The sequence below is a fragment of the Periplaneta americana genome, chromosome 1 (genome assembly GCF_040183065.1).
Source record: "Periplaneta americana isolate PAMFEO1 chromosome 1, P.americana_PAMFEO1_priV1, whole genome shotgun sequence".
Taxonomy (NCBI): domain Eukaryota; kingdom Metazoa; phylum Arthropoda; class Insecta; order Blattodea; family Blattidae; genus Periplaneta; species Periplaneta americana.
The window spans coordinates 148,244,979-148,317,067 of NC_091117.1; the positions used below are offsets into that span (position 1 = coordinate 148,244,979).

At 36.1% G+C, this 72,089-nt stretch overlaps 3 long non-coding RNA genes across 5 annotated transcripts in view; all 3 read right to left on the reverse strand.

Moving 5' to 3' along the window:
• Positions 1-17,212: 17,212 nt before the first annotated feature.
• Positions 17,213-36,768, reverse strand: LOC138701879 (uncharacterized). Its single transcript, XR_011332716.1, has 2 exons — positions 36,674-36,768; positions 17,213-17,586 (listed from the first exon to the last, which is right to left on the reverse strand). It is a non-coding gene; the product is annotated as an uncharacterized lncRNA (long non-coding RNA).
• Positions 36,769-51,093: 14,325 nt separating this feature from the next.
• On the reverse strand, positions 51,094-57,813 carry LOC138701859 (uncharacterized). Its single transcript, XR_011332710.1, has 2 exons — positions 57,355-57,813; positions 51,094-51,483 (listed from the first exon to the last, which is right to left on the reverse strand). It is a non-coding gene; the product is annotated as an uncharacterized lncRNA (long non-coding RNA).
• Positions 57,814-70,105: 12,292 nt separating this feature from the next.
• LOC138701864 (uncharacterized) overlaps positions 70,106-72,089 on the reverse strand; it is an 8,986-nt gene continuing 7,002 nt past the window's right edge. For all 3 annotated transcript variants that reach the window (XR_011332714.1, XR_011332713.1, XR_011332712.1), the window contains one exon: positions 70,106-70,503. This is a non-coding gene — a long non-coding RNA (uncharacterized lncRNA). The remainder of the gene's footprint in view (positions 70,504-72,089) is intronic.

Consider the following 72,089-nt stretch of genomic DNA (forward strand, 5'->3'; position numbering starts at 1 on the left):
AAAGAAAAACGACAGTTACGAAAATAGAAAAACAATAGGAATATACAGCTGTCTAAAGAAGTGGAAACTGTAAAGGTGTTCGTGGTACAATACATAAGCTGAATACACAGTGTTACAAATTTTTATATGAAACTCTGCAATTTTATTCCTGCTCCTGAAGCACTCCCTTGTTTGATTTGAAAGGTATTTTTTAACAAATTATTAACCAATATAATTGTCGTTCTAGAAACTGGCATACTTGTGAAATGTCAACAATCACACAATACGAAATCATCACGATTACCAACAATTTCACTTTAATCTTCATGCATTAATGTTCTTATGAGATGTCTTTGATTTGTTGCTTAATGGAGTCCCCATATACAGAGTGTTAAAAAAGTATCCAATATTTTAGGAGGTGATAGTATGAATGAAAGCAAGAAATAATATCTAATAAACATGGGTCCTACAACACATACTTTCTGAGATCTGAACACTTGTTCATGGGAAGTGCTCAATGTGACGTCCATTTATGGCAATGCATTTTTCTGTCCTACAATACAGCAGGCTACCAGATAATCATACCGTAGTTGACACCCCTGGCATGGAATACTGATACGTCGCAAGGAATACTGAAAAGAAAAGTTTGGTTGCGGATATGAGCGGGGTTCAGCAGAGATGGTATTGTGAATTTTTTTAATTAGCATGTGTGGGCTGATGAAAATTCCCATGCAGTTGAAGAAACAAGGCATCAGACCGATTCTCAGTCAACATATAGGCAGGCGTTCTTGGTGATGGATTAATAGGGCCATACATGCCACCACAGAGATTAACTGGGACTCGTTATCAGGATTTTCTAATTAATGTATTGCCTACCTTGCTGGAGTATGTGCCATGTCAGCAAAGAGTACAGATGTGGTGCATGCATGTTGGCACACCAGCACATTTTTTCCGCAATGAGCGTGAACACATGACGCAGAGATTTCAGAACCGCTGGATTGATTGGGGAGGCCCCACACCTTGGCCTACTCGTTCCTAAAATCTAAATTCCCTACACTTTTGGTTATCAAGAACAACCAGGTCAATTTCAAAGAGTACGTGATTCCTTACGCCGAAGGGCAGAGGAATGCATTGTCATAAATGGGCGTCACACTGAGCAACTCCTATGAACAAATGTTCAGATCTCAGAAAGTATGTGTTGTAGGAAACACGTTTATTAGACATTTTTTTCTTGTTTTGATGCATACTAGCACATCCTAAAATATTGGATACTCTTTCTTAACACTCTGTATATGTCGAAATTAAACACTAAAAACTTTGAATGCGAGTGTACTGTGCAGTTATATTGTTTATCGATTACCACATCTGTCATGGTCTGTTTATTATTATTATTATTATTATTATTATTATTATTATTATTATTATTATTATTATTATTAAATATTTACATAATTTCAATGTGCTACTAGAATATTCAAATGGCTGATCATTGTGTAAAATATTCGTACAAATTTCACACTTAACCGCAACATATACACACTTGGCAACACACCTGAAATGTACAGGGATATCATTTTATTTTTACTAACATTTGAATATTAACCTGGCTATACCTTTGGATCAACACCTTTTGCTACCCCTTCCACGACTGGAGTTCGATGATACTGGCGTAATATACAAACAAATCACTTTGCTAGGTAATAGGAGGGAAGAAAAGTAGTTCATTCATTTATGTAAACTAGGAGATATCGCGCTTTTGAGATTGATAATTTTCATTAGGTTTTTGTTTAATCAAAATACAGTACAGTAATAACAATGAGTGTTTTTACTCACGAACTGAGCTGCCCATGTAGACGTATTCATTATGCAGTGTATATTATACTGTCTACAGCACATTAGCATACACTATAGAGAATGAAGTTAAATTGAAAAATAATCATAATATGGATATTTAAACACATTTTTAAAATGGTGGCCGTTCATTTCGATACAGACTTCAGTTATAATGTGCATATTATCGCTATAGACTATTGTACCTAATCCCAATTACCAGTTTCGTTCTTCGTACTAGTAACTCATGTTGAAATAATTCTGTACCGTCCACACCTGTGGAGTAACGGTTAGCAAGTCTGGCCGTGAAACCAGGTGGCCCGGGTTCGATTCTCGGTCGGAACAAGTTACCTGATTGAGGTTTTTTCCGGGGTTTTCCCTCAACCCAATATGAGCAAATGCTGGGTAACTTTCGGTGTTGGACCCCGGACTCATTTCACCGGCACTATCACCTTCATCTCATTCAGACGCTAAATAACCTAAGCTGTTGATAAAGCGTCGTAAAATAACCTACTAAAATAAAGAAAAAAATTCTATACCTACTCTATAAAAGAGTACCTTACGTACTGTAAATTCAATCTTCACTTCTGCTCGATCCGAAAGATAAAATTACTCAGACAAACTATCTACTGTCCGTCCAAGTGGTTATATCCTAGGGTCGTAGAAAGGGAAGAAATCACGTGACAGTTAATTACTTAAGGAGGCCCTTTTATTTAAGTTATTTTAAACGCTTGTATAATATTACGTAGACGTCAAATTCCTAACAGAAATTAATGTTTTCAGAAAAGAGCTAAGATAGCCCAGCTACTAGACTTAACAGAGGGGCGAACAGAAGCAGGTGGGGGAAACCGGGATGCGACATAGGGAAACGGACGACAGTACCCGTACGAAAATATGATTCAATATTGAAAGCTCTTTCGTCACTGGAAAACGTGAACATATTTCTGAAACGTACTATACTCAGTAACTCAGTACTGCTTACGCGCCCTCGGCTCTGTGTCGTGAACGGTTGGAAGTTTACTAGTAGAAGGGGTGGGAGTGAAGTACATTCCAAAACTCAAGTACAATAAAAATTGAAGTAAAAATAAAATGATGTTCCTGTAGATCAGAGCTACAGTATTGCTTTCCTTTACTTCAATATCATCAAAATTAAGAATGACATCCTCAAAACCACATTGCATAGCAGAATTTATATATCCCTGTATTTACAATCATGCCCACTCTCTTGTGGATTAAAGTTTTCTATTTTAAAAGAATCGATTAATATATTTATTAAAAAACTATTGCGATTATTATATATGATACAACTATTAAAATTGAGAAAGAAGAGATAATTTATTATACTTAGTGGCTAATGCTTTAATTTTGTTTCTTGCTCTGTATTTTTTAATGTTTATTTTAAGAGTTGATTAAAATCAACACGTATGGATGGTTTCAACTTTCAAAGAGTATTAAGTTTCAGTTTCTTCTCGTATTCTAGTACTTTTTATAAGAGAGCTATCTGTTTTTGTAATCTTATGTTATGGTACAATGTTAAAATTTGCAATATTATAAGTTATCTAGTTTTAGTTAAAAAGTATCGTAATGAAAAAGGGAAACGTGTTGCTCTTTTAGAATTAAATCCAAGTTCCTCTGAAGTCTTGAAAGATGTACCTTATTTTTCGTTATTATATTTTTATTTTATTATTAATATGTAATGACTAATTCTTTCTGTTATATATTTTATGGAATTTGTTTTTTTCACTTCTCAAATCAAGAAAGAAAGTTTTCCAAAAATGACATTCTTTCGCATTCTACATTTCTATGAGAGTCTTCAAGACCATTTCTCAAATGCTTTTGTTTAGGGTTTTCTCGGTATTTACATACGACCATCATGAACTAAAATTTTCGAAAAGTGTAACTCCTCCTCTTATGTATGTGTCTTGAGCGCCGCTATTTTTTTTTTTTTTTTTTGTCATTCTTGCTTCGAAAGCAGTGTTTTTCTTCTATGAATTAGGATACAGTATTTTACATGAAAATGATGGCACAAGTTTTATTGTGTTCCTTTATTCCACTTTGGTACAGATTTTTTGTAATAATATTTCACCAAACTATGGTTCAAATTAGTACGGTATATTGTGCTCAAGGTGAAAATGTTGGTAAAAAGGTATAGCCATATTGCGCAGACTTGAAGTATTTGTACCTATGGTAACTGCGAACATCGCGCAGACGTAGAGCTTTTATACTGAATATATTATTTCAATGTACCGAAGTACATATGATATTTCTATGCAGATATTCTGCGTCATCATACGATGAAAGAGTAATGGAACGGAGAAGAATTCTCTCTGGCGCCGGGATTTGAACCCGGGTTTTCAGCTCTACGTGCTGATGCTTTGTCCACTAAGCCACACCGGATACAACCCCGACGTCGGACAGAATTGTCTCTGATTGAGTTCCAACTCTTGGGTTCCCTCTAGTGGCCGCCCTCTGCACTACATCATAGATGTCTATGAACATAGGACCGAAGTCCACACATGTGCTGAGGTGCACTCGTTATGAGTGACTAGTTGGCCGGGATCCGAAGGAATAAGCGCCGATTTACGCATATCATATATTATTTCAATGTACCGAAGTACATATGATATTTCCATGCAGATATTCTGCGTCATCATACGATGAAATAGTAATGGAACGGAGAAGAATTCTCTCTGGCGCCGGGATTTGAACCCGGGTTTTCAGCTCTACGTGCTGATGCTTTGTCCACTAAGCCACACCGGATACAACCCCGACGTCGGACAGAATTGTCTCTGATTGAGTTCCAACTCTTGGGTTCCCTCTAGTGGCCGCCCTCTGCACTACATCATAGATGTCTATGAACATAGGACCGAAGTCCACACATGTGCTGAGGTGCACTCGTTATGAGTGACTAGTTGGCCGGGATCCGACGGAATAAGCGCCGATTTACGCATATCATATATTATTTCAATGTACCGAAGTACATATGATATTTCCATGCAGATATTCTGCGTCATCATATGATGAAATAGTAATGGAACGGAGAAGAATTCTCTCTGGCGCCGGGATTTGAACCCGGGTTTTCAGCTCTACGTGCTGATGCTTTGTCCACTAAGCCACACCGGATACAACCCCGACGTCGGACAGAATTGTCTCTGATTGAGTTCCAACTCTTGGGTTCCCTCTAGTGGCCGCCCTCTGCACTACGTCATAGATGTCTATGAACATAGGACCGAAGTCCACACATGTGCTGAGGTGCACTCGTTATGAGTGACTAGTTGGCCGGGATCCGACGGAATAAGCGCCGTCTTAAATCACTTCGTGATTTACGCATATCATATATTAGTGGATAAAGCATCAGCACGTAGAGCTGAAAACCCGGGTTCAAATCCCGGCGCCGGAGAGAATTTTTCTCCGTTCCATTACTCTTTCATCGTATGATGACGCAGAATATCTGCATGGAAATATCATATGTACTTCGGTACATTGCAATAATATATGATATGCGTAAATCACGAAGTGATTTAAGACGGCACTTATTCCGTCGGATCCCGGCCAACTAGTCACTCATAACGAGTGCACCTCAGCACATGTGTGGACTTCGGTCCTATGTTCATAGACATCTATGACGTAGTGCAGAGGGCGGCCACTAGAGGGAACTCAAGAGTTGGAACTCAATCAGAGACAATTCTGTCCGACGTCGGGGTTGTATCCGGTGTGGCTTAGTGGATAAAGCATCAGCACGTAGAGCTGAAAACCCGGGTTCAAATCCCGGCGCCGGAGAGAATTTTTCTCCGTTCCATTACTCTTTCATCGTTTTATACTGAAGTTCACTGCAATAACGAAATGAAATTTCCCTTCACACTTTCATATTTTCTAGGATTAGGACTATCGAAATAATATCAGAATCAGAGTCGTGCAGACTGGCCCACAGCTCAGCACTGCGAGTCCTAATGCATCCGCAGCCCAGCCTACCCAAGACCAACACTGCTTGACGCGGCCGCTTCCTAGCCCAGTGCACTGGACTTAAAAAGCCCAAGCCTAAGCCCGCAGCGCTGCGTAAGTTGATCGCATTCTACTGCTTTCCTGCTTGCACACATCGGTTGTGCTTTCGCTTGGCGTGTGGCATGAGCATACAGTTACTTGCATACCGGACACATTACAAAATTAAATTATTTTCCACTGCTGTTGAACACAGATTTAAAAACTGTCTCTATGGTACTTCTTTAATTTCCATCCGACTCTGTTGTTTTAAACTCTCTAGCAGCGATTTTCTCGTTTACTACTTTTTCTCTAGAGAGACTGTGTTTTAGCATGTATGCTTTCAAGACCGGTATCTGGGATGAAGGTCTTCCGGGCTGCTATTACACTATCAAAGTTCTTTGACAAAGATGTTTTATAAAATATATATTATAAAATATATGACAGTGTAATGGGTTTTCTTTTATAAACGTTTCTTTCATAAAAGATCTTTTATAAAATGTAAGTTCAGCTTGTTAACTTTGAAAAAAGATTTCTATACCGTAAAATAAATATTATAATAATAATAATAATAATAATAATAATAACAATAATAATAATTATTTATTTATTTATTTAATCTGGCAGAGCTAAGGCCAGTAGGCCTTCTTTTCCGCCCGGCCAGACTCTAATTCTAACTGAATACACTTGCTTACATAGTTATTACATAAATATGGCAGAACGCAAATATAACTGACTGTTGCTACCACAAAAATTCTTCTTTCGGAGTATGAAGGAAATGAAATGTAGATAAATAATGTTTATAGGCCTAATATAGTATTAATATAATATGGACAAATCCAGAAATGGATATAGAGTGTTAGTTGGGAGGCCGGAGGGAAAAAGACCTTTGGGAAGGCCGAGACGTAGAATGTTATGTTATGTTTTATTTAACGACGCTCGCAACAGCAGAGGTTATATCTGCGTCGCCGGATGTGCCGGAATTTTGTCCCACAGGAGTTCTTTTACATGCCAGTAAATCTACTGACATGAGCCTGTCGCATTTAAGCACATTTAAATGCCATCGACCTGGCCCGGGATCGAACCCGCAACCTTGGGCATAGAAGGCCAGCGCTATACCAACTCGCCAACCAGGTCGACTCCGAGACGTAGATGGGAGGATAATATTAAAATGGATTTGAGGGAGGTAGGATATGATGATAGAGACTGCGTTAATATTGCACAGGATAGGGACCGATGGCGGGGTTATGTAGGGCGGCAATGAAACTGCGGGTTCGTTAAAAGCCAATTGTAAATAAATAAGTAAGTAATATTTTATAATAATTTGTATAACTTTTCAAATCCTCACATTACAGCTCTTTCAGTAAGTTCTGATGTATACCTCTCTTATCACGTTTTGCAATCCACGGTTTAACCCCACCACATATTTATATTGTGGTCAGGAGTTTAACTCAAAGGCGTTTCTTTCTCAGTAACATGCATATTTTAATAATTGAATTAATTTTAGCTAAACAAGCATAATACTGTTCTTTATTCATGGCGTTGTAAACTTAACGCGTAAATACAGGGACATCATTTTATTTTTACTAACATTTTTAATATTAACCTGGCTATACATTTACAGAACCGGAAGCACCGTTCGCTACCCCCTTCCACGGCTGGAGTTCGATGATACTGGCGTAAAACACAAACTAATCACTTTACTAGGTATAGGAGGGAAGAAAATTACTTCATCTATTTACGTAAACTTGGAAATATCGCGATTTTGAGTTCGATAATTTTCATTAGGTTTTTGTTTAATCAAAATGCAGTACAGTATTAACAATAAGTGTTTTTACTCACGAACTGAGTTATCCATGCGAACGTATTCATTGTGCAGTGTAGGCCTATAATATACTGTCTACAGTACATTAGCGTACAATTTAGAGAATGAAGTTAAATTGAAAAATATTCATAATATGGATATTTAAACACATATTTGACTAATGGTGGCCGTTCATTTCGATACAGGCTTCAGTTCTTTTGTGCATATTATCGCACTATAGACTATTGCATCTAATTCCAATTGCCAGTTTCGTCCTTCGTACTAGTAACTCATGTTGAAATAATTCTGTACCTACTCTACGTTCTGTAAATTCAATCTTCACTTCTGCCCGACCCGAAAATATAAAATTAGTCAGACATGCTATCTACTGTCCGCAGGATCGTATAACGGGGGGAAATCACGTGACAGTTACTCAACGAGGCCCTTTTAGTTAAGATATTTTAAACAGTTGTACAATATTACGCAAACGTCCAATTCCTAACAGAAAATACTGTTTTCAGAAAAGACAGCCCAGCTTTTACAGGAGGGCGTGCAAAAGCAGGTGGGGGAAACCGGGATGCGACGTAGGCAAACGGACGACAGTACCTGTGCGAAAATATGATTCAATATTGAAAGCTCTTTCGTCACTGGAAAACGCGAACATATTTCTGGAACGTACTATACTCACTAACTCAGTGCTGTTTACTATATGCGGCCTTGATTCTGTCTGGAGGACAGATGGAACTTCATTAATAGAAGGGGTGGGAGTGAAATACATTCAAAAACTCAGGAACAATAAAAATTGAAGTAAAAATAAAATGATGTCCCTGTATAATTGCACGAAGGGCGGAGTTGATAGTCTTGATAAAAAATGTGCACATTATAGCTCGAGTCGGCACACATGTAATTTACGTTCTATGAATCAGAGGTGCATGAAAATAGCACCAATGGAAAAAGAAACTAAAAAAGTTTAGTTGTGGCAACATTGTTTTCCTAGTTGGTGACACTGCGTAATAATAACGCATATAAACAAATTTGTTCATTGTTGAGGCGAAATGACTGCTATAGAAAAGCTTAATTTTCATGTGAACCAGTCGGTTATTAATGTGCAACGATATTACCGAACAAAGTTTGGTGCAGATCCACCCAGTGAGCCTAAAATCCGTAAATGGTACACAGATTTGAAGGCACGATTCTTCGCAATCGGTTGCGATTTCATTCGTACCTACTACAGTTGCTGCAAGCCCTAATACCAGAGGACAAAGTGCTACGAAGAAATTTTTGCACAATTATGCACACTGTAATTGAAAACGATGATGAATTTATTCGTTCCGTGGCGTTTCCTGACGACTTCACTTTTCAACTTTCTGGTAAAGTGAACAGACATGACCTCAGAATCTGGGGATCGGAAAATCCGCGTACCTACGTGGAACTTGAGTATGTGTGCCGTGTTACCAAGGGGGGAGACACATTGAACATCTTTAAGTTAATGAACTAAACGTTTGGAGTTTATCTTTCCATTAGTACTATTTTAATGCACCTCAGATTCATAGCACGTAAATTACATGTATTCGAAACCGGAAAGGTCTTTTGTAGGAACCCTGTATACAGACAATTTTCAGGCTTCCTGATGAAAGGGAGACAACGGATGCTGCTGAAGAAGTGGTTCTTGAGAAAAAGAAGAAGAAGAAGAAGAATAAGAAGTGCGTTGTGCCCCCCAGAATTAAAGAGAAAAAAAATATCCTTGCTACAAGAGCCAAAGTCCAATTTATCTCCAATGTTAAAAAAAAAAAAGTGTGCAGAATTTGCGGTGAAAATGACTGATTGCGTTTAAACTCCTCAAAAGAGATCGAGTGTTTAAAGAAAGAAAAAGTATAATTTTTCACATAACATTGTTCATCTTCTTTCATTGTATTGTGTTTATAATGGTTCTACTAAGACAGTGTAATAATTGTGCCTATTTCGTTTTGTTAAATTATAACTATATTCTTGTTAACAGATACCAGTGCAGACCCCCACTGTGATTTGTTTGTAATATACTAGGTGAGCGTTATTATCATTAAATATGATGCATTATCAACAGTATTAAATGTATATAGAAAATATTCCACATCAAGTGAAAAGTGACAACTGTACAATAACAATAATAATAATGATGATAATAATAAAAATGATAATATATAATATATAAATTAAGCTTCCCTTATGAAAAGGTGGCAGATTTTTGACAAAGCGTATTACATATAATTTGGAAACACACCTAAAAGGTAAAATGAGTTACATTTAATAATGACAACAATAATAATAACAACAATAACAACAATAATAGTAATAATAATAAGAATAGTAGTGATAATAATAATAGTGATGATAATAATAGTAGTGATAATAATAATAATAATAACAATAATAATAATAATAATAATAATAATAATAATAATAATAATAATTCGTACCTAATGGAGGTTGTGAAGCTTTCGCAAATAAATAAGCAAGAATAAAACCCACAAAATAATTAACAGGTAAAACAATGGACCTTGCTAAAAAATTAAGACCAAATTACAATAAATTAACAAAACTAAAAGCCAAATTCAGGCGTACGGTTCGATCAACGATCAGCTACTGTTTCAAGCGTTTTCGTTTTTGATTTGTTTTTCAAGATGTGTCCAAATAATGGTGCATCGCAAAGAAAATACAGTCTCCGTGAGACTGCTATTACACTATCAAAATTATTTGACAAAGAATATTATGATAAAATATTTCACCAAAGATCCTTGATAAAAGATAGGATTTGGGGTATATTACACCACATAAAATCTTTTAAAATATTTTAAAAGATTTTATCAAAGATAATCTAAAATTAGGAACAAATCTCTCCTAATACTTGTTCCACAACAATGAACATGTGTTCCGTGGATTTGTTGATACTAATATTTACGCCTTAAGTTTATGATTTGTTTATACTAATACTGTATAAACGCATAAAGGAATTTAAGAAATGATATCAGTCAAAGATAAACGTGATCAAGGATGAAAATGGAGATTTGCTTGCAGATTCTCATTCTGCCCTGAATAACTAATCTGCCCACGACTACACGAGACGTCAAATGTAGGTACCCGTATTTTACATGCTCATTCAATTTTTAAATAAACACATTAGTATGTCTAGCTGTGATAATTCCACACAAAATCCAAAAAGTCAATGATTCCACACAACATTCTATTGAGCAATCAAAATTCCACCCATTTCGTAGATTCGAAACCTTCAGAGTCATAGTGGGCCAAGCGCCATTTATTAAAAACGGAGAAAATTTCTTCTTCTTTTCTTCTTTTGCTTAAGCTTTCGCTTGTTTGTCTTCACGCTTGGTCTGACGGAGATGAAAGACATCTTTATTTCCATTTCTTCTTTGGGCGACCTCTTGTCCTCCTCCCGCGTGGTATAAAATCTCTGTCTGCTCTAATCAATCTAGTTCTTTCTGCTCGTTCTACATGGAAATTTCATTCTCGTCTCCTTGCTTTTGTGAATTTAATCACATCGATTATATCACATTCTTGTCGAACTCTTTCATTTTTACTTTATCTAATCTTGTTTTTTCTAGTATTGTTCTTAGGGTGTTCATTTCTGTTGTCCTCATAAGTTGTTTAATTTTACTAGTTTCTGCTCTAGTTTCTATGCCATATGTTAGAATTGGTCTAACTGCTGTTTTATATATTTTTATTTTACTTTCTGTATTAAGATATTTATTTTTCCAGGCCACATCACGTAGACATCCTGAAATTCTAACTGCTTTTTGTGTTTGATATCTTACTTCGTTTATTATATGGCGATCACTCATTATATCCATTCCGAGGTAACTAAAACTCATCACTTGTTCGTTCATTTTTTTTTTCTATTTCCAGTTTACATCTTATTGGTTCTTTTGAGACACACATACTTTTACTTTTTTCTGTAGATACCTTCATATTATATTTCTCTGCATTCTTTACAAAATGATATACCAATCGTCGTAAATCGTCTTCAGTACTAGTCATCAATATCACGTCATCGGCATAATCTATTAGTTATATTATAAATTTTATTTCCCATCAAATAATCTCGTAGATCTCTCACACTATATATAATTTTGTCCATTATTAAATTAAATAATAAAGGACTGAGGGAATCACCTTGTCTTATTCCTTTTTGACATTTTATCTCATCTGTCATTTGTTCTTCTATACAAATTTTTGTTATTGTATTTTTAATAATTTCTTCTATTACTGTAATTATCTGTTCTGGTACTTCTTTTTCTCTTAAAATTCTTGTTAGATCATCTAGTTTAATAAGATCGAAAGCTTTGGTTAGGTCCGCAAAGCTGCATATTCAATCGCTTTTTCGACTATTTGGCGAATAATAAATACTGCATTTGTTGTACTTCTATTATGCCGAAAGCCTTGTTCTTGTTCACTAATTTCTACATATTTCATAAGTTTTCTTTGTATTATCCCAGATAATAATTTTAGTACATATAACAATAACGTTAACCCTCTATAATATCCTGGGTCCGTTTTATATCCTTTTTTGTATATAGGGGTTGTAATACTATTCTTCTTTTCCGGCACCACACTACGATACAGAATGACAAACGAAACACTACAAAGACTGACGAACACTACTGACGCAGCAAAACAAGCCACGGCAACGAAATGGACCTGGGGGGGGGACATGTGGCGAGACTACATCAGACAAGATGGGCCCATGCAGTCACGATGTGGGACCCCTACGTCGGAAAGAGAGGACACGACTCAGATGGTCTGACATGTTTACCAGAGAGGCGGGGAAACAATGGTCGAGGACAGCAAAGAACAAAGTTTTGTGGAAAGAACTAGGGAAGGTCATTGTAAATAGATAACGTAATCAGTGTTAGGGTATTGTAAATAGTAAATAGTATTAGTGAAAGTGTGAAATAAGTTTTGTAAATAGTAAAGTCATTGTTGAGAAAGTGTCAGGTAAATAGTGTAAATAGCAATCAGTGTTTGTCAAAGTGCCAGTGTCATATAATGTGTGTAGTGCAAGAAAAAAATGAACAAAGAGCAGTGCTAAGACTAGTTAAAGTTGAACAGGGTTATTAACCATGTCACAAAAGTAGTATACACGACAAGCTCGCCTGGATTGGCTCACCAAGCGAGTACACTTGAGCCATCCTTGTCGAGGGGGTTCTAACCCCATCACAGGAGGTCTGTGCCCAACATGGGACATCATGGCTAACATTCATTCATTCATTCATTCATTCATTCATTCATTCATTCATTCATTCATTCATTCATTCATTCATTCATTCCAGAGCTATTTTGCCTTCTCTAAACACCATATTAAATACTTTCGTTAATTCTTCATTTAAACTTTTTCCACCATATTTTAAATATTAATTACCTATCCCATCGGGCCCAGGTGCTTTCCTATTCTTTAACTTAATCATTCGTTCTATTATTTCTTCTTCTTTAATTTCAATTTGTTCTTGTAAAGCAGATTCTACTCGGCTATTATTGTCCTCAGTTAAAACATCATCATTATATAGTTGTTCAAAATATTGTTTCCATCTTGCTAAATCATTTTGCCTGGTTTTTATTGTGTCATTTATTTCCATTTTCCTATTCCTTATCATCTTCCATATTTTCCGCTGAGCACCATATAAATCTGATTACATTCCTTTGGTAAATTTTTCACAATATGATTCTTTTATTTGTCTTGTCTTACCATTTACTAAGTTTCTAATCTGTTTGTAACTTTATCTATTTTCCGGCAATTGTGTATTTCTGAATTTTAAGAATGCTTGTTTCTTTTCTGCTGCCAACTGCTTAACTTCCTTTGTGAACCATGGTGTTTTTCCTTTTTGTGTAGTTTTTATTTTTCTCTTCCCTATTGTTTCTTCTACAGCACCCAGAATATTGTCTTTAATTTTATTCCATACCGATTCTAATGTCTAATATGTTTGTATAGCATTTGTTTCAATTTTGTATTGCAATCTATTAGCAAATAAATCTTTTATGGTAGAATCATATAATAATTCAACATTTAATTTATCTTTTTCTTTTATCTCTTCCTTTCTCTTATTTCTATATTCCTATCTTATTTTACCTAGTACTAGCATGTGATCCGTGTCGACATTTGCAGAATTCAATGTTCTTACATCTAATATTTCACTTGGTAGGAATTTTCTATTTGTTATGATGTAGTCTATTAGAGAATTTATACCTCTTGATCCTCTAAATGTATATTTATATTCCATATCGTGTTGAAAGAAAGTATTATTAATTCTAAAGTTATTTTGACAACAGAATTCTACTAATAGATCTTCATTATCATTTTTATTTCTTCATTAAGTCTTTGTTGTCTTACTTGAATTGCAACTTTTCCTACTCGAGCATTTAAATCGCCCATTATTATTATATGATTATTGGCAGTGATTTTATCTATCTGATTTTGGATATCTTCATAAAATTTTTTCATTTCATGTTTTGTTTTACTTATATCTGGTGCATATACGCTCAACACATATAATATTTTTTCATCAAATTTTAATTTTATTTGTAATATTCTTTCATTTACATATTAAATCCCATCTATATTTTGTTCATATTTACTATACACTAATACTCCCACTTCAGCTGTAGATCCTTTTTCTTTATCTTTTCCACTATATTTAGAATTAGAATTAGCCACGAAATCCCATGACGGGCAAGGGCCTCCTGACTATGCAGGGTGGCTTGTCAAACAGTTCCCGGTAAGCCACTCCGGGAATGATGGTCACTTTTGTAATGTCATAGGCCTATCTCAATGGTTCACTGTTCACTATTCACTGTTTAGGTTGCAAGTCACTTTGGGTTCTTTTCATAGACATTTCGCTAGCCCGGGCTACGAGCGTGCTAAACAGGATTCATATCATATATCGCTGGCATTGGTTTATGAATACGAAAAATGTTAGTTCGCTGATCATTCACCGAAAGCCCGCGCTAAGAATGTCTATGAATATGGCCCTTTGTGATTAGTTTCCATTGTTGTCGGTCTTTCGCTGTTCTTGACCATAGATGGGCGAATCTTGCTCTAAGTTCGTCTGATCATCTTGTCTTCTGTCTTCCAGCGTTTCGTTTGTCAATCCTTGGGTCCCATGTCGTAAGTATGTGTGTCCACCGGTTCGAGTTGAGTCGCATCACGTGTCCTGCCCATTTCTTCTTATCTTGTCGGCCGTCTTTACTGCGTCTTTGAGGTGTGTTTGTCTTCTTATGTTTCCGTTACGTAGTCTGTGTCTGAGTGTAATGTTCAGCATCTTCCTCTCCATCTTCCGTTGGCACTTTCTCAGCATGTCCCGCTCTCTTTCCGTTAGAGATCATGTCTGTGCTCCGTATAGGAGAACTGGAAGGATGCAGCTGTTCATGACTCCACTTCTTAATTTTAAATTGTATGTCTTGACTGTCAGAATGAAACTGATGCTCCAAAATCTCTTCCGTGCGTTTCCGATTCTTCTTTGAATCTCGTTCTGTCGTCTGTTGTGAAAGGACATTAGTTGGCCAAGGTAGATGTATTCAGTCACGTAGTCTAGTTGTCTGCTTCCTATTGTGACTGGTATTTTGGAGTTGTTAGTCATAACTTTTGTTTTCTGTTGGTTTAGTTGTAGTCCTACTTCCGTGCTGAGATTCTGTAGCTCCACTATCATTGCTTCCAGTTTTTTGGCTGACGTGGCTAGGAGTACAATGTCGTCTGCAAACCGTATATTAGAGAGCTTCTTCCCGTCAATAGTTATTCCGTCATTGAGCTTTCTCTTTCTGAACACTTCTTCGAGATATATAAATATATAATTGCCTAGTTTACCAGTCCCTTTTCCTTTCTTTTTTGTTTCGGAAATACAACATAGATCTATTTTCTTTTCGTCTAATTGCATTATAATTTCTTGGTGTCGTCTGTTGTGAAAGGACATTAGTTGGCCAAGGTAGATGTATTCAGTCACGTAGTCTAGTTGTCTGCTTCCTATTGTGACTGGTATTTTGGAGTTGTTAGTCATAACTTTTGTTTTCTGTTGGTTTAGTTGTAGTCCTACTTCCGTGCTGAGATTCTGTAGCTCCACTATCATTGCTTCCAGTTTTTTGGCTGACGTGGCTAGGAGTACAATGTCGTCTGCAAACCGTATATTAGAGAGCTTCTCCCCGTCAATAGTTATTCCGTCATTGAGCTTTCTCTTTTTGAACACTTCTTCGAGATATATAAATATATAATTGCCTAGTTTACTAGTCCCTTTTCCTTTCTTTTTTGTTTCGGAAATACAACATAGATCTATTTTCTTTTCGTCTAATTGCATTATAATTTCTTGATCTTTGGCATTCCATGATTTTATGTTCCATGTAGCGTTTCTCATTGTATTGGTTTTCCATACTCGTCTTGTCCTATTTCGTTGTCTAGTCATCCTTTTTAAATCCACATTCGGCTTACTTCCATGCGTGGTTCTATGAGCAAGTGGGCTGGCCTTTGGCGGTTTTTATTCAGGGTTTTCTCTCCTAGGAAGATTGCTTTCACCACAACTTTGGAGCTCTTCCCACCCCTCCTGTTAGTCCGCGGGAGGTATTTTATTTCCCTCCTACCCACCGGCAAGCCGGGTCGGGCATTCTCCTATCCGCCACCCGCGGACGCGCTCTCTAGGGGTTAAAGGTTCCCCCGAGGGACGGAGAAAACAAGAGTTAAAATTAAGAGATTACAATAATTTAACGAAACATATAGCAAGTAAGATGAAGTATGCACATTAATAGTACATTATGCAACGAGCCTATAATGGTAGTAATTAAGACGCGAGTATGTTTATGAAACGAGCGCAAGCGAGTTTCATAATTTTCATACGAGCGTCTTAATTACCATTATAGGCAAGTTTCACACGACTTTTTATGCTCGACCATATTTCTAATTTGAAATTATTCATAAGTATTCATATTATTCTTATCTGACTGGGGAGCGCAAGTGACCTTGTGCAATATCTCGTAAATTGTTAGATGTGCGCAGACGCGAAAGTATTGATATAACCTGGAAATTGATTTAGACATTGAAAAACGAGATGACAAATTGAATTTATTTGAATATTATTTAGAATTAACGCTAATTATTATAGTAACAGAACATAACCTTCTGCGACAGTATTGGATTTCCAGCCTCCGTGACGTTTCGTTAGTTGTCTTTCGATTGCATATCCGAGAATAATGGATATTTGCGCTTTCATATTGCTACAATGGTGCTTTCTGATTGGTGGAAAACCTGAACTTTAATGAATAGGTGTACCTTAATGAGGTCCATTAAAGGGCTGATACCAGGTGTATATAATTACTAGATTTCGGCATGTTCGAGCATAAAATTAAATGATATATCAAACTTCATTAAATTATGGTATTTACTTAACTTTAACCCTTGCTTTCTACGTCTTTAATAAATGCCGCTTGGCTCGCTATGGCTCTGAACCCTTCAATTGCACATAGTTTGGCAATACTGGTTTGCCAGTGTCTTAAAATGTTTGGGAACCAATAGGGGGATTAGGAGTCGGCCCTCGTGTAAAGAAAGAAAGGAAAAAATGATTCTAAATATACAGTAATTAATAAAACAACTAATAAGAAATTAACATTATCTATTTAATTCTGTATGTTTTCCAACAGCAAATTCTTACATTTAATGACGTAATGCATTCAGTTCAATTTACACATTTTTAGGCAGTTGGCGCAGTCACTACCGGTTTGACAAGTGACAGTTTCGGTGCTGTTTTCTTTGAGACACGGTTCTCCCAGATTTTCTATCTCCGGCAGTACATTCACGCAATTTACTTGGCAAGTGTTATTGACACAAGAAGAGGTGGCTTTGAATATCTCTGGACCAGTACCGGGCAACCACAAAGATGCTAAGGCGCTGTACGACGTTGCAGCCAGAAGCAAACATGTCACTATCATAATTCTGCATCCCATTTCGAATGTCTTTGTATATCCACAATCTGAGAACAAAACGAAAAAATCAAACATTAAAATTTTTTTAAAAATTATTTTTGCCAGTAGGGTTGGCAGCGTAAAATATATGGTACATATTATACGTAAACTACGCGCAATGTAGGCTTACGTGGCATAAAAGTTACGTTTACACGATTTTATAAACGGCGTAATGAAATATTTTCATGGAACTAAATTAATAGAAAATCATAATACAACTGGCAAGCATTCATTTTAAATAGCTTCGTTTATAATCACAGATATGAAAATAATTTGAGTGGTTAAATGTAACGTACATATGAATTACAAGTAAAATTGGAAGTTACAACACATTAACTATAAAGTTACTTGCACGCAGGATAACACAGTGCTTACAAAGTAGCTGGGAAGGTGTCCTCTTTCCTCGTTCACACATCATGTCAATTGCAATACAGGATGAGCAGGAAAAAAATAAACAAATGCCTGAAGGACAAACGTAAATATTATGTTGGCCAAATACAATTTATTGTTGTCTCTCAGGTATAGAAAAGTATTATTTTTCTTAGGTCTATAAACTATTTTACAGAGCAATACTGTTTACAAAAGGACTTTTAAGCAATTTTTAATAATATTAATAATAATAATAATAATAATAATAATATTATCATTATTATTATTATTATTATTATTATTATTATTATTATTATTATTATTATTATCATCATCATCATAGGAATATCAGAAGGTACAACATTTGTAAAAGTAAATGATTTACAATACAGTATAAGGAAAAGAAAGGACATAAATACAGCAATTAATAAATTTAATTCACAGAAATAAACTTGTCTTAAAATAATAATGTTACAATAAAAGAAACAGCATTTAGGTTAACATTTAGAAAACAAGGAGCTCGGTTTGAAATAAATATAATATCCGTATGAGTTAAGGGGAGACTGTACTGAGCCGGTACTCCTATCTCTGCTATGTTAAATTGGTGATGTTCAAGTGCACATTACTAAAGAAATATTGGAGATAGACTTCTGAATTTTTTATATGTTATTATCTATGATTCTGTGAGCAAAAGCAAGCAAAAATCAATACTCATTTAATTTATTTTGAATTAATGTTATTTTTTTTAAACTTTAAATTTTATATGAAATTTTCAACAGAAAATTTTTCGCCAAGAAAAAATTTTGAAACTATACACAAAAATTTTTGCTTGCGATTGAAGAGCTCTGTCTAGGGAAGGAGCATACAAAATTTCAGCTTTCTAACTTTAGTAGTTTCTTAGTAAAGTGGACTTACACATTGAAAAAATTAAACATGAGAAAATTGCATTTAAAGTTTACATATACCTTTCAAAATTTTCCAGCTCCATAATCTGGATTGTTGGCCTCCTCATCTTCTCTTCTTCTTTTGAGGTTTCTCTTCTTCTGTCTTGCTGCCTTCGACATCAATTCAACTGCCTGATCTGCCTTTGCCACTCGAATATCATCCAACTCTCTGAGAAATGTCAATGTATTATAACCCGGTGCTATACCTAAATTTTGTAACACTTTAGCTCGTCCTATGTTGCCTACATTAAAACTGATTACTGCGTCATAGACTCCTGCTTTCAAAGTTTTCAAGCCCACAAATGTAGTTTTTGGAACCCTCAACCACACCAAATTGTTGAAGGATTCATTTGGATTTTGTGTCAATCCATGTACACACTTCTTCAGGAGGTCTGGATGAGCAAGGTCTCTGTATATTGGCTTCAATTTTGTCATCACTTCTACTGGTAATCCATGATGTTTATATGTTGATTGATCCATATTGTATTTACACCAAGAGTCTGGTCCCTTAGGGCACAGCTGGTGGTGAGGTTGCTCGCCGGTTGACAACTTGTGGAAATATGTTGCCCACACAGCCCGCTTCATTTTATTTATATCATCTGTATTATTTCTGATAGCATTGCCATAATACAGCTGCAATAAATCAATTGCGTCTTTTGTCAATCTATTTCTACCCCCAATGATCTTACCATCAGCTAGTTTTTGCCCTTTCATATCTTTCACTAATTTTCTCAGTCGATTGCCCATCCTCTTCTGTACATGTCCTAAACATTCCCATTTTTCAATTTTAAAATGTTCACCATATGGTTTCTCATTCACAACTTGTTGGAAACCTCTACTGTCTCCATCTCCGAGGTAAGTGGAATACCTCACACCCCTTTCTTCTATAGATCTCTTGAAAATCTGCACTGCTCCTTCAACTTCCATCGTTCCACTTGCTCCATCAAAGTTTTTAACACAGTTGCTAGTGTGATCAACTTTGTTCTTTGTCACTACACAGCCATGACAATATTTAGTTAGTCATACCACATCTACAACCTTACCATTGTCTATGCTAGTTGCTGTGACCACACCGTTCAGTGAAGTGTGGCCACGCTTTTGCCAGCTCCCATCTATAGCAATAGCAATATCTGTTGAACCAGCATTTTCTTGAACTGCTTCCTTTGCTGCCTCAACCATGCACTCTGTTGCCACTTCTCCAAGAGACCTTTCTATAACTTCAGTTACTTTCTGGAATCTTGTAGGTGGTTTGGGAAGATTCAATACAGAGCACAAAACTTTACTAGCAGCACTTCCCTTTCCTATGCAACGCATACTATATGCAAATCTCAAATTCACCTCATACCCATTGTTTGTATATTTAGAGGAAGGAAACGTATGTTCTTCTCCACAGTTTTTGCACACTAGCACTAATCTACAAGCTAAACCCCTACGAGAATTACTATTTTCTAAAACTGAAATACAGTTTGTGCTGCTACAATATTTACACTGTACAAAACCAGATATAGCTTCAGACAGAAGTTCAATATCAACAAGAAGGTAACCAGTTTTTTGTTTGCCTGCCACGAAACTATTGTCAGACTCATCTTTACACAGATCATCAAACAGTTTCTTCGATGAAGCAAGTTTTATATTAGAAGCACTAGCTGGTGTTGTTTCACAATCCTTAGGCCTACTATCTACAAGTGGTGTTGCACTTACACTACTATTTACATTTTCTACACTAGTATTTACAGTTTCTACACTAATATTTACACTGTTCACGGACTCACTCACTTTGTTTTTACACTTATTTACAGTATTTACACTACCATCTTTATTTCTCCATTGGTTTCCAAGAAATTTTCTCTTCCCAAACTTTTTCAGACGACCCATGTTGCATTCAAACAAATAACCATGTGTTATTTTGATCTGAAGTTAGGCACGAAGTCAGCAGAGTCGCCAATAGCACAAATATTCAATTCCCTACACGACTGGAGTACGTTCATAAATTCTTTCCCCATAGTTCCAAAGATATATCGCATTATATCAGTGACAGCAGAGAAGAAACGAAAGTGGGAGTGGCTCGACCTATGCACAGCTGTCAAAAATCCTAAAAAAAGGGACACTTACAGCCAAAAATTAGGTTTTATGTTTACATATTTATATTCTTAACATATTAAAGTATTTAATAGAGCTAAAATCTCATTTTCGCAATTTTCACCAAAATTCAGTACAGTCTCCCCTTAACGCTTGTTCGGGGAAGAAATTGAGCATATAGTAGCTTAAAAAATTATTACGAAGGAAGAAACTGAGGTCACATTTAAAACGAAAATAACTTAAGTTCTCTATGTAATAAAATTTAATATTAGTGTGAAGTGAGAAAGAAATATTTATAAGTTAACTTCATAATAAAATAAAGTAAACTGAGAATAAAAAGATTTAAAATAAAGTAATACCAAATCAAAAGATATTAATTTAAAATAATATCAGTTGACTGTAACATAAATTAAATGATGTATTCTAAATATCTGTTATTTCTCATTTGAATGTACAAATAATGAATGATATCTGGAATTCAGAAAAAAAAATGCCAGAAGAATGGTCTGGAGCAATAATAATCAACATACATAAGAAAGGTAACAAGAATGAATGTTATAGAGGGATTTCTTTGTTAAATACAGCATATAAGATTTACGCAAATATTATAAAAAAGAAACTTCAACCAATTGCTGAGAATATAATAGGAGAAGAACAAAACGGCTTTAGAAAGGGCAGATCATGCATTGATGCAAGCTTTACAATCAAACAAATATTAGAGAAAAGAAAAGAATATAATCTATAAACCTGCCTAGTGTTTGTAGATTACGAAAAGGCTTATGACAGAGTAGACCGAAGGAAGTTATGGACTATTTTGGAAGAATATAAAATACCAACAAATTTGATTAAATACATTAAGGCACTATACCACATAACGAAAATCAATCTAGCTAAAGATACAACAAAAAAGATAAGTGTTTATATCAATATAGGACTGAGAAAAGGATGTGGACTGTTCCTAATATTATTTGATCTATATCTGAACAAAATAATAGAAGAGTGGAGAAGAAGTGAAACAAAAGATATCTTATTAAATCAGAGGAATATCGACACAATATGGTTCGCAGATGATCAGGTGGTATTAGCGGAAAATGAAGAAGAATTACATAGAGCTGCTAATAATTTGAATAAAACAGCAAAAGATTTCAACATGACTATATCTAATACAAAAATTAAATCAATGGTCTTCAAAGGAAAAATACAAAAACGAATAAAAATAGTCATAAATCAGGAAGTTATAGAACAGATCTGAAATTTTACATACTTGGTACTAAAAATCTCAACTATGAGCGCACAAACAGATATAGAAGAGAATTTACAAAAATATAATAAATTAAATGGTGTATAAAAAGGCATTTAGGGAAAGGTACGAGAAAAGAAATTAATCTAAGACTACATAATATTACTTCAAAACAAGCCCTAAAATTCGCAAGTGAAACTTGGGGTCTTAAGAGCTAAAGATAAATCAAGAATAGAGGCAGCACATATGAGGTTCCTGAGATCAACACTGGGAATTACCCGAAGAGATAGACTACGTAATAAAGATATTAGAAACCAACTACGACAGGAGAATATGGTGGAAGAGATACAAAGATATCAGAAGCAATGGAAAGAACATATATTAAGAATGAGTCCTTCAAGACTTCCACGGCAAGCTTTTTTTTACAGACCATTTGGAGGCCGAGACGTTGGGAGACCGTTTAGAAGATGGAGTGACCAATTTGATGAAAACACTTAATTAGCCTCGGAACAGGTCGCAAAGACCTAAACCGTGTTTAGGAAGAAGAAGAAGATGTACATGTATTATTATTTTTAACTTAGACACTTCAAAGCTATGTCATTATAAATTTTTAATCCATAATAGGCTAAAATTAGGGCAGGGATGTACTTCAGGCCTGGAGAGCACTGGCAGTGTCAGGTTGGTACTATTTTTGAGGCTAGGCGGAGCAAGGACACTTCCATAGTTATCATATTATCATCAAAATTTGCATTTTATAAAAAGTAACATTTTATTAATATTTAAACAGTTTCATAGTAAGGTGTCCTCTAAAGACCTAACAAATTCTGTATTCTGATTCGATTATATTTTCGTGGTATTCCAGAAGTATTAGTATTTATTTATTTAACCTGGTAGAGATAAGGCCGTCAGGCCTTCTCTGCCCCTCTACCAGGAGATTCCAACTATAATATGAAGAATAAAATTACAACTAGTATTAAATTTACAATTACAATTACAAATAAAATTACAATATTAAATTTACAATTACAATTACAATAAAAATCAAAGTACGAAAAGATTACCTGACTAATGAAAGCTAGATAATTTATAAACAGTAATCTCACTAGAGGTTTTGATTTATCTCGATAAAATCAAAACTCGAGTGGGATTTAATTGACTATTACACGATTAGAAGAAAGTATATAAAGATTAGAAGTAACGAAGTACTCCAGTACAATAAAATATTAATTGACTTACGAAAATACAAAACTGTCTTCAAAATTGTACCATCTCAACATTATAAATATTACGCTAGTAGATGGCACTAGTGTGTTATGATTAACTGTTTTCTTGTTATCAGTTATTCAGTTGTGCCAACAATGGAATCTTCATTGAACTCTGTAGACGGTTACTGGTCAAGAAGGCTTTGTTGATTCAGTTTCATTGTTATTAAAACAGTTGGATTCCACTTCAGTTATCCCGATCCCAGTAATCAACGTCACTTGACAGACGATTTTCTATAAATCTTAGTATTAAACAAGCTCTGATACGTGACTATTCATTATCATATAGCAGAAGCTACAACATAACCTAAATCATATAAACGAGCGTTAGAAAAGATTTAATTAGGGATGATGAAATAAACAAGTAACGTTTTAATTAACGATGATGAAATAAAAAATAAACATGAATGATTTTAAAAGAAACAATTATTGAAAGAACAGTTTTCAAATTTGAATGTTTTAGTGGTTGGTGGTTCAGTTGTTGTTATATTGGACGTGTGCGTAAAAGAAGTGAACTCGTTGATGTACATGGTGTATCCCTCAACTTATTCAGGATTTTCGAATGGTGCTCTTCATTTATTTGTAAATGGGGTTTCAGAGAAGATGCATAGCTATGACCAGTGATCTTTATTAATTCTTGTTCTTGAATGCCAATGTGAGTCATATTTGAAAGTGCTGTGCATCGACTGGAGTGGTTTGTAATTTTCTGTTTTTTGACGTCCAGACCAGTGCAGTTTGAAATGTTGGCAAACAAAGAAACAAATGCTAGGGTAGTGATAAAAATAAACAAATGCTAGGGACGCGATAAAATTAAACAGATGCTAGGGACGCGATATAATTGTGCGATAAGCATCTATGTTTGGTTGAAAGACGTCCTTTCGTACCATTTTATTGGTCAAAAGTAGTATGACGTAGTAAAACTGTAATAGTCATAGAAAAACAAAGAATATTTTATATTTACTGAAATATAAATTTAACCTAAAATAACAAAATTGTATAGTGATGAAATTACTGGATATTGAAATATTTTGTGATAGATTAAGGAAACTATTTACAAGAAATCAATTACTGACCAAGTGACTAGTAAATTTGCGTTTGAATTCAATTTTATTTCGGCAGCCTCTGATGCTAGCAGGTAGCGAATTCCAGAGTCTTGGCAGGGCTATTGTGAAAGAGGATGAGTATGAGGAGGTGCGATGGGATGGTATTGTTAGTATTGTTTCATGACGAGAGCGTGTGTTCAGATTATGGTGGGAAGAAAGGTAAGTGAAGCGAGACGACAGGTACGAAGGAATAGAAGAGTTCAAGATTTCGAAGAGAAAGAGAAGTGAATGTCAATTTCTTTTCTTATCTAGTTGAAGCCAACCTATTGCTTCCAGGGATGGGGTGATGTGATCATATTTACGAACATTGCTTACAAAACGTACACACAAATTATGAGCACGTTGAAGTTTCGTTTTTTTTTTTTTTTCTGGAGAGGTCAGTCAGTAAAATGTCAGCATAGTCAAAATAGGGAAATACAAGTGTCTGTACAAGAGACTTTTTTAAGCAATAGGGGAGATGAACATTTATCCTTTTTAGCACATGGATAATAAAGTATTCATACAGAAATGTTGGTAATGATGATGATGATTATGATGATGATGACGATGACGACGACGTCGACGGAGACGACTACTACCAGTACCACCGAAATACCAGAGCCAAGAATCTTATAAATACACAACTGAATTAAAGCTGTATTGTTTGCCAGTAGTGTTGATGCATTTAGCCTCTTCTTGCAAGAATTTTTATTTTTGTGGAAATATCCGTAAATGCATGTAGAATGTTAGTTAAAAGACCTGACGGAAAGAGACCTTTGAGGAGGCCGAGACGTGAATGGAGGGTAATACTAAAATGGATTTAAGGGAGATGGGATATGATGCTAGGGATTGCATTAGTCTTGCTCAGGTTAGGGACCGATGGCGGGCTTATATGAGGGCGACCAGGTTCCTTAAAAGCCATTTGTAAGTAAGTAAATAGAATAAGATATCAGATAACAGTCAACATTAAGATGTATTATAAGGAGACTAAGAGCAGTGGAATTCAGGGAAGACTGAAGAACGCTGATTTCCAGTGAAAGACCTGCCTTTGGGCAGAAGACTAGAGCGCTTTCAGAATAAGAAGGCATATAAGGCGGAGCTAGTTCAGGCCGGTCTATCTCGACTTAAGCGGTGTTGCCTAGTTAAATCGTCGCGAAGTCTCGCTGAAGCATCGCGTATTAGTTTCTTTCTTGCGCGCACAATATTTATGGCTAGGAATGAATTTTAAGCTGTTCCATTCGATAGAGCTACGGATTCTGAAACCAACTGTACAAGAATGGCAATTATACGTCAACTGGGTCGCATGTTGTCGCTTTAAGACTAAACAGAAATATCCAACCTACAATAACTTATACAGATTATTTTGCTCTTTTGCTCTGAAGTCCCTCCCTGTAAACGAAGATAGATTCTGTTTATTTGCGAATTCAGATGTGGACTGTTTTCTCTTGTGTGATGTGTAACTTACCGTAACTATGTCTCTTGAAGGGATTGCAAGTGGCTCTGGTGTTTCATCTGTTATATGCAAAAGGATAGTTCTACAGTTACAGGCGAGGAGTATTGTATTTTCTGTATATACTTTTTCTAAAGGACTAGCTTATGAATTTATGATGCAGTGCGTGTCAGTTTTTCACAAACAAAGAATATGAGTGCAGAGGCGTGTGGTTTAGAAGTTCATTGATTATCTCGTATTCTCGGACAGGGCAAAGAGATAATTCAAATAGGTGGTATACCAGTATTTACCTCTCCTTAAAAATAACGTAAAACGTGTTAATTATTTGGACGATTTTCATAACCGTGTATTACTTCATCGTATGATATTTTAAATAGACTATAGTAGTAGTATGTGTTAGCAATGCCATTATAGATCGTGGAAAGCAAGACGAAAGCTGAGAATAACCACAGATGCGATTTTCACTTTTCATTGGAATATTATACGTGGTATAAGACGAAATATTGCTTAAACGTATGAGATATTTGGTTGATATTGTAAATATAAACATTCCTGCCTCTTTTTCGATGAGTTATATAAAGAATATTAACATTTTTCCTTAAGATCATTAAAAACTTTATAAGATGAAGCAATTTAATTATATTTCACTTTTAAAATAAATACAGGCATGCTAGAAACGAGATTTTACAATTCCAAAACTCAATTTCTATTTTAAAAACCTCGCGTTATATATAATAGCCTATATTACATTTTATACTTTTTTTCTAATATACAAATTCACCTTCAATATGTTAACGATATTATTGGGTTACGGTTTTAATATTTACTTCTATATAACTACCTTCACTCGTAAGCTTATACTGCCACAGGCCAGAGTGATAGTACATAGAACCCTGGACCTCTAGGTAGGTACAAGCTTGAGGATTAAATTAAATTAAATAGGCTTGATTTAACAAAGTAAAAGAAAGTAATCTTCAATTTCAATATCAGTACTGAATTAGGTCTACATATGAACAGATATGCTTATTTTCTTATAGCCGGATTCTTAGCCAGAATATAGAACCCTGGACCTCTAGATACGTAAAAGTTAGGGAATAAAATAAAATTAGGTAGACTTAGTTTAACAGAGAAAAATAAAATAATCTACAGTTTCAGTATGAATACTGAATTCTGTATGAACAAATATTATGCTTACGTTGTATTATAGCCAGATTCGTAACCAGAATATAGAACTCTGGACTCCTAGGTAAGGTATAAGCTAGAGAATTAAATTCAATTATATAGGCTTCATTTAGCAGAGGAAATATAAAATACTTTTCAACTTCAATATCGATACTAAATTACGTTTCTACAGACATGTTTACGTTTTACTATCGCAAAGTTCATTGGCTATCCCTACAAACAAATTATCTCATCTTTCCTCTGGAGAAATAAACAATAATAAATTCAGTACTGCTGTACAAGGAAGTCTGAACATTTGGGTAAATTTTCTCGGCCTCAAATTTTTCTGGAGAGAATTTCCATATGTCAGATAGTGCAATACAATATATAGCATTCTTTTTTTTTTTTTTTAAGAAATTCTTTGTCTGACATTAGCAAAGTAAATTTCTACATATGTGTAACTTTAATTCGCAAGTTAGTGACTCCAAGATCTACTGATCTGCGAAGCGAAGAGGTAATAAAAATTGGGGTGAAAATTACTTTAGTAAGAGTAAGTACAGGGACATAATTTTATTTTTACTTCAATTTTTATTGTACCTGAGTTTTTGAATGTATTTCACTCCCACTCCTTCTACTAATGAAGTTCTAACTGTCCTCCTCATAGAACCAAGGCCGCATATAGTAAGCAGTACTGAGTTAGTGAGTATAGTACGTTCCAGAAATTTGTTCGCGTTTTTCAGTGACGAAAGATCTTTCAATATTGAATCATATTTTCGCACAGGTACTGTCGTCCGTTTGCCTACGTTCCATCCCGATTTCTCCACCTGCTTCTGCTTGCAACTCTGTAAAGACTAGTAATAGTATACAACTATTACGTGCGTAATATTATACAACTATTTAAAATAACTTAAATAAAAGGGCCTCGTTGAGTAATTAACTGTCACGTGATTTCCTCCCTTTCTATGATCCTGCGACATAACCACTTGGACGGACAGTGGATAGCATGTTTGTGCAATTTTATCTGTGCAGGTCGAGCAGAAGTGAAGATTGAATTTACAGTACGTAAGATACTCTTTTATAGAGTAGGTACAGAATTATTTCAACATGAGTTACTAGTACGAAGGACGAAACGTGTAATTAGAATTAGGTACAATAGTCTATAGTGCGATAATATGCACAAAAGAACTGAAACCCGTGTCGAAATGAACGGCCACCATTTTCAAAAATTTGTTTAAATACCTATCCATATTATGATTATTCTTCAATTTAACTTCATTCTCTATATTGTACGCTAATATGCTGTAGACAGTATAATGTACACTGCATAATGAAACGTTCGCATGGATAACTCAGTTCGTGAGTAAAAACACTTATTGTTAATACAGTACTGTATTTTGATTAAAGAAAAACCTAATGAAAGTGATCAAACTCAAAATTGCGATATTTCCTAGTTGAACTAATTGGGTGAACTAATTTTCATACACCCTATACCTAGTAAAGTGATTTGTTTGTATTTTACGCCAGTATCATTGAACTCCAGTCGTGGACGGGGATAGCAAACTTTATTTCAGGTTCTCAAACGTTAATCCAAAGGTATAGCCACGTTAATATTAAAAATGTTAGTAAAAATTAAATGATGTCCCTGTATATTTAAACATTACACACACACAATGAAGGAACAGGTCTCGACCCGCCCGCTCCCCTATCTGTAGCGACTGATAGTTTCTGTCCTTATCTGTTGTTTCTGTCTTCCACGTCTCGTGCACCGTGCACCGTGTGACAACGTCGAACTGCTGCTAGCACTCGATTGACGTAGGCCACATGCCTTCTTATTCTGAAACCGCTATAGGAATGAATTCACTAAATGTCAAGCGGTATCTATTATTTTAGCATTCATTATCGGGCTGTTTTCTAAAGGGATCGGATCGTAGACTTACAAAATCTTCTGTTATATGTTTTGGCATTTTATATTAATCTTCCTTTTCTTCAGTAAATTGTAGGCGCTAGGCGCCTATTCATTCTCAAGTCATCAGGGGAATTCAGTCGTATTAGTGAAGATGTCTCTCAAATATCAGACAATCCCTTAGGTTGACACCGTGAAAGTCCTTTAGTGGCAGGTCTTGCATGTACTGTCTTAGGAGTTCGTCTGCTTGGTCTACACGATAGTTCAGGTTTCTCGTCTTTTTCTTATAAATATTATGACTATTTCCACCATGTTGCAGTGGTCTCGAATTTCATACATGGCCAAACCTCGATTTCCTCATGATACATCGTACACTGATTAAGTGGGAGCAACAGTAACAAATATAAATGATACTCGGGAGGAAATTAAACACAGAATAAATATGGGAAATGCCTGTTATTATTCGGTTGAGAAACTATTATCATCCAGTCTGCTGTCGAAAAATCTGAAAGTTATAATTTATAAAACAGTTTTATTACCAGTTGTTCTGTATGGTTGTGAAACTTGGACTCTCACTTTGAGAGAGGAACAGAGATTAAGGGTGTTTGAGAATAAGGTGCTTAGGAAAATATTTGGGGCTAAGAGGGATGAAGTTACAGGAGAATAGAGAAAGTTACACAACACAGAACTGCACACATTGTATTCTTCACCTGACATAATTAGGAACATTAAATCCAGACGTTTGAGATGGGCAGGGCATGTAGCACGTATGGGCGAATCCAGAAATGCATATAGAATGTTAGTTGGGAGGCCGGAGGGAAAAAGACCTTTAGAGAGGCCGAGACGTAGATAGGAAGATAATATTAAAATGGATTTGAGGGAGGTGGGATATGATGATAGAGAATGGATTAATCTTGCTCAGGATAGGGACCAATGGCGGGCTTATGTGAGGGCGGCAATGAACCTGCGGGTACCTTTAAAGCCAGTAAGTAAGTAAGTAAGATAATTAATAACATCTTGGCTTCCGGTCATTATCCCATTCCCTGGAAAGAGGCTCACGTAGTTCTCTTTCCAAAGCCCGGAAAGGATAAGACGAATCCAAGCAACTATAGGCCTATTAGTCTCCTCAGTTGTCTCAGCAAACTGGCGGAGCGGGTCATACATAGACGCCTCACTGAGGTAGTGTTGCCCCAAATCAGGAACGAGCAGTTCGGTTTCCACCCTGGTCGTTCCACTACACTCCAGGCACTCCGCATGACGGAGGACATTACCTGGGCTATGAGCACGAAGCGTGTAGTAGCTATAGCTTACCTGGACATCGAGTTAGCATTCGACAAGGTTTGGCATGAGGGACTCCTCGTTAAATTACTGGGCATGGGAGTCCCAGATGGAATGATACGCCTCATTTCTAACTACCTCCGAGGCCGTACATTCAAAACCCGTGTAGGCACTAGTTTCTCCACCCCCCCCCCGTGAAATTCACGCAGGAGTCCCACAGGGTTCCATTATCGGGCCCATACTTTTCAATATATATTCATTAATGACCTCCCGTTTCGCTATATCCACGGCAGAAGTAGTCATCTGTATATCTATGCAGACGACACTGCCCTCTTGGCGATGGGCAAAACCTATAGATTAGCGTCCCGTAGATTGCAGTCGATCTTAGATCACCTCCAGCCGTGGTTCCACGATTGGAGAATCAAGGTCAATGTAGAGAAATGAAAGGCCATACTCTTTTCACTAAGAGCGAGGCTCGAAGACATACCACCACCACCCACACTTTTCGGACGAGAAATGCCGTGGATGAACCAGATTAAATATTTAGGGATCACTATGGACTCTCATCTTACCTTCCGAGATCACATCCAATCCCTTCTTCGTAAGGCCAACGGGCTGATAGTTAGACACTATCCCATTCTGGCGGCCTTAACTCCTGACAACCTGAGGGTAGGACTTACCATGTATAAGGCCCTCATTCGCTCTGTCATTACCTATGCCACACTCGCATGGGGGTTTGCGGCAGTGTCCCATCTCCGTAAACTCCAAGTTATCCAAAACCAGGTGATTCGACTCATTACCCATCTCCCCCGAGTCGCCTCGAGAAGAAAGTTCCATGATGAACTAGAGTTGCCAACCATAGACGAGTTCATTGCTCGACTGGCTAGGAACCTGTATGCGGAAGCTCGTGCTAACCCCAACCCGCTCATATCTGGCCTCGGCCAGTATGATCCTAGGTTACGGCGTAGACACCAGACAGGTCCATTAGCTATACTATTGAGACAGGAGGACAGGGAGGCTGGCGTTACTCCCAGGATTTGGTAGCCACGACTCAACTCCATGAGACTCTTTGGATAGTGCAACCGCTTTAAAATGACATTGTCTTAACTGGGCTAAACAAAATCCCTCCCTAACAATATCTACTTTTGTTGATCGATGGAACTATCATAGAGCCAATTGGCTAGTATAGATCCATCGATTCATAGAGTCATTCAACCTAAGAGCCAACTGGCTAGTCTCTGATATTGAAACAACTCATCCTGCCTAAGGTTTTTCCGTGGTTTTCCTAAGGCGCTAAGACAAATGTTGGGATGAGCCCTAAAAGAAATGGGCCACGGACCTGCACTCATATCCCCATGAATCTCCCTAATTAACTCTAAATTAATTAACAATTACATCTCTCCCCCCTCTTCGTAATTGAGCCATCATATAGCCAAATGGCTGGTCTCGAAATTGAGACGATTCAACAAGGCTCATGACAACAACCACCTCCTACATAATAGCCAAATTGGCTAGTCTCTTATATGAGACAACTCATCCTGCCCAATGTATTCCGTGGTTTTCCTCAGGCGTAAGACAAATGTCGGGATGAGCCCTATAAGAAATGGGCCACGGACCTATATTCCCTTCCCCATATATATTCCCCTTTATTATAAACGACGTATGCCCTAGTTCAGAACCTATAAATTGTCTATTAAATATACGAGGTCACTCAATTAGTCGCAATTTGAAAGGACAGGGACCTCTCAAATTGCAGATTTACATTTCACGGCGCTTCTTCCGACGGCCTTCACATGCTTTGTCATCGAACAACAGATGACAGCGTCTTGCCATCCTAACGGCAAACACCAGCCAGCTCTTCCTCTTCCCGTTCCGTGATCACTTGATCAAATCTCAGTCCCCCTCGCGTATGTGGTACCTAAGAGGTTTCGTCCAATTTCGGCTTCCCCTTCAAAATTTTCTAGAGTTCCTTCAGTGCAGCAGCGTAACCCGGATTGAGACTAGTGGCCAACAGGCTTGGAGCTCACATATTTAGTTTTGTATAGCCCCCAACCCCTTGCAAGGACGCGTTTTGCGTACCTTTTAAATTTGTCCTCCCAATTCTCTTTCGATTTTTCGATATTTTTTTTCGATAAGTAAGTAAGTAACATTATCTGTTTGTTGTAAAATTGTGGCAATTCGCTTGATTATCATTTGTCAAATATTATATTAGATAATGTAAAGTGGTATTACTAAATACAGCAGAACTCAATGAAGGTAAGAAATTTTATCATTACAGAATAATGAAATTTTATTAAATGAAAGGAAAGGAACTTTTAATATATTTGGTATAATGACAAAATACAAGTTTTTAGTCAATTTTATAACAATTTGCATTAAAACTGATAAAATGCAATAAAATTAATAAAAAATATATGTGTAACAGTTGTATGAGCACTATGTCTGTTATATATATGTATATATATGTATATATATATATATATATATATATATATTTGTATTTTATCATATTTGGTATAGTTCTGACTAATTTGAAGAATTTATTTTTTCGCCTTTTTTAAATTTGAACTTATTTTCGAAAAAAATTATATTATATTTGTCTCTATATAGGAGAAGTAAATTTTTCTTTCTTATCATGGGAACATCTTCTGTTCTAATAGTTTGAAGAATAACTATGAAGTAAGAAAATACCAAAATGTATTCTAAATTACAATAGGTGAAGCATTATAAATTGAAATGCTTCAAATATAAGTTTTATGGTTTTATGTTCACCTCCATTAATTCAGAAATAGAGTTAATACCTATTGATAATCACAGCTAAATATAATAATCAAGAAAATGTTTCGAAATTAGTGCGATGTATTTTCTAGTATGCTTTAAACATCAAACACAACAAATTTAATTAATTTAAGTACAATATTATACGCTACTACCAAAGTGACATGCCTCTAAATATAAAATAGTTTGTACCAAGTATTACTTCAATATCCTCTTTAAGTTTAGATCCTAGTACGACCTACTCAACGTCAATATACTATGAATCAGAACATTGTAATTTATTCAGTTCTAAACGAAAGTCAACTACTTTGTCTGTAATTGATAATGCTTATCGTAATTGCTTTCATTTGCATGTGAGTGAACATAATGTTATTTAAAGGGCTACCCAAAATCCTAACAATGGAAATATACATTAAAAATTTATGAGAAGTTTACTGTAATATATAATTGTGCTGGACCACACCTGTGGAATAACGGTCAGCGCGTCTGGCCGCGAAACCAGGTGGCCCGGGTTCGAATCCCGTTGGGACAAGTTACCTGGTTGAGGTTTTTTCCGGGGTTTTCCCTCAACCTATTACGAGCAAATGCTGGGTAACTTTCGGTGCTGGACCCCGGACTCATTTCACCGGCATTATCACTTTTATTTCATTCAGACGCTATATAACCTAGATCTTGATACAGCGTCGTAAAATAACCCAATAAAATAAAAAATAATTGTGCTGGTAAAAATGTGTAGCCAAATTTGCTTTGAATATCGATTACAGGTGTAGCATAAATTTCATGGAATAAAAATGACATTTTTCAGTTTATTTAATTCAATATAGAAGTATAGAAAACACATTTTGTGGTGACAGATGATGTCCAAGATACGCTCTCTAGCATTCGCGCATGTCGCTTTAATTTTGCCTTTAAGTTTTGTTTTTTGTACTCGTTTTCCGAAAATTTGAGTTTCACATTTTCCCCCGATAACTTAAAAATTGTTTGTTATTCCTTAATACAATTTTTATCTGTGTATATTTATGATATCGTAACAACGTAAATATTACCTGATCTGTATTATTTGTAATTTTTTTAAATAATATGATTAATAAAATGTTAAAATACCATAATAATGCTGTGTATAAAAATATTTGTTCTAAAGATAAGAAAGTAATTTTAGTTTTTGTAATTCACGTAGTTATTGCAAACATTTTAAAGTGAGAATGATCAACATCATCGTCATCTTTCATGCATTGGGAAACTTTGCTTGTAGCAGTCTATACTATTGTTGTGTTTTGTATTTAATTGGTTTATTTTACGAATCTTTATGAACTGCAATGTTTATCAACAGAGCTAGGAACTTCGTAACGATCGCTATCGCCCTATAAGCTTCCACCGTATAGGCCTAAAGTCCATACTACAGAACGTCCATATGATAAAACATCCATAAGGTCAAAATGTCCATATGGTGAAAATGTCCATGTACTAAATTTCCATACGACAGAAAGGCGATATGATAAAACATCCGTTAGGTCAAAATGTCCATAGTGTCAAACGTCCATAATGTCCAAGTTCAAAGGAAAATTCTGCTTGAATAGAATACAATAAATTTTATTCCATAACTCGTACAAATAAGTTATTAATCATCGGGAACTGGAGTCCCACTTTTAAGATGGTAACTAATACTTTTAAATTTTAAGAGAATTTCTCCTTTTTCTTTGTACCTGTTGTAGTTTCTCACAATCTGGAGAATTTGTCCTTGATTCGTCAAATACGTTTCATTCCCGGCTCTTTAATGCCTCACTCTTGCTTGCAATGTTTGTGTCGAAATTCCATTTTCTTCGCGCTTTAGGCACTGTATAAATCGCCAAGTGGATGGATGTACAGCCATCACGCGTTGAAGAAGATTGTGCCAGTCTTCTACCGCGTTGTTTGTGTGCTGCATGCCTTTCAGGCTTGAGAGGTTCATGTTCCTGTATCGCCAATATATTTTTGTCCTATCTCTATTAAAGTCACGATGTTGGTACAGGTATCCAAGAAAAGAAAGAAGTGGCTTACCCTTCTGTGATGGCACTGAGTGAGGATTTCGTTCCGTCTTTAAAAAATTCAGTTCTGATTAGTTCTGCATTTGAAAATTTTTACATAGGTTACTATAACTACCATGAACAATGGATATAGTGTACATTATAGAGCTATGGACATTATGGCTCTCGACATCAGAGTGAAGTGGACATTATACTACTATGGACATTTTGACTCTGGACATCAGAGTGAAATGGGCATTATAGAACTATGGACATTTTGACTCTGGACGATTTAACATGGACATTTTCAACGTGAACATTATTCCATGGACATTTTGACGTATGAACATTATAATCCTGGACTTTATGTCTGGTAACCCCCTATACAGGGTACGATCAAACAGGTGGACGTCATCAACGCATCAAAACACAGCTACTGATAGAAATAGGAAGGTAGAGTGGAAAGGAAAACCAAGAATCTTGGTTTCACATTATCCTTTGTTATAATTCAGAAACAACTTGATAATCACCGTTCTAATACAGTGCAGATCAGCTTACCTCTTGTATTTACGTCAATGGCACTCACAGAATACCTTCTTTTCATGGTAGAAAACATCTAACCCAAGATTTCTTTAGGAGTGTATCAGTGACCTTACTTCGTCTCTTCTCACTCTATACATTATCTTTCCGCTTTTCCGTCTCCTTTTTCGTTTTCGCATATGATCCATAGGCTATATCTCAATGTGGTGTATCGTGTGTTATCTTACTTGCAATAAAATTAAGCATGATGCTAGTTATTCCACTTTGTGATAGAATTTTGGAAGAACATCATTATGAAGTGTACATATGCTAGTAATTAATTTATGGTGCTATGCATATTCCATTTGTGACGTTTATTTATATATTATGGATTTAAAATGATGACTGCTTTCCTTAAGATGAATCAAACAAAGACACTGGAGAGACAGCACATTGAACAGCATCAGATAAGGAATACCTATTCTTTTTTTTCTGATTTCCTAATGTAATGGAAACCACACAGAAATGTTCATAGCTTCCTCAATTGATTGAACGCATACTTAGAAATTGGTTCTAATTTAATTTAATGGAAACCAAATAACGGATATTCTGACCAGTAATCCATTTATTTATTTATTTGGGATTGAAGGCACGCTTTATAATAAAAACCTCTGCCACAAAATTTACAAGAACGGGGACGCTCCTCTGTATGTGGTCGTTTGTCATATTAAAAAGATGGTTTTTCAGAAATTGATTTCCAAATTCTGTACATAGAAATGATCTAACACTAAAATGTGTTCGTTTTTACGTTTTAAGTGAGGTTTTCGTTAAAAGAAATTTTCCACATTCTGAACACTGAAAGTCAGATTGCGTTAAGAGAGTGTAGAGGACACTAGAACACCGAAAGCTAACAGAATAGTTATCAACTAGAAAATATATAGAGTATTTTACGAGACATTTTAACGTTTCTCAATAGAACATTAAACTGTACATTTTAGTCAGTGCATGGCAGTGTAGGCCTACTCACCAGTCAAACTTGTGCAGTTCCTCGCAAACAATGTGTAATTTAGTGTCGTTCGTTGAGACTACTTTTAGTTTCGCCTCTTGGTTATCAAAACGACATGAACTATAATATAATTTGCATAAAGGATGATTAGAAATTGTAACGATTATCTTACGAATATTTTAAAGAAAATGTACTGTATATTTCATATCGTTTGTTCACCTACCCACGGATGCTGACCTGTATAATATTCTATACTCCTATGTAATTTATTTAGGGGAATTCCATGAAACTCTTTTAAACCTGCATTGAGCCTACTACATTTATAATTACTTAGGCAATAATCTATTGACGTTCTTCCCAACCTATTGGGGTGAATGCAGTTTGAGACATAAAATAAAACACAAATAATAATTTACTTTACTGTATCCGAGCTTGTCACAGTACTAACACACGTTGATTAGATTTATACCTAACCATGCATACAAGTGAATACACGTCAAGAGATATGAGTAAATGTTTTCCTCCTATTATGTTCGAAGGCGGTCCTTTCTATCTTATCAGCCCAGGATATTGGAATCGTGATGCCCTACGTGAAGGCCTTGCTCTGCATGCCACTTATGTTTTATGTAATACAGATATATGTCATTGTTTATTGTAGTTACTATTAAATAATTACATTAACGAGAAAGTAACCAGCATATTTTATAGTTAGTAAAGAAAAACGACAGTTAATAAAACAGAAAGGAGTAGGAATGCACGGCTCTTTAAGCAAGTAGAAACTGTAAAGTAGTTCGTGGTACAATAGATAGTTTTTATTATTATTATTATTATTATTATTATTATTATTATTATTATTACTATTACTATTATTATTATTATTACTATTATTATTATTATTACTATTAATTGCTATTAGTATTAATTATTATTAGTATTATTAATTTGTTAGTAATTGTATTTTTTATTAATTGTGTCTATTATTGATTGTCATTATTGAGTGGAATTAGTCACCACTGCCACCGCGTATTCACCCATTTGCAGTGTGAATACATACATAAACACATACATACATACATACATACATACATACATACATACATACATACATACATAGTTAAGTACTCAGTGTTACCAGTTTTTATGTGACAGTCTGCAATTTTCTTTTTGCTCCTGAAGCACTGGCTTTTTATTTTAGAATAATTGTTCAATAAATTATTACACAATAATGTGGTTCTAGAAACTAGAGCATTTGTGAAATGTCCGCAATGACACAATGTGAAATCTCCATGATTACCAGCAATTTCATATTGTTCTTCGCCCATTAATGTTCTTATGAGATGCCTTTGATTTGTTGCATTGATGAAGTTTCCCATATATGTCGAAATTAAACACTGAAACATTTTGTATGCAAGTGCAGTAATATAGTATATGGCTTGCCACATCTGTCATAATGTCTATTATTCTTAAATATTTACTTAATTTCATTCAGCCAATAGAGTATTCTAATGGCTGATCGTTGTATAAAATATCCGTACATCTTACGCACTTTACCGCAGTAATTACACACTTGACAACATAGCCTGGAATTTATGTATTTTGTTTTGTGGTGAAGAGCTATCTTTGTTCTTGGAGTCAGTTTTTCATGCAAAAATCTGCTGTCCACTTTGACTGGTGTGGAAATATTACTTTTAATCGTATGTTATGGTACAATGTTAAAATTTGCTATATATACTCGTATATATGTTAAAAAAAATGTTATGATTTATTTAACGACGCTCGCAACTGCAAAGGTTATATCAGCGTCGCCGGATGTGCCAGAATTTTGTCCCGCAGGAGTTCTTTTACATGCCAGTAAATCTACTGACATGAGCCTGTCGCATTTAAGCACACTTAAACGCCATCGACCTGGCCCGGGATCGAACCCGCAACCTTGGGCATAGCAGGCCAGCGTTATACCAACTCGCCAACCAGGTCGACTATATATATATATATATATATATATATATAGTTTAGTTAAATGGAATGATAATGAAAAAGAGAAACGTTTCTCTCAAGTATTAAAAACGTATCTTAATTTTTTTTCTTTACAAGACTGATATTGTTATTAACATATTTCAAATTTAATGATAATTATTTATTTCTGTTATATATTTTGTGGAATTCGGGGTTTTCTCTTCTCAAAGCAAGAAAGAAAAATTTCCAAAATATTTCATTCTTTCGCAATCTACAGTTCTAAGAGGATCTTAAGCACTATTTCTCAAATGCTTCCGTTTAGGATTTTCTCGGTATTTACATACGACCACCATGAATTTATAATTTCAAAAAGTACAATAATAATAATAATAATAATAATAATAAGATTTATTAAGCACAATGTGTACATTCTTACATTTTAGTCAAAAGTTGTCTTCTTTTGCGTAGAACCTTAGTGTGTTTGTCCTTGCTTGGCAGGTGAGTATATGGTACTGACTGCAGCTGTGCCCACAGAGGGTGCAGATGCACTGCTCTGAGGCCGAGTGGTATCCTCTTTTAGCACAGATCCTATGGTGGAACCCGTGGACCGCCGCACAGTGTGTAATTTCAAGCAGCTAGCCGGCCAAAAACTATTTCCACACCCTATCTTTAATGCTAAATTCTTAAATAGACGTGTTTATAACACTATCCAAGTGTAGACAGATACTTACATCTGTTAGGGGACCCTCAAAACAGAGCGAAAGTTGCATGTCTCCGATAAAATCATTTACGCTGCAGAGGCAGGCGTGCAGTTTGTATTTGGATGATGCAAAGTGGTGAAGTTAGTACATTATTTTCTCTAATACAGAGTGTGGATATATTATAAGAAGGTATGTACTTACATATAAGCTAATTTTCGTGACAAAAATTATTATCTTATTGTCTAAAATAAGTGTCTGGATAAACATGTGCAAAGAGTTTGTGTTTTACCTTATTATACGACTTCGAGTTGGCTTTTGAAAGGTGTAGCCCTCTATCACCTCGATTAAAATTTTGTAGAGATATTCATTATACTTTTCTGAATACGACTACATGATTTTTTTCTGCAAACAGGTGCATACAGAGTAGCTATTAATTATTTTCAGACACCATACGCTTCGTAATCAGGAGACCTGTTTTCCAGATGTGAAACAAGAGCGAGAGAAAAGTGAAATTCTCAAATATTATTGAACATTTTGGTCTCAAAGATTACTCTGAAGACATTTTACAGTCAATTAAAAAATGAATTTAATTTTATATGCTCGAAAATTCGATTACGGTGGGAAAAATATAGCATAAATGAGAAAAATTTCTAAAAATATAATGCGCTGTGTTTGAACCAAGACGCAAAGTCTGAGAATAAAATATATAATACTTTACCATCTGCTACAAAACAATTCCAATTTGAGTCTACCAGTACAAGCATTCGGTGACGTCCACGTAAACTTTTCGGAGAAGTGAGCTAAAGATCAAAGCGGAAAAAAAAACTAGTACACTTTTTAAAGAAAGATCGCCAAAAGAAAAGCTTTCTGCTGCCCATATGAGTTCCAGAGCTTCTAGGAAGAGAGACGTGGCCAATATTGTAGGAGACCTTTCACTTGCATACTTCAACGTGCGACAAAATACAGAAAAAAAACGTGAAAATTCATTTTGCAGGAACGACCAACAATTGTCACCTAATAAGGATCTCGCTTCGATTACTGATTTACAGTTGACCTCTAATCAACATAAAGAATTAAGGGAAATGCGAAATATTGTAACAGTTAATTTAGATCAACCGTATTATTTATTGCGAAACAATGAAGAAAGGATAGGTTCAGGCAGGAAAGGGGACTACCTTGTTGACATGATAAAACAAAGCAGTCGCAATAAAAACGATGCACATACCGCAAGAATATTTTTTTTCAGGGAGGTTTGCACTTTCGCATATAGGCATATTACGGGAATAGATGGAAATCTAATAAGTCGTTTACACACATAATATCAGAAACCTTTTTCTTGCGTTTTTGCAATACTGATGAACGGGCACATGACATGTATGCAAAAGAGGCAAGGTAATTATATTTATGCTTGCACAAATAGATTTATATGCCTACAATCCTTCACAAACTCTTTACTCATGGACAGAAGGTCACAGGACACTTATACTTACTGGCAAACTATCTGAGGAAGCCCAGGAAATGAGGAACAAATACTATACTGTATATTACACTTTTCAGAGAAGTCTTCGCAAGAAAAACATCAAGAAAGACACAAATACCCATCTTTTACTCAGGCTACTTATTTATTTTGAACTCTTACACCACCAGCTTAAAGAAATTAAGCAGAGAAAATCGCGGTCGATTTCAATAATAGGGATGCAGTTATCTCCGAGCCTTCATTAATCGGTGCTGCCGAAGGAGAGACTAGCAGCGAGGATACAGATTCTGATGGGGATGCATTTGACGTCTAAACAAGTAAGATATGTAGCAATATTCCTTCGTCTTACGTTTTCAATTTTAAGCGCATTCCACATTATGAACATTAATTTAGTTTTTCACTCAAATCCAAATTTTTTTACAATATTACTAATTTTATTTTCAGTAAAAATAGTTGCTATTTTCATTTTAATTTTTAAAAACTTATCCACTTCAATAATTGAAGGTACATACCAAATTTTATGAAAATTGAGTGATTAGTTTTCGAGAAATGATTTTTGGCCGGCTAGACTCGCTAAATTACATACTGTGCGCCGTCCTCGTGAAGACATGACGTAGCTCGTAGTTAGCATTCTTCCATTCTTCCGTGTTCATGGCTGGCGTCTGAAGGAATTCCGTGTCCACGTCTGCTGCTTTTTCTTCTCTGTCCCTAAAGTAGGCTTCATATGCTGGTGTAGGTTGAAGGCCGTTGCTCGTCATCAACTCTCTTACGAAGAAGTCCGTGTCCATTAATATGTATAGTAGCCTCGTTTGCGTTGTTCTTGACACTTGAAGAGCTATTTATATATACGATGCTTTCACGGCTTCTAGCTTCTTCAGGTTCGCTGAAATTAAGTGGGCCCATGTTTTTTGAGCGCGTAGCTACCAATTGGAACGATCTTGATGTAGAAGAGGCGCAGGGCTGTGGTCATGGAGAGCTTCTTGACCTTCTTTATGTCGTACATAGCCTTGATCGCCGCCGAGCATCTTTCTTCTATGTGCTCAGTAATGGACTTGCCTGTCACTTGTAGTGTTAAGCCCAGATATTTGTACGAGTTAACAATTTCTAGTTTCTGATTACCATATATGAAGATGTTCGATCTGGAGACGTTTCCGCCTTTTCTGAATTTCATAACCTTTGTTTTCCCTGTATTTATATCTTCACCATACATGGAGTCTGTTAAGCGCTTCCTGTAATGCCTCACTGTTGCTCGACATCATAACCATGTCGTCTGCATACAGGAACATAGGTAGGTTTACTGCTACCTCTTGTATGACATAGTGTGTTAGCAGGTTAAACATCATCGGGCTAAGAGGGTCCCCCTAGAGAACGCCATTCGTCTGGATAATAGGTCTGGAGTGGCTCACTTTATCGCTAACCGCTAGTAGGTTGGCACTCAGGATGTTCTCTATGAGTGGCACGTTCGGGTTTTACTCTCCCAGAATGCGGTGTAGTTTATCTACCATGATAGTCCTGTCCACTCCGAAGAACAGTCTATGAAAATGGTGTATATGTAACCTCCAGCCGTGGCAGTAGCTTCCCATATGGTGTCAAGACTCTCTCAATTGACTGAGTTGCGGACCTGCCGGCTATAAACCCAAATTGCTGTTCTGGTATGTACGGCATGGCTTATGGCGTAATCGGATTCAATAATATCCTGAAGAGCACCTTGAAAGGATTGCATTCGAGGGCAATACTACGGTAAGAGTCCGGCGAGTCTTCCGGGCCTTTCCCTTTGTATAGCATATGTATGCTAGATTCTCTCCATCTGTCTGGTATTTTCCCTTGTCTGAAGCATTCGTTAAATACTGATGTCCATATTTCAATGGTTACTGGCAATGATTCCTGTAAAACCTCGTTGCTAAGGCGGTCCGGTCCCGGCGCTTTGTTCTGTTTACATCTTTGGAAATCGGCCCACACTTCCTATGTCGTGATTCGTGTGATTCCCTCATTACTTGCCATTGTGGGCTGCCTGCTGCTCATTTGAGTCCTCTGGTATATCGCTGAAAAGTGGTCTTCCCATACCGACATGGGTATTTGCGGGTGGACGTTTGCTTTTCGGGGTTGCAATATTCTATATGGAGCTGCTTCGGCTTCCGCTATTAATACTAGCTCCTTCTTCTCTGCGAACTGTGTGCGTTTCTTGTTCAGTAAATTTTGGTACTCTCTCCTTTTTCGTGTGTGTCAGATTTATATCCGATTTGAGTTCTCTCTATCTGTGCAATTCTCCTAGCGTTTCCTGTCGAAGGATATAACACTCTTCGTCGAACCAGGGCTTACCTTTTCTTTTTGACTTCGTTTTCAGCGTCGAGTTGAGTAGTGCAGTCTCAAGTAGAGAGAGTGCACTGTCAGTATTTCCCTTTGTTAAGCGTTGAGTTATAGCTGCTTCGTCTAGAAGTCCGCTAAGCAAGGTGGGGCGATATGTCTTGGAGCTGTTTGTTGTTCATTGGCGGTGGTTTTCCGGCCCTTTAGTGTGAATCTAGTCTGGATTGGGATGTCTTTTCTTATAGGTGTCCACAGGTGATCCTGGCGACTGATGCGTTTTCTTTTCCCCTGTAGAATACAAGGTCTATCACACTTGACCCATTGTGTGCTATGTAGGTTGGAATGGTTCCCTCTTTGACTAGTGAGAACCCTTCCTCTCCTAGGGTTTCGAATATCCTTACGGCTTTCCTGTCCGGTTTGTCCTTTCGACAGTTGAAGTTGCCGCCCAATAGTACAGGTGTCCTTGCACCAGCGCGCTCTAGCGCGTGCAGGATGGTTTCTATGGCGAACTCAGTTGGGGCAGTGGGTCTAATGTACATTCCGATGACAGTCACATGTTCGAATGTGACTATCACCACGTCTCTTTCTATGTATTCGCCGACGACTTCTCCCATTGATGGCCTGAATAGGCAGGATACTCCTCCCGATGGTCTCCCTTCTTATCGCCCCCCTGCTAGACTGTGCGCTGCATAATATCAGGGTGGAGTGACTGGTTCTCGGAGAAAAGTCTCGGTAAGTATTATCATGTCTTGCTCCGGTAGGCATATTTCCGGTGTTTTAATTAAGGAAATGAATCCTTCCACGTTCCATAGAAGACAGGTTAGTTCTCTCTTATCGTATCCGAAAGGGGCGAAAGGTAACATCCTCCGGCCAGAAGTCCGGACTGAATATAATGTCATGATATCTGAATGGGACTGCTTGTTCATGCCCCTTGTGTCCAACATCTCGCATTCTGAGACGTCTTCTATTCCGTTTACTTTTAGGTATCGAATTATGCCATCCACGGTTGTTTCACTGCTGAGTCGCCCTACGTTGATCCATACGTTTCTTTCTGCTGCTTTCAGCCTGTTAGTTGATGCAATGCTTCTTTGCGGTACTCTGTAAGGTCTTGGTCGTGTATGCTCCGGGTGCTGTTCGCCTGAATTGTGCTTTCTACCTACCACTGTAGCCCATATCGGATGCTCTTCGCGTCCTCGAACGTCCATGGTGTCCCTCTGTACATATTGTATTCGCAAGGCCTCTGCGTCGTGCCCGGCGGCTAGTTGTTGTAGGCGGTTTGCTTCTAGTTGATCGGTAGCGGTCTCGCGGCCAGGATTTCCTCTTGCACCATCCTCTTAATATTTCATAATATGTTTTCCATCATGGATTCATGTCTTTGAGTTATTTTTCTGGTTACAATCTCTTCTATATCGCCTCCTGCTCTGCTGGATGGACTTCCTGAAGCTTGGTTGTCCGTTCGGCCGCTAGGTGTCTCCTGTTGTTGGTTGCCGATGCCGCTCTGGTGATCGCCGTCGCTGTCCGCTCGCTTGTCGCTAGATGTCTCCCGGCTTTTTTTCTTTCTGCTCTCATTTCCTCCGGCTGCACTGTCATAGTTGTCCCTTTGGCGGCTAGATGTCCACAGTCGTACAACGCCTGGGTTGTTTCCAGTGGGTGGCCGGTAAATGGCGCCAATTGTCCTGCTGGACGGCTCTCTCTGCCTTCGCAATCTATGTCTGGTGTTTTATCGCTATTGTGCTCCCTAGCGAGGCTCTGTTTACTTTCCATATTACTTTCTAGTGCGGTATTTAGTTCATTAAAACAACTTCTAATGACACTCACCGAGTTTCGGATGTCTTCCTTTCTTTCTTTCTTTCTTCAAGTAACCACCTGTTACCGCCACATTTTCCAGACATTGTGGAGCACTGCACAATCGCTCTTCAGTGTCGCCCGCCACCTCGCTACTTCAATAAGTACAACTACTCCATTTAATGTATGTGTCTTGGACGCCGCTATTTTTCTGTCATTCTTGCTATGGAAACAATGTTATTCTTCTATTGAATTAGGATAAAGTACTTTACTTGACAGTGGTGGGTCAAGTTTTATTGTGTTCTTTACTTCTAGTTTGGTATAGATATTTTCTTAATAATATTTCACCAGACTGTGGTCCAAATTAGTACACCTTCATCAAAACTGATTGCATAGCAAAGTGCGAAAGCGAAGTTATTGGTGAGCCACATACGGTCTTTCTTGCAACTCAACTCGACAGTCAAACTGTATAGCGCGTATTTCGAAGTTTGAAATCCATTCTTCGGCCCCGGGCCGTACGAAAAGAAATAGTGGGCTGGATTTTGCCCATTGACCGTAGTTTTCCGACCCCCTGCTATAGAACAACTATATTGCTGCAATAGAGTTATCATTACTGTGAACTGTCGTTTCAGTTGAAACAAATAGAATTATCGTTCAACAACTCATCATTCAAATAGTTTTGAGTTGTTTATTGTTGTCAGTTTCGTTACGAATATTATCATAGACGACACAGGTCCAAAAACAATCACTTCAAAGACAGGCGACACTTACTCACTTACTTACAAATGACTTTTAAGTAACCCGGAGGTTCATTACCGCCCTCTCATAAGCCCGCCATTAGTCCCTATTCTAAGAAAGATTAATCCAGTCTCTATCATCGTATCTCACCTCCCTCAAATCAATTTTAATATTATCTTCCCATCTACATCTCGGCCTCCCCAAAAGTCTGTTTCCCTCAGGCCTCCCAAATAACACCTTAAGTTATATGAATTTCTGGATTCGCCCATATGTGCTACATGCCCTGCCAATCTCAAACGTCTGGATTTAATGTTCCTAATTACGAGGCGCATCCAGAAAGTAAGTTTCCCGATTTTTCCCCTTCAAAGTAAACGTAATTAGCCGTGTCAATTGCTCATGCGTAATAGATCTATGACGTATCAATCATATACCAGCCGGACAGGTCCCGCCTGGTGCCAGTAGCGTTGCAGCAGTGGTCCGAAATGGAAGCTCTTATTCCTTCTCCCGCCGCCTGCGAGGTTCGGTCGGTGATAAAGCTCTTTAATGCACAAAGTATTGCGCCAATTGAAATTCATCGGCAGATCTGTCAGGTCTATGGGCCGAACATCATGAGTAAGCAGATGGTGCGTCGCTGGTGTAGCAGTTTTCCGAAGTTCGTCAAAGTGTCCATGATGAAGAGCGCAGTGGGCGACCGTCCCTCATCAATGATGATCGTGTTGAGCTAATGCGGCAATGCATCATGGAGAACCGTCGTTTCACGATTACAGAGCTGAGCAGCCATTTTCCGCAGATATCGCGATCCTTGTTGCATGACATTGCCACTAAGCACCTGCTGTTCAAAAAAGTGTGTGCCAGGTGGGTGCCGAAAAACCTGACACCCGAACACAAAATGCAACGTTTAGGAGCAGCACTGACATTTCTGCAACGGTATCACGATGACGGCGGTGAGTTCCTCGACAGGATCGTCACGAGCGATGAGACTTGGATTTCGCACTTCACCCCGGAAACCAAGCAGCAGTCAATGCATTGGCGGCATAGTGGATCTCCGGTCAGGACGAAATTCAAACAGACGCTGTCGGTACGGAAAGTGATGTGCACGGTGTTCTAGGACAGGAAGGACATTCTACTCATTGACTTCCTTCCAAGAGGTGAAAAAGTGAACACTGACTGTCACTGTGAAACACTGCGAAAATTACGACGTGCCATTCAAAACAAAAGGCGTGGAATGCTTACTGCGGGTGTTGTGCTCCTCCATGACAATGCTCGTCCACATACGGCTCGGCGCACAGCAGCTGTTTTGACGGAATTTGGCTGGGAGTTGTTTGATCATCCACCCTACAGTCCTGATCTTGCTCCCAGAGATTTTCACGTTTTCTTGCACCTCAAGCAATTCCTGTCCTCCAGTGAGCGTTTTGGCAACGACGAAGAGCTGAAGACGTCTGTCACACGCTGGTTCCATTCACAGGCGCAGACTTCTACGACAGGGAGGGATACAAAAGTTGATCCCACTATACGATAAGTGTCTCAATTCTGATGTTGGCTATGATGAAAAATAGCTGAAACATTGCTGTACCTGTTGCCAATAAATGTTTTCCTGAAAGTGTGTGTTTTTTAACAGGGAAACTTACTTTCTGGATTCGCCTCGTATGTCAGGTGAAAAATATAATGCGTGCAATTCTGTGTTGTGTAACTTTCTCCATTCTTCTATAACTTCATTCCTCTCAGCCCCAAATATTTTTCTAATCACCTTACTGTCAAAAACCCTTAACCTATGTTCCTTTCTAAAAGTGAGAGTCCAAGTTTCACAACCATAAAGATCAACCGGTAATATAACTGTTATATAAATTCTAACTTTCAGACTTTTTTTACAACGCACTGGATGATAAAAGCTTCTGAACCGAAAATAATAACAGGCATTTCCCTTATTTATGCTGTGTTTAATTTTCTACCGAGTATCATTTATATTTGTTACTGTTGCTCCAAGATATTTGAATTTTTGCACCTCTTCAAGGAATAAATTTCCAATTTTTTTTATTTTCTTATCGTACAATGTTCTTTTCACGAGACATAATCATATACTTTGTCTTTTCAGTATTTACTTTCAAACCTATTTTTTTACTTCCTTCGAGTAAAATTCTCGTGTTTTCCCTAATCGTTTGTGGATTTTCTCCTAACGTATTCACGTCATCCGCATAGCCAAGCAGCTGATGTAACCCGTTCAATTCCAAACCCTCTCTGTTATCCTGCACTTTCCTAATGGCATACTCTAGAGCAAAGTTAAAAAGTAAAGGTGATAGTGCATCTCCTTGCTTTAGCCCACAGTGAATTGGAAACGCATCTGACAGAAACTGACCTATACGGACTCTGCTGTGCGTTTCACTGAGACACATTGAAATTAATCGAACTAGTTTCTTGGGAATACCAAATTCAATAAGAATATCATATAAATCTTCTCTCTTGACCGAGTCATATGCCTTTTTGAAATCTATGAGTAACTGTTGCACTGTACCCTTATACTCCCATTTTTTTCTCCAATATCTTTCGAATAAAACTATCTGATCAATAGTTGATCTATTACGCCTAAAACCACACTGATGATCCCCAATAATTTCATCTACATATGGAGGTAATCTTCTCAAAAGAATATTGGACAAAATTTTGTACGACGTCAACAAAAGTGATATTCCTCGAAAGTTACTACAGTTAGTCTTGTCCCCTTTCTTAAAGTTAGGTACGACTATGGACTCCTTCCATTCCTCTGGTACAATTTCCTTTTCCCAAATAGCAAGTACAAGCTTGTAAATTTCGTTAGATAATTCACTTCCAACCTCTTGTATTAATTCTGCTGGAATTTGATCGATACCTGGAGACTTATAATTTTTCAGATTTTCTATCGAAATTTTCACTTCAGAAAGTGTGGGTTCGGGTATAAATGGCTCAGCAGTTTGTATTTCAATTTCGTTCCTATCATTTCTATTTGGCCTATGTATATTTAGTAGTTGCCCAAAATAGTTTTTCCATCTGTTCAGGATTGAATATTTGAGGTAGAGCAAAGTACTGAGTGGTCTGGTTCTTATGCTTGAGTTTGTTGAATCTCTTCATGATGAATGTTCAACTGTTCAGACACAATTTATGCACATTATTTCTGTTATTAATTATAGATGATTATTTGTATTGGGATAATATAAATTATTTCTGTGTGTTTCTCACGTGTTTAATTTCAACGATCATAATCATCCGACATGCTATGGGAATCAACTCATAAAAATGTAAAAAAAAAAATAAATTAGAATTTTCTAAAGAAATATTTTCCTTGTGAATATTAGAATGAAAGGAAAAATTTTTCAATTCACATAATAGTTTTTAAAAAATATGTTTTATTATCTAATTTAGAGACAATTTTCCCCAAGTTTTGTGGGTCCCTGTTACGTCGGCATGGCGCGTCCTCTGGTTACGGACAGAGGAGACGGCCTCCAGATATGGAGGGTAGTTCCGAATATATTGAATAAGCAGTCGCGGACAGGCGATAAGGGTTGTTTCTTCAGCTTAGGGGGTTGGACAAAGGGCTAACAATCCAACACCGTAAGAAAACAGCTTGTTACAAAACCCCAAAATAAGCCTTGAAATGGGACTGATTTTTAGCGCGATCACAGCAAAGGAATAAAAGTTATGTTTTATTTCACGACGCTCGCAACTTCAGAGGTTATATGAGCGTCGCTGGTTGTGCCGGAATTTTGTCCCGCAGGAGTTCTTTTACATGCCAGTAAATCTACTGACATGAGCCTGTCGCATTTAAGCACACTTAAATGTCATCGACCTGGCCCGCGATCGAACCCGCAACCTGGACATAGAAGGCCAGCGCTATACCATCTTGCCAACCAGGTCGACACAAAGGAATAAAATTATGAGTTCTGGTACTTTGAATGTCTCTTGTCATTATAGATTAGGGAGATAACATTAATAGCAAAAGAACTAGATAGATATAAAATAGACTTTGTGGGAGTAGAGGAGGTTAGATTAGATGGGAATGGCTCACTAAAAACGGGAGTTTACTTGTATTGTGCGTAAGGAAGCAACAATTACCAATTGAGAACAGAATTCCTTATTCATACAATAATAAATTCAGCAGTAAAAGGTCAAATTTGTGAGTGACATGTTATCGTATTTCATATTTACGTGTTGACGGTGGGAAATTATGGTTATAAATGCTCACACCTCTACAGAAGAGAAAGATGACTATGTAAAGGATAGCTTATATGAGGATTTGGAACAAACTTTTGATCAGTTATTTAGATGTCACATGAAAAATTGATTGGGGAATTTCAGTGCTAAAGTAGGACGGAAAAATATTTTAAGCCAATTTTTGGAAAAGGGAGCTTAGGCGTAACTGGTAATGACAATGGAGTTAAGTTAGTCAATTTTGTCACATCTGATTATTTAATTGTCAAAAGTACAACATTCCCATATCAGGATATACATAAATGTACTTGCACACAATCAAATAGATCACATCTTGATAGATAACGAAGACATACTAGTATAGTAGACATTCTATGCTTCAGAGGAGCAGACTGATTCTAACCGTTATTTGGTAATTGGAACATTAAGAGAAGGACTATCATTAGCCAGGCGAGTAGAGCAACAAGTTGATATTAGGGGATTCAATATACAGAAATTAGAAGACGAATAAACGAAGCAATATTATGAGGTCGAGATTTATAATAGATATGCCGCTTTATGAAGTTTTGTTGAAGGTGAGACGAAGTTTCATATTAATAGCGTATGGGAAAATATCTGAGATAATATCAAAATTTCAGAGTATAGACTATTATGAAACTAAGAAAAAGGAACTGCGGTTAGATGAAAAATTGTCCCATTGTAGTTCAAAGAAGAAAACAGGCAAAATATAAATTTTTACAAGATCCAGTGCAGGCGAATAGAGATAATTATTTCAATGAAGGACGGAAGCAGTTCGTACACTCAGGAATTAAAAAGAGAGATAAATTAAAGGAAAAACTCAATGAGGTGGAAACAAAATTAAGAATAAATACATTAGAAATGTATAGAAGGGCATAAAGGAGTTAAAGAAATGATATCAGGTAAGGTTAAACGTGATGAAGGATGAGAATGGGGACTTGATTGGATATTCTCATTCTACCCTAAACATATAATCTACCCACTACTACACGAGACGTCAACTGTACCCATATTTTACGTCCACATTCAATTTTTAATTAAAAGAAATATTGTGTCTCGCTGTGATAATTCCACACAAAATCCACATAGTCAATCATTCCACAGAGCAATAAAATTTTCCCCCTTTTCGTAGAATTCTACAAAGTTTGTCAACACTGGTTGCCAATAGCTTAGAATGTTTGGGAAGCAATAGGAAGATCTGGTATCGGCCCTCATATAGAGAAGAAAAAGAATGTTTCTAAATTTATTGCATAATAATTAAAAGCTAAAAAGAAACTAATAAGACCTTCAGTTTTCTATTTATTTCTGTATGTTTTCCAACAGCAAATTCTTACATGTCACGACGAAATACACTCAGTACATCCATTAATAATCTCATCGTGGAAAACTCTACATATTTTCAGACAGTTGATGCAATCACTACCGGTTTGGCAAGTGAAACTTTCGGTGCTGTTTTCTTTGAGACACGTTCCTTCCAGATTTTCTGTCTTCTGCAGTATATTCAGGCAATTTACTTGGCGAGGGTTGTTAGGAAAGAGGAGGGTCCTTGGGTATCACTGGACCAGGACCGAAGATCCACGGAGGGATTATGGCGCTGTACGAGGTTGCAGTCAGAATCAAACATATCACTAGGATAATTCTGCATTCCATTTCGAACGTCTTTGTATATCCACGATCTGAAAACAAAACGTAAAAATCAAACATTAAAATTTTTTATAACATTATTATTGTTGCCAGTAGGATTGGCAGCGTAAAATATGAGTCGTTCAGAGCAGAAGTGGTGTAGTTCAAAATAGGGTAATGAGGTTTAAAGTAAAAATTCTGTAAAATACAGCGTAAAGTAGCACTTACTATGGCCTTCGTGCTATCCACTGACTACTAATAATTTCAATAAATTGAATATTAATAGCTCTTTGATCTGTATTTTACAGAATGTTTACTTTAACTCTCATTACTCATTTTTGACTTGCACCACTTCAGCTCTGACGGCTCATATATTATGGCACATGTTATATGTAAACTACATGTAATGTACAACTACGTCGCATAAAGAACTAATTTTACAGGATTTTCTACACGGCATAATGAATTATTTTCAGAGAAGTAAATTAGATATAAGTTGTAAACGTTCATTTTAAGTAGATTCATTTATAATCAGACAAATGAAAATAATTAATTTGCGTGACTAAATGTAACGTACATATGAATTATAAATAGAATTGGAAGCTACGACAATTAACTCTGAAGTTACGTGCGCACAGTGTAACATAGTGTTTACAGACTAGTTGTCAATGCAGTCCTCTCCCATCGTACATACACCATGGCCATTACAATACTAGTCGAGAAGAAAAAAATTACTTTAGCCTGAGGGACAAACATAAATACTATGTTGGCCAGATGTAAGTTTTTGTTGTCTCTCTGGTGCAGAAATGTATCAGTTTTCTTAGGTTCTATAAAGAATTTTATACAACAATAGTGTTTACAAAAGTATTTTGCAGCAATTTTAAATAATAATAATAATAATAATAATAATAATTATTATTATTATTATTATTATTATTATTATTATTATTATTATTTAAAATTATTATGACTCTTATTATAATTTTAAATAATGATAATAATAATTGATATATAAATATAAATGATACTCGGGAGGAAATTAAACACAGAATAAATATGGGAAATGCCTGTTATTATTCGGTTGAGAAGCTTTCATCGTCCACTCTGCTGTCAAAAAACCGAAAGTTAGAATTTATAAAACAGTTATATTACAGGTTGTTCTTCATGGTGGTGAAACTTGGACTCTCACTTTGAGAGAGGAACAGAGGTTAAGGGTGTTTGAGAATAAGGTTCTTAGGAAAATATTTGGGGCTAAGAGGGATGAAGTTACAGGAGAATGAAGAAAGTTACACAACACAGAACTGCACACATTGTATTCTTCACCTGACATAATTAGGAACATTAAATCCAGACGTTTGAGATGGGCAGGGCATGTAGCACGTATGGGCGAATCCAGAAATGCATATAGAGTGTTAGTTGGGTGGCCGGAGGGAAAAAGACCTTTAGGGAGGCCGAGACATAGATGGGAAGATAATATTAAAATGGAATTGAGGGAGGTGGGATATGATGATAGAGAATGGATTAATCTTGCCCAGGACAGGGACCAATGGCGGGCTTATGTGAGGGCGGCAATGAACCTCCGGGTTCCTTAAAAGCCAGTAAGTAAGTAAGTAAGTAAGTAATAATAATAATAATAATAATAATAACAATAAGTTTAAGTAATATTAATAATAATAATATTTGGGGCTCAGAGGGATGAAGTGACAGGAGAATGGAGAAAGTTACACAACGCACAACTACACTCATAGTATTCTTCACCTGACATAATTAGGAACATTACATTAAGACGTTTGAGATGGGCATGGCATGTAGCACATATAGGCCAATCCGAAGTGAATATAGGGTGTTAGTTGGGAGACCGGAGGGAAAAAGACCTTTGGGGAGGCCGAGACGTAAATAGGAGGATAACGTTAAAATGGATTTAAGGGAGGTGAAATATGAAGATAGAGACTGGAATGATCTTGCACAGGATAGGGACCGATGGCGGGTTTATGTGAGGGTGGCAATCTACCTGTGGGTTGTTTAAAAGACATTTGTAAATAAGTAAGTATTAGTAATAGCCTACTAATTGTTATCAAATTAATATCAGAACGTACAAAATTTGTAAATCGAAAATTCGAAAATTCGAAGGAGAATTGGGAGGAAAATTTAAAAGGTACGCAAAACGCGTCCTTGCAAGGGGTTGGGGGCTGTACAAAACTAAATATGTGAGCTCCAAGCCTGTTGGCCACTAGTCTCACTCCGGGTTACGCTGCTACCCTGAAGGAGCTCTAGAAAATTTTGAAGGGGAAGCCGAAATTGGACGTAACCTCTTAGGTACCACATACGCGAGGGGGGCTGAGATTGATCAATTGATCACGGAACGGGGCGAGGAGGAGTTGGCTGGTGTTTGCCGTTAGGATGGCAAGACGCCGTCATCTGTTGTTCGATGACAAAGCAGGTGAAGGCCGTCGGAAGAAGCGCCGTGAAGTCTAAGCTGCAATTTGAGAGGTCCCTGTCCTTTCAAATTGCGACTTATTGAGTGACCTCGTATGTTTAATAGACTATTAATATTATCTGAACTAGGGCATACATAATTTATAATAAAGGTGGAATATATATGGGGAAGGGCATATAGGTCCGTGGCCCATTTCTTATAGGGCTCATCCCGACATTTGTCTTACGCCTGAGGAAAACCACGGAATACCTTAGGCAGGATGAGTTGTCTCATATAAGAGACTAGCCAATTTGGCTATTATGTAGGAGGTCATGAGCCTTGTTGATTTGTCTCAATTTCGAGACCAGCCATTTGGCTATATGATGGCTCAATTGCGAAGAGGGGGGAGAGATGTAATTGTTAATTAGGGAGATTCATGGGGATATGAGTGCAGGTCCGTGGCCCATTTCTTTTAGGGCTCATCCCAACATTTGTCTTAGCGCCTTAGGAAAACCACGGAAAAACCTTAGGCAGGATGAGTTGTCTCAATATCAGAGACTAGCCAGTTGGCTCTTAGGTTGAATGACTCTATGAATCGATGGATATATACTAGCCAATTGGCTCTATTAGATTTCCATCGATCAACAAAAGTAGATAATGTTATGGAGGGATTTAGTTTAGCCCAGTTAAGACAAGGTCATTTTACAGCGGTTGCACTATCCAAGGAGTCTCATGGAGTTGAGTCGTGGCTACCAAAACCTGGGAGCAACGCCAGCCTCCCTGTCCTCCTGTCTCAATAGTATAGCTAATGGACCTGTCTGGTGTCTACGCCGTAACCTAGGATCATACTGGCCGAGGCCAGATATGAGCGGGTTGGGGTTAGCACGAGCTTCCGCATACAGGTTCCTAGCCAGTCGAGCAATGAACTCGTCTATGGTTGGCAACTCTAGTTCATCATGGAACTTTCTTCTCGAGGCGACTCGGGGGAGATGGGTAATGAGTCGAATCACCTGGTTTTGGACAACTTGGAGTTTACGGAGATGGGACACTGCCGCAAACCCCCATGCGGGTGCGGCATAGGTAATGACAGAGCGAATGAGGGCCTTATACATGGTAAGTCCTACCCTCAGGTTGTCAGGAGTTAAGGCCGCCAGAATGGGATAGTGTCTAACTATCAGCCCGTTGGCCTTACGAAGAAGGGATTGGATGTGATCTCGGAAGTTGAGATGAGAGTCCATAATGATCCCTAAATATTTAATTTGGTTCATCCACGGCATTTCTCGTCCGAAAAGTGTGGGTGGTGGTGGTATGTCTTCGAGCCTCGCTCTTAGTGAAAAGAGTATGGCCTGACATTTCTCTACATTGACCTTGATTCTCCAGTCGTGGAACCACGGCTGGAGGTGATCTAAGATCGACTGTAATCTACGGGACGCTAATCTATAGGTTTTGCCTATCGCCAAGAGGGCAGTGTCGTCTGCATAGATATACAGATGACTACTTCTGCCGTGGATATAGCGAAACGGGAGGTCATTAATAAATATATTGAAAAGTATGGGCCCGATAATGGAACCCTGTGGGACTCCTGCGTGAATTTCACGGGGGGTGGAGAAACTAGTGCCTACACGGGTTTTGAATGTACGGCCTCGGAGGTAAATGTACATGTACAAATGTACATGAATTGCATTAAATTGTAAGGAAAATAAAGGACATAAATACAGTAATTAATAAATGATAAGTCACAAAAATGAACTAGTGGAAATGAGGGAAGATTGAAGAACGCTGATTTCCAGTGAAAGACCTTCCTTTGGGCAGAAAAGTAGGAATGAATTCACTAAACGTCAAACGATATCCATTATTTGCATTCATTATCGGGCTGGCTCCTAAAAGGATTGGGGCATGGACTTACAAAATCTCCTGTCATATGTTTTGGCATTTTATTTGTATTATTCCTCTTTTTCTTCAGTTAATTGTAGGCGCTAGGGCCCTATTCTTTTGCAAGTCATCGCTGAATATTTCAGTCGTAGTTCGTGATGAGGACTCTCATATATCAGCCCATCTCTTTGTTTGGCACCGTAAAAGTATTTTAATGGCAGGATTTAATATTATGTGCCACATACGAGATACACTATTAGATTCACAAAGTAGTTGTTCACCTGATGATAGTAAGACTTACTGTATCATATTTCAGATTTGCTCCAGTAATAACTTGTGACGTAGAAAGAGTAATGTCAGAATACAAATATTGTTTCAAGGTGAATTTCTTTTGATAAAATGAAAATGTTGATTATTATTTGTTATATTGAGCCTAAAATCATAATTGTGTACTTTTATGTATATTGTGTATACTTGGGCAAACTATTTTAGTTTGGGAGTTACGAAGTTTATAATTACAAGTTTTAGTCTTTTATATTATTCGTTTATTATTTACTTGTTCTAAGACTGTGGACGACTGGACCAGATGTATGGTTACCACCCGTTCGTACATGTTTGTCCTTCTGGTTGACTGATATTGAGAGCTGCGCTATTAATTTTCTTTCGTTAGAGAGATAGTCCAAGCTCACACAACTTTACAGTTTTGGTACCAACTTCCTATAGGCACCCAACAAGGAAAACTCAGTGCGCAGAGACCAGCGGGCGTGACTGTGTCGCGCAGATGACGTATGCTCGTATGAGGATTTCGAGCTGAGTTTTGCTAGTAGGATACCTATAGCGCTGGTTATAATTTCGCCTCCACTGTTAAGAAAGAGAGTAACGGAAGAATGTCGAAGGCAGTCGCAATTATACATATACTAATAATTAATTTATGATGCTATGCGTATTCCTTTTGTAACGCTTATTTATATGTTATGGATTTAGTAAGTTGCCGGCATCCCTTAATGTGACTTATAGTCAAGAAAGTACAAGCTGAATCATGCAAAGAAATTGAAGTGACAGCACATTGAACTGTGCTTGATTCGAGCATAACATAAAGAATACATACATAATCTGCTCATCTGACGACAACCACACAAAAATTTTCATAGCTTTCTCAGTTGATAGAACGCATACTTAGAAATAGTTTCTCAAGTCATTAATGGAAGCCATACACTGTACATTCCGACCAGTAATCCATTTATTCGCGGATGGAGTGAAGTTCTGCTTTATAATTTAAACCGCTGCCACACAATTTACAAGAATGAGGACGCTCCTCTGTATATAGTTCTTTGTGATATTGCAGAGCTAATTTCTGAAAAATTGCTTTCCGCATACTCTACATTGAAATGGTCTAACACCAACACTTATGCGTTTATACATTTTAAGTAAAATTGTAGTAGAAAATAATTTTTCACAGTCTGAACATTGAAATATTGAGCTAGGACAGTGTAGATGACACTACAGCACCGAAGGATACTTGAATAGATATGTGAATATTTATAAATTAGAAAATATGTATTTTACGAGACCTTTTAATGTGTGTCAATAAAACATTAAACTATAATGTTCAACCAATGCATAGCAATGTACTTACCAGTTAAACGTGTGCGGTTCTCGCAAGCAATGTGCAGTATAGCTCTGTGTAGTTCCTTGGGAGCACCCTCAGTTCCGGCTCCTGGTTATTATATCGACATAAATTGAAAAATAATTTGCATAAATAATAGATAAACGGTAAGGATTATCTTACGGATGTTTAAAAGAAAATGTATATTTCATATTGTTTGTTCGCCTACCCACGGAAACTGACGTGTATGAAATAAACTCGTATCTAATATATTTTAGGGGAATTCCATGTAACTCCTTTAAACCTGCCTTCAACCTACTACAATTATATTTACTTTGGTAGTAATCTATTGTCTTTCTTTGCAACCTCATGCGGTGAATGCAGTTTAAGAGACAAAATAAAGTAAAAATAATACTGCAATTTATTTTTTCCGGTCTTGCCACAGTACTAACACACGATAATTAGTTTTATACATAACCATGCATTTGAAGTGAGTGCACTTCAAGAAATATGAGTAAATAACTTCCTCCGGTTGTGTCACCACGCGGCCTTCGCTATTTTATCAGGCCAGCATACTGGAATCGTGACGTCCTACACGAAGGCCATGCTCTACATGTCATTCTCTTATATTTAACACAGGTATTTGGCATTGTTTACTGTAGTTACTATTAAATTACATTAAACAGAAAGTAACAGCATAGTATATATACTAGTGTTGTTAGTAAAGAGAAACAACAGTTAAGAAAACAGAAAAACAATAGGAATGTACATCTGTCTAAAGAAATAGAAACTGTAAAGGTGTTCGTGGTACAATACATAAGCTGAATGCACAGTGTTACAAGTTTTTATATGAAACTCTGCTATTTTATTCCTGCTCCTGAAGCACTCCCTTGTTTGATTTGAAATGAATTGTTTAACAAATTATTGACCAATATAGTTGTGGTTCTAGAAACTGGCATAATTGTGAAATGTCCGCAATCACACTATACGAAATCATCACGATTACCAAAAATTTCACATTGTTCTTCATGCATTAATGTTCTTATAGGACGTCTTTGATTTGTTCAATTAATTAAGTCCCTATGTATATATATATATATATATATATATATATATATATATATATATATATATGTGTGTGTGTGTGTGTGTGTCGAAATTAAACACTACTATACTTTGAATGCAAGTGCAATTTGCAGTTATATTGTTTATGGATTGCCATATCTGTCATCGTTTGTCTATTATTATTATTATTATTATTATTATTATTGTTATTATTATTATTATTATTATTATTATTATTATTATTATTATTATTATTATTTACATAATTTCAATGTGCCACTAGAATATTCAAATGGCTGATCATTGAATATAATATCCGTACAAATTGCACACTTTACCGCAACATTTACACATTTGGCAACATACCTGAAATGTATATCATCGCTATAATATTGCTTTCCTTTACTTCAGTGTCATCAAAATTAAGAATGACATCTTCAAATCACTTTGCGTGGCAGAATTTATAAATCGCTGTATTTACAATCATGCCCACACTCTTGTGGATTAAAGTTTTCTATTTTAAAATCGACACGTATGCATGATTTCAACTTTGAAGAGTATTATATTAAGTTTCATTTTCTTCTCATATTCTAGTATTTTTTTATAACAGAGACATTGTAATTACCTCCTCTCATCGATCTGCATATGGATCTTGTTGTGTGGTGAAGCGCTGTCTGTTTTTGCAATTATAGTAGGCTATGTTATGATACAATGTTAAAATTTTCTATATTATAACCTATCTAGTTTTAGTTAAAAGTATCGTAATGAAAAAGGGAAACGTATTGCTCTTTTGGGATTAAAACCCAAGTTTCTCTAAGAATTAAAAATGAATTTGGAAAAAAATTGTAATAATTTTTTTAAATCGTAAAAATATTTTTTTTGATAGCAAAAGGACAGTGTTTTACACGTACTAATTTTCATTACTGTACAAGATACAGTAATGGAGGAAAAAGGTGTAGAATATTTCCAAAATTTTACTGCTAGAAGCTGTACCTAACCCCTTAAGTTAAACAATATCATTTGTTTTGCTGGTGTGATAGTCCTTACTCATTCTTACACTTTACACCCAAACATTTTTTTTTGGCCTAGCACTATATGAAAGTCTTTGGCAAGTCTGGTGGTACCACAGTTTACATTTTGGTTTGAAACATTGTATTCAGGCTTCACCATGACAATCATCTTTATAATAACCACCACAATGAGCACAAGCAATTTATATTTCTACCACTGTGTTTATTTTATTGAGATTTTTTTATGAAATAAATTGTGACCTTAAAATATGAAATAATTGTAAACTAATAGTTTTACCTATTTTACACTACTAATAAATTAATATGCTACATTTGCTTCACATTTAAAGAAGAAACCGTATTGTTTTTCTACTGTTGTATTTATTGAAAATATTTTAAAATGACTTAATTATATTATAACCTTCAAAACTATAAAAAATTACAAACCTATCGTTTTTAACTATAGCATTTTTTTTAATTAATAAGACATTACTGACAATTTTCAGCGTAAAATACTTTTTTCATTTCGGCGAGATGGCTGCAGAACTACCGCACACATTGCTAGAGGCATTGAAGATCAGCTTTCATTTGTTTCTGATCTGCTCTACACTATTTCTTTGCCATAAATTGTAACATATAATCACGGAAGTAGACATAAAAGTAATTTTCAGATAAACGCATCTTATTTTACTGAAGAAATTCTGATTGAATTGGAGATTGTTTTACTGCACGTCACACCTCAAAAGACAGAATTCCTTACTAAAATTGAATCGGTCATTTGTAAAACCACATGAGTCCACATTTTTACGAAAATGAGTCATCGGTACTAATGGAAGCACTATGGGTAGACGCATCACTTCCAGTCAAAACAACATGAGTCCGATCATTATTAAGCATTCTATAAAATCTTAAAATATTGAGTTCCTTCAAAACCACATCAGTCCCGGACTCATGTGGGTTTAACGCTTAACACCTTGATGCAGCCATGACGCATTTGCTATCATGCACTTCTTTGTTAAGGTGTTGGACAGTGAGTGTAGCTCCAAGAGTTCTGTAGAAGAAAAAATAATCAGCAGTGTTCTATGAAAGTACCTGTACCAGATATAATATAATTTTTAATAAAACTACGTCATTTGAAAGCAAAAATGAACAAGGTGTGTACCTATGTACCTTCAAGGACTTGTAGAAGTGCATGATATAAAGAGAAAAAGTCCTCGAAGGGAGATCCCAAAGCAAGAAGCATCGTCTTTTTTGGTGGAATAATATGCAATTATGTCATTTTCTTATTGTGAACTAAAGTTATGTCTGTACTCATATATTGCCATTAAACATGTGACACGCTGGTATGAAAATTAATTACTCGCAAATAACTTTTTTTAAGTCGGCTATGATATTTTGAATTTAATTTGTGAATGATATGAATCCTTTTGAATATGAAATAAAAATAACAATATAAATTGATTGAAAACTGTATAATAATGTATTTCACACTACAACAAACAATACACTTCATATTTTGTCAGGATACTGCAGTTCTTGTTATTGGTACTTGTTAAAATAACATGTGTCCAAGAAATTAAAAAAAAATTAAGGTGATATGAAATGAGATAATTAAGATACAATGCTTTTCTAATCAGACATACTAATGTATTGTCCTTCTGTAAAAATTTCACAAACCTAAAAGAAAATTCATTAACTATAGGTAGTTTTTTCTATTTTTCTCGAAATTTATTTTCTGTGACTCATGTGGTTTTACAAATGACCGATTCAATTGTCCAACTCTATCAACTGCGACAAATGACTCTCTTTAATTTTCTTAATCGACCTGCGTACCACTACAGTAAATAGTGACAATAGAATCAAACACCTCATTGATGTAAAATTATTTGTAATTGAATTTACTTTAAAACACTACGTAAGAAATAATCAAACCGCCGAAATAATATAAAAATATAATAATGATATATTCTGATATTATTTTGATATTCCTGAGCCTAGAAAATATGAAAGTGTGAAGGGAAATTTCATTTCGTTAATCCAGTGAACTTGAGTATAAAAGCTCTACGTGTGCGGAATGTTCACAGTTAGGGCCTACCACAAGCACAAATATTTAACGTCTGCGCAATATGGCTATACCTTTTTACCAACCTTTTCCCCTTGTGCGCAATAGGCCTATAGGGCTTCCCTATACCGTACTAATTTGGACCTCAGTTTGGTGAAATATTATTACAAAAAATCTATACCAAAGTGGAATAAAGGAACACAATGCAACTTGTGCCATCATTGTCATGTAAAATAATGTATTCAAATTCAATAGAAGAAAAAAAAAAGCTTTCGAAGCAAGAATAAAAAAAAAATAGCGGCGCTCAAGACACATACATAAAAAGAGGAGTTACACTTTTCAAAATTTTTAGTTCATGATTGTCGTATGTAAATACCAAGAAAATCCTAAACGGAAGCATTTGAGAAATAGTCTTGACGACTCTCATAGAAATGTAGACTGCGAAAGAATGCAATTCTTGGAAATTTTTCTTTCTTGATTTGGGGGAAAAAAAAAAAAAAAAAAAAAAAAAAAAAAAAAAAAAAAAAAAAAAAAAAAAAAAAAAACAAATTCCATAGAATATACAAGTTGATTCAAAACTTCTACGACAAACTCTGAAGAGTGATAGATCTAACAATAAGAAACCCTCTTTGTTAAACAACCTATGTCTTTTGACGCGTCGCACAGTGGTCTAGAATGCAAATTTAGCGGGACATATTAATAACTTTTCAGCTACTGAACAGATTTTTATGAAATTTTACACAGTAGTTACAGGTAGCATATATGTTCTGTATGCAAGCTCTCGTTACGTTGATATAAGGGGAACTACCCCTTATAGGGGGGCGAAATTAGACAAAATTAGTAACTTTTCTCCTATTTAACAGATTTTTTTTTAATTTTACAAAGCAGTTACAAGAAGCATGTATGTTTTGTATACAAGCTCTGATTACGTTCGTATAAGGGGAAGTACCCCTTATAGGGGGCGCAATTAGACAAAAGTAGTAACTTTTCTCCTATTTAACAGATTTGTATGACATTTTACAAAGTAGTTACAGGTAGCATGTATGTTTTGTATACAAGTTCTCGTTACGTTGGTATAAGGGGAACTACCCCTTATAGGGGGGCGCAATTAAACAAAATTAGTAACTTTTCTCCTATTTGACAGATTTGTATGAAATTTTACAAAACAATTACAAGGAACATATATGTTTTGTATACAAACTCTGATTACGTTGATATAAGGAGAGCTACCCCTTATAGGGGGCACAATTAGACAAAATTAGTAACTTTTCTCCTATTTAACAGATTTGTATGACATTTTACAAAGTAGTTACAGGTAGCATGTATGTTTTGTATACAAACTCTCATCACGTTGGTCTAAGTGTAACTACCTCTTATAGGGGGGCGCAATTAGACAAAATTAGTAACTTTTGTCTTATCTAACAGATTTTTATGAAATTTTATACAGTAGTTACACTTAGTACATTTCTTTTGTATACAAACTCTGTTTACGATGGTATAAGCAGAAGTGCCCCTTACAGGGGGATGCATTTAGACAAAATCTTATGGGGGGGAAATGTAACGTTTTAGGCACCTTTTGGACACTCGGGAAGCTTATTTGGTACATAATTAACAAGCTGTCATCTTGAATTCCCTGAATTATACTGCGGAAGCAGATTCGGTTCACAGATATTGAAATAACTGCAACCGAGAAAAATGCCACTACTGCACCTCGAAAGAATAGTGCTCATAAATTATTACTTCCACAAATCTGCGAACCTTAAGACTACATTTAAAATAGAGGTAAACAGTGGAGGAAGTGAAAAAAAAAAAAACATTTTTGGAAGAACCAAAGGGTTTTTTTTTTTTTCTCTACCTTAGGAAAGTCTGCACTCAATGGTTATATTTATATTTTGTCCCGTGTCCATTCATGCTAATTTTACATACTATAATAACATTCAATGTAATAAAAACAAACAGTGTTACATACCTAAAGAACTACTCGACACGTTGGTACCAAATATGAATGGAATCGACCACTTACAACAGAGTTACAGCACAAAGAAAACGGCAGACTCGCGGCGCTTGCTGAGTAAGAATGCTGGGTGGCGAAATGTGGCATGTTACCGGTCTCTTATCTCGCTACGCAGCCACCTCCGCTGATTAAGATAATCAATTGAGTGTTACTCAGTTATATAGGAAAAATAATTTAAGGGTTTAATTTCATTTTTTTACATGTCATTTTTCTGCATTTGTCCTCCTAAATATGGATTTTAGACCACTGTGCGTCGTTACGAAGTTGCCTTTGAAAATGTTTTTGCGCGGGCGTACGTCAAATTATGCGAATGTGTGCAGCCCTGTTTGTTTGTTTGTTTGTTTGTTGAGATGTTTGTAAGAGACGAGAAGTGTTGTTGTTTGTTTACGTTTCATGTGCAATACCTTTTCCTTTCAGTTCAGTGTAATCATCAATTGAGAATGGATGTCTACGCGGTATTCCACCAATGCGCCGGGGACGAAGGGACCCATCGTCTCGAAGGCGCTGATAAAGACGAGCAAACATTGTGTGGTGAGGGTGATTTTTGTTTTGAAACTGTTGTGGGGTACATGTGGAGAGCTCTTCTTCCGTTTCCGCGAGCTTCCCCATAACACATTACCATGTCGACTAACTCGGAAAAAGTGTAGACATCCATTCTCAATTGATGATTAGACTGAACTGAAAGGAAAAGGGATTGAACATTAAACGTAAACAAACAACAACAACCTTCTCGTGTCTTACAAAGATCTCAACAAACAAACAGAGGTGCACACATTCGCATACATTGACATACGTCCGAGCAAAAACATTTTCAACGGTGACTTCGAAACGACGCGTCAAAAGACATAGGTTGTTTAACGAAAAGGGTTCCTTATAATTAGATGTGTGCAGTGATGAAGCGTTTCCCACATAACACAAAAACTATTCAACATTCTGTGATGAAATTTTTTGCATGTATTTATGCATGCCATATCTACAATATGCTGCAAGATCAATTCTATACCTTTGACATACTGTCAGATAAAAAATAAAATCTAAAAAAAGGTCAAATATCAGTATTTTCTTCTAACCCAAAATAAAAAATATTATTTATTAAGGAATGTAGATATTGTAAACATGAATTTCAGCAATAAAATAAAAAAGAGGGAACATGAAAAAGTTAACAAGTTTATGAGTTATGAGGGAAACGCTCCATCACTGCACACTAAACTGCCATCATTTTGAAATTTAAAAAAAAGAATACAAATAATTTTTTATAATAATTTTTTTCACATAGCAGGACAGTGTTTTACACATACCAATTTTCATTATTGTACAGGATACAGTAATGGAGGAAATAAATGTTGAATGTTTCCAAAAATTTCACTGCAGTAAGCTGTACCTAACCTCTTAATAGCTTCCATTTTACAATGTATCGGACATGTGATTTCTGATTCTTGTCTGGTTCCCAGAACCAATTGTGGATCGGATGGAATGACTTCTTTTCATATCCCATTATACAGTATTTGAGTGTAGACTATTTACACTGCTCTTAGTCAATGTGCATTCGAATGTAAACCAAAGTATTGCATTCTAAAGAGATATCCACATTTGAAACCTGGTTCCCAATTCTGGATCAAGTAACATAAAGCGCATGGACATATAATGATGCTTTACATTTTTTTTTAACTGAAAACGTACATTGTCAATTATAAGTGTTTGACAAACGAATAAATGCAAAAAATACTATTATTTTCTTAATAACCTAGTGATATACCTTTTTTATGCTTAGGCCGATCCGAAATTGGTGCATTTACCCTATGACATATTTTTCCCAGAATAATTTAAAATTGTTATAACGATTTTTCTACTCTTCTCGTAGGAATATACAACTATTTTTTATTGCTAATACTTAGCGATGCTTCAAATTAATCTGAGTGCAAATTTATTTGTAGGAGCGTTGGTCTGGCTGAATTTCTCTCCCCGGTCCCTCTGTGACAGAAAAAAAAAAGGTTTGACATATATAGAATAGGGCAATTCCGATCGCCTTCTCAAGGCGGGTAAGGCGCGCAATTTTTGCGTTGGCAAGAGGCAACTCTCCTAGTGACTATTGAGAGAAACTTTCTGTTGAGAATCAATGTGTCAGCTTGAGTGTGAATCACTGTAAATAATGTTGAAAACACAAGGAAATAATTTAAAACGAAGATCTACCCAAGAAATACCTCTTTTTATGTTTTATTTATGTGATAATTATAAGGATTTTTAGTTCACAAATATTTTTATATATTTTTTAATGTATATAACATTAAGGAACGCTCTCTTTGTAAACGTAACTTATAGGCCTAATGAAATATTTTATAATAAGGTACCAGTATTGCCAACCCCCTGTTGAAAATTACACTACATCGGCGGATGATTTCGATCCCTTTTTGCGAGTGATTCCGATCGCTTTTTCACGTTTATTTAACGAAGTAACATTTTTGCTTTCTTTGCAGATTAAATTGCCTTAGGGACAACAGGATAATCTTTCTGGATGGACACGTCAGCCACAAGTGTCTGGAAATTTAGTTGTGTGAGGAGAACCAAATTCATGTAATCTGTTTTCCAAGTCATACAACCCACAAGCTACAACTTGTCTACAGATCCTTCTTTAGGCCTTTCAAGAATTATTACTGTCAGGCTACAACTAGCAGACTAGAAACATTATTGATTAAAGTGACGAAGATAAGAAATTGCAAGTAAAGGACGCAAATGTGTTCCAGTTTTGTTTTCTGTCTTATGGTGATCCACGGCCTGTTAAGAAAGAGGAATGGATTCAATGACCATGAGATTTGTGAGGGAGCTATTTGTGACAAGTGTATGTAGAGATTATTAGTTAAGTGACTAAGTGACTGAGTATTGGAGGTAGACCTGAGAAATGAATGCTCTTGCTGTTATGCTTGAGTTTGTAGAATCTTTTCAAGGTCAATGGTCAATTGTTCAGAAATCGTTTACAGGTCTATACGTTATTCTTATTAATTCTAGATGAATATTTGTCTTTGTATTGCGATAATGAAACTTGTTCTTTGTGTGTCTTTCACTTGTTTAATTTCAGCGATCTGAATCATTTGAATCAACCGACTTTGGAGGGTGAATCCAATCGTTTGCAAGACTCATAAAATATTAAAAAAATATATAAATTATCATTTTCTAAATAAATATCTTGGTACTGCATATTCGAGGTAATATCGTGTCCTCAAGTTGCGGATAGAGGAGACGGGCTTCAAATATGGAGGGTAGCTGCGAATATATTGAATAAACAGTCGCGGACAGCCGATAATGGAGGTTGGGCGAAGGGCTAATAAACCCATCATCGTAACAGATAGCTTGTAATGAATCCTCAAAATAAGCCTCGGAATGGAACTGATTCTCTGGCACAAGAAATAAATAAGGTTATGAGATTTAGTACTTGGAAAGTTACAAGTCTATATAGAATAGAAAGGGTAACATTAGTAGCAAAAGAACTAGCTAGAATAGAGTAGACTTTATAGGACTACAGGAGGTTAGGTTAGATGGGAATGGCATATCACAAATATGAGTTTCCTTTTTGTATTACTTGAAAGGGAACAATAATCACCAATTAGGAACAGGATTCTTTGTTAATAACAGAATAAAATCAGTAGTAAGAAAGGTTGAATTTATCAGTGACAGGTTATCGTATTTAGTACTTAAGGGTAGATGGTGCGATATCGTAGTTATAAATGCTCACGCCCCTACAGAAGAGAAAATCGACCATATATAGAACATAGCTTCTGTGAGGAAATGGAACACACCTTTTGATCATTTATCTACATATCACATGAAAATTTTATTGGGGGAATTCAATGCTAAAGTAGGACTAGAGGATATTTTGCTTACATCCATTCCTTATTTACCATTGCATCATTATTGTAGAAGCTTTCACTTATGGAGTCTCTCTTCATACGGAGCTCTCGTAGCAGTTCCTCACATGATGGTGTAGATGGCAGAAGCATTCGCAGTCTCAGGTCTTCAACCAAGAAAGTTTTCCTAGCTAAGACATAGCCGTATCTTAATAAAGCGAATTTTGAAACCCCAAGCATCCTTTTCAGGTACCTTGGTTTCATATTTTTGAGCTCTTGTAGCTGTCTGCATGATAGGTATTCCCATATGATTTCTAACCCATACATGAGTGAGGGTAGTAGTTTAACTCGAAAGAGTTCCATAGCGGTATTAATTGGCATTCTTTGTAAACGTCAGATGTCGTTTATTGAAATTTAAATTCTTACAGGATCCATTCCAAGCGAATAGAGATCATTATTTCAATGAAAGGCGGGAAGCAAGTCGTATATTTAGGATAAAAAGAGGGATTACTTAGAGCAAACCTGCAGAACTGTAGCTCCTCAGAGCGACTGCTTACCTCCCCTTTCTTACCCCACCCACCTTTTCTACCAGTGCGGTCATGACGTTCTAGTTACTCTCGGCTGCATCTCGCTGCGGCAGATATACAATACGCTGTCAAGAATTACAAATGAACAGATAATAAAATCGTTACGAACATACCTTTAGAAAGTAAGAGAAAAATGAATGTGGGAAATAAATAAATTAAAGGATATTTAAAATAAATTTTAAAATTTATGTGTGCATATAATGTAAGAAGGTCTCCCTATGTATATATCGTCCTATTACTAGTAAAGCCGATTAAATCCACTTTTTGTGTAAAATAAGTTAAGTACAGTCCCCGACTTGTCTTTCCGTTCTCTGTATTCTACTAAAATGAAATAAGTCCGAAATGTGCATGCAGGCAACACACTAATTACTTTATCTGAAGAATTTAATATGATTTTTCGTGCATTAATAAAGTTTTAATTCCTGCTTTTACAAAACTTGTAATACTGGTCTTAACTGGTTTTACTAATAATATGACGATAAATAAATTGTACGTTGATAAGCGAGTGATAGCTATATGACCGGATGTCAATGCTGTCATTCAACATTGTAACGCACTAAAGCCAAATAAATAAATAAATAAATAAATAAATAAATAAATAAATAAATAAATAAATAAATAGATAAATAAATAGATAAATAAATAAAAAGTAAGTAAATAAGTATAAAGTAAATAAATAAATAAGTAATTAATTAAGTAATTAAGTAAGTAAATAAGAACATAAGTAAGTAAGTAAATAAACAAACAAACAAATAATATGCATACTGCAGGTTAAAGAGAACTGGAACATGGCAAAATCTAAACCCGTGAAGGAATACTACTTCCAAAGGAAATGGGAATATGATTATTTTGTTGTTGAAGACGAAATAATTGCTTGTTTACTGTGTCCCATCCAATTTATTTCTACTCGTCATTTCAATATTAACCCACATTTCAACAAAGCCCATGTTAAGAATTATGGAGTGCACAAACATTCGGGTAAGTTCGTTATTACGAACTGTATATTGATTATTTATTTATATATTGTAAAATTACGGACGTCACTCGTTGTGCTCATTTTGAATTGGAATTAATAGTGACTTTCAAGGTTCATTACTTAAATGTTATAAATTTATGTTTCCGTAGGTGATGATAGAAGGAAAGTTTTCGAAAATCTAAAACAGGTTAGGTGCAAAGAAATCTCAAAGGAACTACCGACAGGAAATTTAGCATAATTGTAAACCTTGAAACGAGATAACGCATTGTAAAAACAATGAATTTATTACAATCGTTTTTGAAAAGTACATGCCGCCACTGATCGACCACAGAATGTAAATAACTCTACGCGGAAGTCGATCATCCCCAAAAGAAGTGAAGTGAGGCTGACGTCATATTTCCTCTGCTTAACGAATTCTGCAGGCTTGATTTAGAGGAATAACTCAGCCAGTTAGAAAGAAATAGTAAGAATAAAAACATTAGCAATTTATATAAGTGCAAAAAGAAATTTAAGAAATGATATCAGTCAAGGATAAACGTTATGAAGGATGAGAATGGAGATTTGCTTGCAGATTCTCATTCTGCCCTGAACAGCTAATCTGTCCACGACTACACGAGATGTCAAATGTAGGTACCCGTATTTTACATGCTTATTTAATGTTTAATTAAACATATTAGTGGGTCTAGCTGAGATAATTTCATACAAAATCCAAAAAAGTCAATTATTCCACACAACATTCTATAGACCAATCAAAATTCGATCCATTTCGTAGAATTGAAAGGTTCAGAGCCATAGTGGGCCAAGCGCCATTTATTAAAAACGGAGAAAATAAGAGTTAAAATTAACTGATTACTATAATTTAACGAAACATATAGTAAGTAAGATAAAGTATGCTCATTAAAACTAATTCATATGTCAATCTTCATTAAATTATGGTATTTACTTAACTTTAACTATTGTTTTCTCCGTTTTTAATAAATGGCGCTTGGCCCGCTATGGCTCTCAACCCTTCAATTGCACACAGTTTGGCAATACTAGTTTGTCAATGTCTTAGAATGTTTGGGAACCAATATGAAGATTAGAGGTCGGCCCTTGTGTAGAGAAGGAAAAGGGTGCTTCTAAGTATACAATAATTATTAATTATTATTATTATTATATAATAATATAATAATATTAATATAATAATATTATTATATAATAATAATTATTATAATTAATAAAAAAGTAATAAGAACTTCACTTTATTTATTTCTGTATATTTTCCAACAGTATAAATTCTTAAATTTCACGATGTAAAATACTCAGCTCATCCATTAACAATCTTGTCGTGGAAAGCTTTACATATTTTCAGACAGTTGTCGCAATCACTACTGGATTCACAAGTGACAGTTTCGGTACTGTTTTCTTTGAGACACGTTTCTTGAAGTTTCTCTGTCTTCCGCAGTACATTCAGGCAATTTACTTGGCAAGTGTTGTTGACACAAGAAGAGGTTCCTTCCCATTCCACTGGACCAGGGCCGAAGAACCACGGAGGCAGTGTGGCGCTGTACGAGGTTGCAGCCAGTATCAGACATGTCACTATGATAATTCTGCATTCCATTTCGATTGTCTTTGTATATCCACGATCTGAGAACAACACGAAAAACAAACATTAAAAAATTTAAAAAAATTATTATTGTTGCCAGTAGGTTTGGCAGCGTAAAACATATGATACATATCATACACAAACTACACGTAATGTAAGCCTACGTCGCATAAAAAACTAATTTTACACTATTTTCTTAACGGCGTAATACTTTATTTTTAATGGAAGTAAATTAATAAAAAAATATGATAATACAATTGGCAAGCATTCATTTTAAATAACTACATTTAGAATCACAGAAATGAAAATAATTTGATTGGTTAAATGTAACGAACGTATGAATTATAAGTAGAGTTGGAAATTACGACACATTAACTCTGAAGTTACGTGCGCACAGTGTAACATAGTAGTTACAAAGTAGCTGGCGAGGTAGTCTCCTTCCCTCGTACACACATCATGTCAATTGCAATGTAAGCTGGGCAGGAAAAAAAAAAAAAAAGAAAAGAAAAACATGCCTGAAGGACAAACGTAAATATCATGTTGATCTGATTATAATTTATTGTTGTCTCTCAGATATAGAAAAGCATCATTTTTTCTAGGCCTAAAAACAATTTTATAGAGCAATTAATAGATTCACAAGAGTACTTTTTAAGCAAGTTTTAAATAATATTAATAACAATACTAATTATTATCACCGTACAAAATTTTGTCGAATATCCTTTTGAGAAGATTAACTCCATATGTAGATGAAATTATTGGGGATCATCAGTGTGGTTTCAGGCATAATAGTTCGACTATTGATCAGATTTTTTGTATCAGACAGATATTGGAGAAAAAATGGGAGTATAAGGGTATAGTACATCAGTTATTCATAGAATTCAAAAACGCGTATGACTCGGTTAAGAGAGAGGTTTTATATAATATTCTTATTGAATTTGATATTCCTAAGAAACTAGTTCGATTAAATAAAATGTGTCTTAGTGAAACTTACAGCAGAGTCCGTATAGGTCAGTTTCTATCTGATGTTTTCCAATTCACTGCGAGCTAAAACAGGGAGATGCACTATCACCTTTACTTTTTAACTTTGCTCTAGAATATGCCATTAGGAAAGTTCAGGATAACACAGAGGGTTTGGAATTGAACGGGTTACATCAACTTCTTGTCTTTGCGGATGACGTGAATATGTTAGGAGAAAATCCACAAACGATTAGGGAAATCGCGGAAATTCTACTTGAAGCAAGTAAAGAGATAGGGGTGGAAGTAAATCCCGAAAAGACTAAGTATATGATTATGTCTCGTGATCAGAATATTGTACGAAATGGAACTATAAAAGTTGGAGATTTATCCTTCGAATAGGTGAAAAAATTCAAATATCTTGGAGCAACAGTAACAAATATAAATGACACTCGGAAATTCATCACAGAATAAATATGGGAAATGCCTGTTTTTATTCGGTTGAGAAGCTTTTGTCATCTAGTCTTCTGTCAAAAAATCTGAAAGTTAGAATTTATAAAACAGTTATATTACCGGTTGTTCTGTATGGTTGTGAAACTTGGACTCTCACTTGAGAGAGTAACAGAGATTGAGGGTTTTTGAGAATAAGGTTCTTAGGAAAATATTTGGGGCT